The 72,089-nt window shown below is 42.9% G+C and overlaps 2 protein-coding genes across 3 annotated transcripts; both read right to left on the bottom strand.

Moving 5' to 3' along the window:
* Positions 1-25,992: 25,992 nt before the first annotated feature.
* On the bottom strand, positions 25,993-55,023 carry LOC106647323 (Sex combs reduced). Of its 2 annotated transcripts, XM_089591063.1 has the most exons (3): positions 54,601-55,023; positions 54,141-54,567; positions 25,993-26,712 (listed from the first exon to the last, which is right to left on the bottom strand). In XM_089591063.1, exons 1-3 carry the CDS (start codon positions 55,021-55,023, stop codon positions 26,408-26,410), a joined length of 1,155 nt encoding a protein of 384 aa, XP_089447189.1. In that variant the 3' UTR covers positions 25,993-26,407. The 2 variants fall into 2 exon arrangements, with proteins under 2 accessions (XP_089447189.1, XP_014219138.1); XM_014363652.2 differs by having other exon boundaries at positions 54,141-55,023.
* A 7,988-nt stretch (positions 55,024-63,011) lies between these two features.
* Positions 63,012-67,369, bottom strand: LOC106647276 (uncharacterized). The gene is made up of 2 exons (XM_089590770.1): positions 66,634-67,369; positions 63,012-65,616 (listed from the first exon to the last, which is right to left on the bottom strand). Exons 1-2 carry the CDS (start codon positions 67,367-67,369, stop codon positions 65,009-65,011), a joined length of 1,344 nt encoding a protein of 447 aa, XP_089446896.1. The 3' UTR covers positions 63,012-65,008.
* Between the last annotated feature and the right edge of the window lie 4,720 nt (positions 67,370-72,089).

Raw genomic sequence — 72,089 nt, 5'->3', positions numbered from 1 at the left:
CAAGAGACCCAATGAGCTTTTACTTGGTCAATGTGACGTGCAATTTTTCCACCTGGAAATTATTCTTCTATTAGTCGAGTGTATGAAGCGCGTGCAATGTACTTACAATGACGCTTTGATTTTATGTACTTTCTAACGCTGCACTGTATAGTGTGTTGTAATGACGCGCGCGTGTGAAATAGGTGCATGAAGAGTATTAATTATGTGGCATTGAGTCTTACAACTTTTATTAAGTGAACTGTACTTTGACGACAAGAAAAAAAAAGCTCTCGAGGGCATAATACAAAATCATACATAGTGTGAAAAATCTTTGCTTCGTTTCGAAGTTCTATTAATTTTCGATGAATTGGTAAAAACTGTATTGTTTATTTTGAAATATCAAGGTGATTCCTACATAAATAGATAACGAATCCTCCAGAAGTACAAATTTTAATTGTTGTATTCGTATCAATTCAACTGGTGGTTCTATCATGACATGTATTTTTGCACGTATTGTTTAAATGAAGTTGGTACTTGATTTGAGGTGAACTTTATTCTGAGCGTCTACCATGTCGATTAAGATTTTAAATTTAATTGGTAAATAGATATATGCTATTTCTTTGTTACAATGATTGAAAAAATCACTGAACTCTCACTTGTTTTAAACAAAGTAAAATTTTTTAAATATATAACTTGCATTAAATATTAGTTCTAACGCATTGCATAGATATACTATTACATCTTATTTTAGGCTAATTGAAAGTATGAGTCATTTCATTTTTCAATTTCAAAAATATTACATTTCATAAGTAAATTGAAAGAATATATATAATAATGTTAAGATTAAAAATTCTAGAAGCGTTATTGCTTTGATACATCTTTGTTAATTCTTCATTAGATGTTGTGTATGGTCTTAAAATTCATTAACGAGATATTTTGGCTTTTCACTTAGCTAGTGATTTGTTATATGTACATGGTACATTAGTACTTGTTAGTATAAGTGAGGTCAATTGCTTTTTCAATTACAATATCAAACTACTTAATCCTAACTATAATTATTATCTAGAAATTTGTAGAAGGTTTTCGTATTTATCTGCTGAGTGAATTTTTTAACAATTTTGCATACTAATAGCTTGTGTTTACTCTTGATTGACATTCAAGTTACTTTATATTTTCATCCCCTACTGTCCAATGTCTAAAATTCACCCGAAAAACATCCCCCACACAGCTGGTGCTAAAAGATCTTGTAAAAATTGAAACTAATTGATGCAGTATTACAACAAAACAGATTTAAATACTATACAAGAACAAATTAATTATCATTTGAAAAAAAAGTTAACAAGCTGCCCACTTGTCGTGTTTTCATTTCGATCGATTAGTCCAAAGATGACACGATTAGCTCAAGTGCCAACGCATATCGCAATAATCCGAAAATACAGAGGCAAACCTCCCACCGCCAAAGTCGCAGTGTGAAGCAAAATACACAGCCGGTGTCGAAACGTCAAAGCGATTATCCTGAGGATTACAGGACGCTTACCTATCGACGCGTCCTTTCGAGGCTCAAGCGAGCGAGAGCACGTCTTAATCCTATCATCAGGTCCCGCATGTGTATCCAAATATTGACTTTACCAACTGAGCATGCGTCTCTGTCCCTCCTCACGGATGAAACACGAGAGACTATACACGAGGCCACTCCGTCTCCTTCTTCCGCATCACCTACGAGGGACAGAAAGAGAGAGAAAGTTAGATTATCCCCTCACCTCGGGGAGGATCATCCCCTTGCTTCGACGCCCAGTCGACAAATTAGCCAGCCAGACGGGGCACACCCTTCCCTCCCAACTTTTTTTTTCCCCAAGCTCGGGACAAATTTTCATCCGGCAAATGACTTTTAAGTCTTGACCGACACGGGGGAAAAGGGCGGATAATCCCGTGTCCAGAACTCCCCCCGGACGCGTATAATACACAGGAGATGAAAGAGGAGTGCCGGCGTGGCTCGTGCTCTTTAACATACCGTCTCCGCGGAAATTTCGGCCCGTGCATGGCGACGTGTAATTTTCATTCCCGAGGGAGCGAGAGAAAGTACAAGCCGTCGCGGTGCGAAACGCAGCGGGGCGAGGATGGAAGGTGGTGTAGTCGTAGAAACGTCGGTATATATATATATATAGGAGTCACGTAGAAGAGCAGAGCACGAGCGAGACGGAGGATCATGTATAGCGACTGGCTGGCTGTTCTATCGACCCGCTGTCGTCTCGTACGCCCACCACGACGCCATATATACATCGAGCTGCTCCCTCGGTGGGTGGGTGTGTGTGTGCTGCATCCCCCTCGTGTCTGCGTGCTCCGGAGTTTCCACTCTCTGCTGCTCGCTGAATATGTATATGGTGTCTGCCATGGTTTTCGTCGGGCGGGATTTCCATTTAGTGTTCGTGTGCATACGTATCTGTAGGTGCCCGCCCGATGTGCATTTTCCCGATGACTCGCGCTTCTCTTCCTTCCCTCGTCGCCTCTGCTCGTTGTTCCTGAAAATCAGAGTTTCATTAGTTACTTGCAGCTTTGGTTTTTTTTTCTTTTTTTTTTAATCCTCGCGGGATTTGGCTAAGTTTCGTTTAATCATTTTTGTAACTGAGATGTTGCGGGATGCTTTGCGGGCGATGATTGGAAGATTGATCTGTTATTTTCCGGGATAGGTACATGTTGGACGTTGATTGAACAAAAATTCTTTTTTAAATGTCCCCCTATTTCTCTAGAGGTTTTGAATATGGTTTTGGGTGTTTATTTTTACGTATTATTTGAGGTAGTTGATTGTTAAAAGTTGATCAAAATATTGTTAGTATAAGAATCGATTTTTGAAATCAATTTTGGGTACCCAACTAAAATTCTACTTTAAAAAATTGAAACTTTGTAAATGAGCCTTCTTTTAGGCAGCCAATTTTTCCAATAAATGATTAAATAATAATTGCTCACTTTGATTAATTTTATATGGTTAGAAATCTGTTCTTAAAGAAAATAAGGGTGATTTGGAGGGTTGCGGGTAAAAGAGAGATACTCCGGATTTTCAATTTTTAGCATGTATCCCTAAAATTTAAAAAATTGGTATTTATTTCGCTGATAATCACAACTCTGCTTTCTATACGAAATTTAAAAAAACGAACCCTCCGCAAATCATCACTTTCTTATCTTAAGACTAAACCATATCTAAAAAAAAATGAAGTAGCTATTTTCACCCTCAACTGTTGAGTTGTAAATCAAGTGTGATGATTTTTGTTTTTACCGAGTCTATGATACTACAAATCATAAAAATTTTTTAATGTAATATCAGGACATGGCTATACCTCAATCGCATAACGAAAAGCACCCTTACATTCGTTCGCATTCCGATCTATTTATCAAAACATTTCGTTAAAAAACGGTATGAAAAAACTTTATAAATCCGAACAATGAGCAACAACAAAAAAGTTGAAAATCCAAACTTGTTAATGACTTCCTTTGTCATAAAAAAGTGCTTCTAGAGCTCGAGAGTATCAACACGGGCTGTATAGACCCTAAAAAAATTTAGCATTTTTATTACCTCTCTCTCTCTCTCTTCTTTACCTCAGTCTCTTAGCTACTGCCAGTTCGTCCGAAAGGAAAAAACAAAAAAGGTGGCGAGAGAGTGAGAGAGAGAGAGAGCTGAGCAGCTCATCGCTGTACAGTTGTACAACCAGCCGACGAGTCCAGGGGTGGGAAAGGGGGGTTCGGCACTCCCGTACGCATAGTGTATCTCTCTCGTTTTACAAAGGGGGAATTCTGCTCGTTGCCGCCGCTCAGCGACGTGGGTCGAGCCGCCGAATAAACCAATAAACGAAGCAACCATCTGCTCGCCAGCCGGCATAATCTTTTTTTTTATTCTTTTCCATCTTTCTCTCTCTTTCTCTTTCGTCGAGACTCTCCCTTTTCGACGGTCCTCGTCTCCGCGCCTCCTTCTTTCTGCGTATGGTATATTAGCTCAGTCGAGGGGCCTACAGAGTTGGCTCTCTCTCTTTTCTTTTTTTTTCTCCTATTGAACCCATATAGTACAACTATGGCAGAGCCTCTGAAATGAAAGCCACGAGGAAAAGAAACCAACAGTCGGTGAACATCTCTCTTTGCGTACATTCGCCGTTATACCGAACTCTCCTCCATCGAGACCTTTTATATTTCTCTTTATCGTCTTTTTGTTTTAGGTTTGTGTTTATGACCGAAATATCAAAAGAACTTGACTTTTTCAACGATTGCACGTGACAAATATTTTTGATCCATCTTGGAGGGAGAAGAATTTTATGGGGGAGCAGCTCGAGTAGTGCTGACAGGCTATTTTTCCCCGGTATAATTCTAGTGTTTTTTTTTATTGCGAATTTCCTCTAGTTTTCATGCACTTTATCTGGGTGGAAATAATTATTTCTGGGATGAGCTGTTGTTTTTTGGGCTTTTGGCATTTTTTCGTCATAGAATAGTATTATTTACTTGGAATTGTAGTTTAAAAAAAGATTTTTTAATTAATTTTTCGGCAATATTATTCAAAGTTGTTTTTTTATGATGTAATTTGCCACTAAAAAAAAAGTTTTCAAAAAGAAATTACAGAATAAAGACGATAAATTCCATTGAAAGTCGTTATTAAGTTAGAAAAATATTTAATACTTATGAACTTTAGTTGCTTTAAAAGCGAAAAAATATTTTATAAAATTACACTTATAATATTAATTTCCACAGTAGATTGAATTACATTAAAAAACAATGTCTTTGTCAAAATTTTAAAATTTTAAATTCTTTAAATTAAAAAAAAAAATCACTAATGTTAATTCAGGGAGTAGAATTAATTACTCATCACTAAGGTAATTTCTAATAAAATAGTATCCCCAGTTAAATAAAACACTAATTAGTTGAAATTAATAAATAATTCAAGACACACCAACTGCTTAAAAAAAAAAAAAAATAAAACTAATAATTTTGAAACATCTCAAAAAAAAAAAAAAAAAATTTTCGAAGTCCCTCAAGGTCAGACACGCTCAGCAAGGGAGCAGTAATGGAGAGTTAACGGCGACCGAGAATATCGCCGCAGTTGTCTGGCTAAAAGCCAACTCGGCTATTCCTTTAGCGTAGTGAAATAGAGAGGCGAAATCTTTGCCAAACCATTTGAAAAGTACACCCATCATGTCACCTATCTGCAGCAGCTTCTTTTCGAGATCGAATAAAAAAAAAGTCAAGTGCAAATCGATTTCGTCTTGAATGGCCGGCTCTTATCTGAATGCCCGTCGTACGTCTCTTCGTGGTTTTTAATGTTATTGCCACTCTGCCCGAAAATAACATTCATGCCCCGTTTCAAGGGAGAAAAAATACATTGAACCCATTACCACGAATATATATTCTTACTGCATATATCTACGTACGATTCAAATGGATTCTACAAAACGGAAGGAGGGGCGGTGGCTAATTTTCCGCACAATTGATTAAAAATAACAGTACATTTTACAGCTGTAAAGTGACCATTTACCGATTATCGTTCGCGTGTACAAGAGACATTGGCCGAGCAAACAGAGACGACAGATAATGGCGAGGTCTTTGTGTCACGTCCGCGAACAATCGCTGCAACTGTATTGTTTTTATCTCTGATTGTGAGATCGGCCAAGCGCGCCTTTGACGTGCACAGCACACGCCCAACTCGGGATTGAGCCTCGAGTCTCATCGACTTTTTTTTTCTTGGTATACTCTACGTATCTTTTTTATGCCTGAACGAATTGTGGAGCCACTTGTTGCGGAAATGCTCCGATTTATCTGACTTTGTGAGTTACAATGGTAATGCACGTTGGTAATTTATTTTTATATTTGTCGTGTATACGTACCCTCGTGAAATAACAAAATGCACTAATTCCGATTGAAACGGTGAAATTTGGCAGCGTATGATTTGCAAAAACCTACTTTATACTAGGTATTAACTTAAAATCAGTGATTTTTTAATTTATCAGATTAAAATAGTATATTAATTAAGGCACGCGTGTACATAGTTGCACTAAATCACAGACGCGATCGATCGTACGTGAGGTTACGTCGAAGTGTTTACTGTATACCATACCTCGGTAGAGCCAAATAACTTTCTGAACGATTTTTTTGGTGTCTATGTAAGACTCGAGCTCTCTATAATTGTGCTACGAGTAGATAATGTTTTGACTTGACATCGCAAAAAATTTAATCGTGTCAGCAATAGCTTTTGGTATAAAAATTTTAGTTTGAAAGGATAAGTTATTGGAATCAACTATATGAATACAATGAATTTTTATGAATCGATTAATTTCTCATCAAAGTGTCAAAGAACTTTCTTCAATCAGTAACGACATGTAATAAATTACAATAATAATCATTAGTATAAATTAATGGCGTGTGAATAAACTCAACTTTTCGTTACGAAGATCGAAAGATAGCATCGGAATGTTAATTAGTATATAAAACAGAACATCGTCAAAGATTTTATGATCTCATGTTTCCCGTTCAATCATCGATTTGACATCAATTAGCCGCTTCCTTGGCACAATACGCTGCCGTTGTATACACGATCAAATTTATCACCGCAGATAAGACTCAATCGCTCTCTGTTATTCGACCGAATTTCCGTAACCCTCGATGTTTGGGATATTTAAATTTACATTATCGATTATTATGCATTCCTATTTCTGATTGTATCATGTTGAATATCTAAACAAAACTGATAATTATTAAAAAATGTTTTACCCAAATAAAATATATCTTGATAGATGATTACAATTAACCGGAGAAGATGTTATTTTCAGTTGAAATTTAATCGTTAAAGTATTTTCGTTCCAAGGACGACCCATTAAATACACACCATCACGTCATAGGATAAAAATAATGGAATCTACCAAATTAAAATTACGTGACTTAGCCTTGAAATTTATAAATCCATTGTTGGTCGCATACGTATACTCAAGTTAACCCTCAACCACAAAATCAATAGCCATCTTTCCTAAAAATCAAAGCCAAGGCGACCGGCCATAGATCAAAGCGACCCAACGTAGAACTGGGCCCTCCGCTATGCCCCACCGACTATACCGAGCCGGCAGGTTTTTTTAAGGATCGTCGAAAGGCTCGTAGCGGAATGCGGGCGGAGTGGGTTCCCTGATTGGGATTCTCCCTCTGGTTCTCGCGTCCGGTTTTCGAGTCGCGCTTGTTGCAGAGGAGAGCTGCGCACGTAGGGGGACTATGCGAGCGATGGGATAATCGAAATTATGCAAGCCCTCGCTGGCGCAATCTCGTGATTTATGCGCCAGCGTTGCTTCGATGAAATTGAAAGACAATAGAATTGTCAAACCAACCGTTGCGATGCGTTTAATCAATTTTGGGACGAAAGTCGATGAGCTTTAAAATGAAGTGAATCAAGTTGTTTCTGTTTTTTTTTTTTTTAATTGTACGAATCAGTGTTTTTAGAGGTAAGTATTTTCAATAAAAAGTCAACCCCATCGCGGTGAGACGAGCCGTGGGAGCGTCTAGATTTGGGTGAGTGCGCATGCCCATAAACGCCCCAGATAATCGTGACCCCCTCGAGTATGGGTGTATATGGTATTGGAGCCACCCCTGAATTCCATCCCGCGGTGCGCACGACGAATCGCGCAGCCATTGCCGATTCCGTGGGATCTCCCTTTATTTGAAAAAGTTTTTTAATTTATGGCCCTCCCGAGGATTTTCCAATTTCACGTGTTTTTTCGCGATTGCACGTAGTGAGCTCTTTTTTTTCATCAGCCAACTTTTGTAACGTTTGCTCGATTGAAACGGGAATCCTGAAAAAGGTACCAGAGACCAGTGAAATTTTTACGTGAAATAAAATTAAAAATATGTTGGCTCCAAGTTACTAGTGCAGCAAATTGAGTCTGAAGCAATTTGAAAAAACACACTCCGAAAAATACAAAACAATTGACAGTCACCAAAGTAAGCAAAAGATCTCTTCCCAAAAAAAAAAAATTGCGTGCCAGTTAAGATGATGATAAATCTATAGAAGGAAACGAAAAAGAAAAAAGGTACAGTGAAAGACGAATGCGAGCCATAAAAACAAGAGTTACGAGTCGGCCGTCGCGCCATCTTTACCCATACGAGCCGACGACAAAGTCACGGGCTGTATACACCGACAATGACCCATCCAACATGTGTCAGCGGCGAATTTCACATTTCAAAAACGCTCGCCCCGTACCACTCGAACTCCGTCGAAAAGAGATGAAAAAGAAGAGACGTAGGAAAAAAAAAAAAAAAAAAAACGAAGAGACACTCACCTGAAGTAGGTGGACGTAAAAACAGCGAGAGCCGGTCGAGGAGCGTCCGGGTGCGACGTCCGCAGGAAGGTGTCAGGGCCCGTGTAGCACTGCACCGCCAACATCGGAGAGTCATCGGCGAGCGAGCAGATAGGTGTGCGCTCGGTACCTACTCCGTGCGTGGTAAAGGAAAGGGTGAGTGGCGGTGGGTGGGGTTGCCGGGGGGTGGGCAGCCGTAGTCTGGCACCAGGGGGGTGTGGGCGGACGACATTCAACGGGTGTCTCCTGGCGCGAGCGCCCACCGACGTCGATCCCGAAAATCCGGGACACACGTACGGGTATAGGACGGCACACCGAGGCGTCCGGGTCTTTCTCTCTTTTGCTCTCCTTACCCGGTGGTACAGGGTGCGCGCGCGTGTCCGTCTCTGGAGTTGATACTGGGCGTCGTCGCCATTGCACCCGCGCACCCCATCGTGATCGCACGTACTGGTGGTGGTGCTCGGGGGATGAGACGGGCACTTTCTCTCTTTCCCTTTTTTTTTCTTTTTCTTCTTCACTTTTTCTGCCGAGGGCACAAGTCGTGAAAAATTGTCGCGTATACAATTCTCCGGTAGTAAAAAAAAAACAAAAAGAAAAAGAATAACAACTGCTGTCCGGGCCGGCGATCAGCAGACTACTACGCCGGTCGTTTCAGCTGCAACCCTGGCGAGCTGCTAAGCGCACCGGTGTAAGCTGCCATTAACATAAATTATCATCGGTGACAGTTTACTACCACCATAGCGACCGTAACTGTACCGTCTTGTATAGTTGCCGGTACCTCCGCTTCTGTGCTCGTTTGCTCTTTTTCTTCTTCCTTCGCCTTCGTTCTGACGCCGTTTTCGTTCTTCTCTCGAGCTCCGGAATAGGAAGGACCATTCCTCGTCTGATTTTTCTCTTTTCTTCTGTTACGCTTGTGTTTATATACGTTGCCGTCTCGCTTATTTGCAACTCCACGTTAATTGGAATCCATAGAGTCTATACCTGATGAAATTTTGTAATTTTAATGTTTCTAATTGTTTGTGCACATCAAATTTAGGTAAATGACAACAATTGTCATCGTTCTCTTGGTTTTACACGAAACGTCAACGTGGTTTTAACTTTTTCAAAATTTATTTGTTCAGCAACGCCGTACAATTGTGATTCAATGCCATGCCTCGGAGAGTACGAGTCAAACGCGAATTTTAATTGACTTTAGCGATCGATCGGTCAGAGTGATTAGGTGGGGCAAAAAAAAATGCTTCGAAAAGGTCTTCTCTTACGTACCGAATTAATTACAAGCACGCGTTTTATTTCACATCTACTTCACCCCAAATGTGGACAAGGGAAAAAAACGATGCTTTGATGACTAAACGTAACGCACCACTGTTACCGCCGGCATCGTGTAAGGCCTGAGGTTTTTTTACCTCCTCGCACCAGCGAGCTCCCTCCTTCGGTGGCGCCGTTTGACTTTTTATAGCCACGCAACCTTGAACTTGCACGACTTGGAAGATGTACGCCTAGCTGGGTCGAAGATACCACCCCACGAGACGACCGGTCAGTGGGATGAACACGTGAACCAAAGGACCCGCGACACGCCACTGTCATCGATGCAGTCTACGATATTTGTACACACCACCACACCGGCTTTTTTTTTAATTCTTCAGTATAAGCTGTGCCGCTATTTTTTTGCACCTTGAGGCACCCGCGCGAACATCCCGTGCACTCCCGTCTGCCGCATAGTACGCTTGGGCCATACACGAGGGGCATGGTGAGCGCTCAGCGGTGGCTGCAGCTCGGAGGGCAAACTTTCACGTACGTCGATGGTACACAGTATGGTCATGGGTGCGGAGAGTAAGGTGGTTCCCGATCGTCGATCGGGTAGTTTGTTGATCCTGTTAGCTCACGTTGGGCAAGGAGGGTACGGTGGATGATACGGTGGAATCTGTTTGTACTTATGATGCGTATCGTTGGTAGGACGTGAATGACCTGGTCTATCCGATATGGATGGATTTATTTGCTGTAGATCTCGCACCGGTACTCGCGTCAAAATTTATATTGTTAATAGTGCAATGATCGCTATACGTGGATTTTTGCCTCTAGGAAAGACTCATTGGTGAGCTGATATTTTCACGTGACTGTGCTAAAGGTGTCCGTTGTAAAATGCATGTGGACCCATTGTTCGTTTGCTTGTAAGAATGAGAGTAAAGTAAGTCCTTATTTAGTTGAAACAAAATAAATGTCGGTTCGACAATTGCAAATGCACATAGCTGCTACAGATAAGCTTACTGTTGGTTGATAAGACAAATTGGGATGTAGAAGGTGCCAATCGATAGATGGAGTCAGCTCTGTTTGCCATGAACAATAAAAAAAACATCCCTCCTTCCATTGGAATGAAGCCCCTCCCCTTGATTCCAACCTCCTCATCCACCTTTCACCGGGTGGATCTATGATGGTCGCTGACCTTATACGGCTGCTCCATCTGCTGAATGCTACTCCAAACTCTTGGTGCCGCTTTTTCAGTCGGTAATACCACGTGCTGGCTTTCGACGGTCTATTTTAATGATAAACAATTTTCTTACGCGTAAAAGCTCACTGGGGCCGAAAGCTTGGTGGTTTTTCCGTAGATGGCAGGATTTATAATTGTCATGTTTTGATAGTTTCAGTTGCACTTGTACATGGACTAATAAAGGATAATGTAATTTTTTTCCAAACTTACATTTTTTACATTTTTTTTTACAGAACCAACCATTTTTACCCAAGATTATGCTATCATAACATTAAAAAATTTGCACTTTATCATTCAAAATGACTGTAGATGAGTAATAACGATTTTTTCTTACAACAAAGACAGCTAATCATCCTTGAACTGCTGGTTAGGACTAATCGAATTTGATTCGTCAAATAATATTTACATTAACATACTTTTAAAATTCATACGGGGGAGTAAAATTTTATTGTGAATTGTATGAAATTTATGGCCATAAATTATAGGTTGAAAAAGTTTCATAGCCAATATTTTGGTAGAGTATTTATCAGTACAACAGTAACAACTTGTCAACGTAATCTTGGATTATTGGGTTTTACTTTTCTATCACCAGTCCAGGCATCTGAAGTCACTCTTCCCCACGAGATGTTACAAAAATATTACTTCAGTTATTACTAAAATTTAAATTCGATTAAGCGTATTACTAACTACGTAATTATTTTATTTAAACCAACATTTGGTACAACTTCACATGATATTATAAAACGTAACAAAATTTTACTTCCATGCAACCTTAAAAAAGCGTGCTATGAGATTCGTTAAAAAAATAAAAACTACCCAAGCGTTTGCAAAATCCATCATACTCACCCTGAGCAGATATCATTTTAGCTACAAACGCCTCTCGACAAAAGCGACATTTGATAGCATATTAGCAAATACCCTTCCTCCCCACCACTTCACCCGTGGCTCGACGTAAAGTATTCACATCTGCCTAAAAAAAAAAAAAAAAAAAAAAAAAAAAGGTCTCGCTACTGTTCTCGTACTGCACGTCACATCGCGTGAACGCCCCAACGCTCGATAAGCGACTTTTCCGTCAGTTGTGGCTTTTCTCTCTTCGAGGCTGAGCTTCTTTTCGTGGCTATTTTCAGGCCGGCAATTGACAAGCCTACTTCATTGAATATGACGTCCTGGTATCGCTGTCCATCCGAATTCGCCCTTCGCGAGGTATAAGAAAGGCTTTTTCTGTCCCTCTCGAGCGTCGAGATGCGGGATGACGTATTGGTATATTTGAGAGCCGGAGGCGAGACCGTACGTTATGTTTATGGCTTATTCAACACAATTTTGCCGAGGTAACTCGCAAAGAAAAGGAAGGTATAGGAAGTGGGTAAATAGGTGACATGGTCTGGCAATGGGAATGATCTCGAATCACAGGTTGCATTTATCCCATTTAATGAATGGAAAATCATTTAATTTTGACCGTAAATTACATATATTAACTTAAATCATCCAATAATACTTTTTAAGATAGGTCTGGTATATTGTGGTCTGGTTGTCCAAAACAATTTTTATAAGTAAATGTTTTGTTGAATACGAGCTTTCATCTGCGCCTTTGACGCTAATGTGCTTTATCAGCTCGCTATAAAGTCCAGAAGTCGAGACCATCATTAATACACATTAATTACACTTACCCCGGTTACATGGACATCCAACATCTATGTGGCTTACGGTCATTAATATAAATTCGATAAGGAAAAAAATTTCGCGAATACTCCGGTCTTAGACACATACAAGCCCTAAGTGATCGGCCATTGGCACAACATCCTCTGCTTGGACCGCCACCCTTACATGCGCGTTTTTCCACTTGAGCTGGATCGCTGCTGTTGCCGAATCGTATATATTACGTAAGCCTGTCACTTAGGACCATGTGATTGATAAAGTGCGTGCCCCTTTTTTTCCCCCCATTTGTGTATGTATGTATGTACTATGTCTTCTTTGTCTTGATACAGACGAAGGACAGAAGGAAAGACGTGTGGGGTTTTTTGGGAGACCTCGGGAAAACAATTGAATGGTCGGAAGGACGCAGGTGGACTGTAAACGATTTTTCCTCCGTACCGTGGGATTATTTTTTTTTTTATCTTTTTTTTTAATTTAGATGTTTCAAATTGTACTTTTTCTACTAGTATCGAGTTGTAAAAATGACAATAAAATAACGTATGGGTGTTTCTCTTTTTTTTTTAATTGTTGGTAGTATGTAGTTGCAATAGTAAAACAATAACGTATAGGAATTGTTATGGCCAATGTTGTTCTTCGAAAGCACGAACGGCCCGAAATTTCAATGAATCCTTGTGGAGTTTAAATGAAAAAGCTCCTGTGTAGGGCCCGCGCTGGTGGCCAAAAACCTCTCGCGTTTCACCCACTCTTTCAATTACTCGCGCCTTCCCTCCCGTACGTACGCTATACGTACAGCCACTCTCTTCTTCCCCTGTGAAGCACCATCGCGCGCACAGAGGGGCATCGAAGTGAAAGAACGAGGAGGGCAAGGAGCCGACGAGCTGCAAAAGAGAAAATAAGCCTCGTGCCGCTCCGCGTTAACCTTTCGGCCGCGAAACTATTACAATTCCTCGCGTCTACCCGCACGCAAGCCTCCCACCCTCCCCCGCACACCCATATACTTGTATATGTATGTATACATACACGTGCCAGCTTGTGTAAAAGAGAGTGTATAGTATACGGTGTACGTAAGAAGAAGGTACTGCCACGTATATAGGTAATAGTCGCCGGCACCCCTTCGACGCTGTCTTTCTCTCTGGCATCGCGCCCGTCAGGGGAGATTTATGGCAACTCGAATTCCTCGACTACTAGTTGGGCAAGAGCACACCGCCGCGAGTACGCTCGAGGAGAACAGCCCAACTCCCGTCTTTCGACCTGCTTACAGGTATATATACATGTATGTACATACGGGCGCGAGGAGCTCAAGTGCTGGGTGGTACACGTATAGAGAGGAGGTTGAGGACTCGCTGATGCCCCGGAAAGCTGTACAAGAGGGCCGGTGAAATATTAAAATATGCGCATTAGCATAGGTTTTACGCTCAGATGGATTACGAAACCTCGGCCCCCTTTTTCTTTGGACACCCTCTCCGTACATCGTTGCGATAACGTTAAGAAATTGGGATGTCTAGTGCCAATAATAAAAATGGAAAAAAAAATATTCTTGACGAAGCGTGGGTGGCACAGAGAGAGAGGGAGGGAGGAGGAGGAGCAAAAAAAAGAGAGAGAGAGGGCAGTAGCGCGTTCTCGTCACTCTTTCGTCTTCGCCCTCCCTCCCCCTCTCTCGTGCTCGACACTCGCCACCTTATTATACGCCCCAGATGCTGACAGCTTCAGCGTTGACGTGCCTACTTCTCGTCTCGCGAACCCGCGCACGTATAAGCATGTACACCCATACTTGGGAGAGACCGGAGGGAAAAAAAAAAAAAAAAAATAGAGAACCGAGCGAGAGCTGGTGGAGGTGTAGGAGAAAGAAAGAAAGAAAAAACCAACAAACGCCAGACACCGGGAAAACGCGGGGGAAATGGAACGTGAAGCTCTCTCGGTGGACCGAGCCGGGCGTTTATTGTTTCGGTGTCGATCAGCCTGCGAACTCGCCTCCCCCCCCCCCGTTTCTAAATTTGAATTTTTCGCTCCCTCACTTGGAGCTACGTAGTTTTTTATTTCCCCATTTTTTACGTACCCATACATTTCATTATAGTGTGGTTGCAAGAATTTTTAGATTTTCAGTCTCCGTTAATTTGACGCATTCCTGCGAAATGATTTTATTATGCGGGCAGAGGCTGCCTCGGGGGCTGCACGCACGCGATAAGCATAATCACTCAATTTTATACTCGCTAGGCTTTTAATGTTGTTATTATTATTATTATAAAACCCACACGCGTAAATCAACGGAAGTGGAAATTGCTCCGGCTGCTGTTTTCACGTAAGCTGAATCTTGATCGGGTGGAGGGGAAAAATGCAGGTGACAATTAGGTAAGTAGCTGCTGCAGAGGAGGGAAAAAAAGGGGCAAAGCGAGCGTGGAGGGAGTTGAAAAAAGAGCGATCTCGTTAAAACTCGATGCGTCAGGCAGAGAGAGAGAGCACGTGGGAAGAGATCATTGGCGAGCCACTGCGAAATAAAGTCGTCGGGGACTCGGGAAATAAAAGTCTCCTGCATAATGGAAACGAATGTCGTCTTGGTCGTGGAGTTTTGCGCGAAAGTGGAGTGTATGTGGCGTAGAGAGGACGGAAGACACGCGTGCGCGAATCAAACCAGAATGGAATTTACGAGATAGCGCTATTTTGCTTTTTTTCACCCCATGGCGAGTCCCAACAGGTGGTCGCTGTGCTTGATTCTATTCGTACTCGTGATGTATGGTTTGATCGACTTGGATTATTGTGAAAGAAAGGATCAAATTTTTGGGGGCATTTTAGGACATTTTTTTTAATGCTTACGTTCTGCTACGGTGAGAATGATGTGTATGGATAAAAGAAAGATCGATTGATAGAGCAATGTCCTATAGGCAAAGAAAGAAAAACGCGTCTTTGAGTCTTGAGCTATTATCCTAATACCTCTGCATCTTACACGCGAGTATGTACATTCGTAGTATAGCTCAATGATAGTGAAATTTGGTAAATCTTGAATTAAAATAATTAACATTAATTATACGAGTAATATATTATTTTCATTTCAAGTGAAACAAATTTTATAAAAAAAAAAAATCACCTATAGCTGCGTTACTTTGGGTGAAAGAATCGTGTGATTCATAAAAATATTCTATTTAGTCAATACGATAGTTATGATCTCGATTATTGAGAGTCGTAGGTCAAAATTTAATACTTTCATGAGGTATACACTGGTCTAACAACAAAAGCATAAAATGGGTAGTAGTAGTTTACTTATTTACGAGCAGCAAAGAAGTAATTATAGCTATATATTGTTAAAAACTGTCATCTGCATATCGCTCGAGTGCTTGAAAATAAAGTCAGCTTGTAATATACAACTTCCAGGACAGGGCAGGTAAATGAAATCCGATAGTTGCCGTGAAGCGTAAAAAGGAGTGAAAATGTTCGACTCACCGGAACCGACTTTGTGAAAAGGAAAGCCTTGAGTCGAGAACGAGTTGCGGCAACTGAAAGGGTCAAGCATACGAAAGAGCCAGAGCTGCATGCAAATGGTGCGTTATGGGTTTTCCGGCGACCTTGCGAGTTTCGCTTGTAAATAACCGTATCCATTGGAAATGCTTTCAAAGAAGCATCAAGAGCGTTTGAAAGGCTTGCACCTTCGAGACGCAACTCTTGCACTTCCGAGAGCTGTTGCCCACAATTTTAGAAACGTCGTGTCTCATTGGCTTTTCGAGACGTCCCGGCTTAATTCATAAACGATGTAGGTATTTCGCAGCGAGTTTAGATACGGGTATACGCATCTTTTGAATTTAAAATCGAGGACAGAAGCCGTTGCTGAACGAGTACGTGTGTCATACCCGTAGATGCTGCGCGGATAGCATATACGTATGGCCTGTGCGGAGAGCGAGAGGTCGAGTGACGCCGGAGGAGCTGTCACGAGTGATTAATTTTTCGGCCGAAGCAGGCGCTAAGTACTGACGCCGCTTTAACAAGTGTTGGCTTTTAAACATCCGAATGTTTTTTTTTTTTTTTTTTTTTTTTTTCGCACCGCTACTTGAACACTTTACTCTCTTTGATACTTCTCTGCGCTGTGAAACGCTCTGCTCGCATCATCGGTTCATTTATCCTCGACGAATAATCGTCACGGTGTACTTATCTATATCTACGTATCGGCAGCTGGAAAAATTCATAATTTCAACTACTTTCCCCTCAAGTTTAAAAGGAACAATCATCAACTTGAAATATTTACACTGAATCAGGGATGTATAGGTAATCGTGAGGCAATCAACTGTCGACCTATCACGGGTAGGCTCATGTATCCAGTGTAGCAATAAGCGAAGAAACGCATAAAATGCTCTTGTAAAAAAACAAAAGTATAGGTATACGCAAGCAAGTGCATGGCTCCGATTTATTTTCCTCTCTTTGAGTGTACATACCAACAGCACTGTCAGCGCTCGCCCGCCACCCGAGCTAACAGTACATATGCACTATTTAACCTTCCCCCCTTCCGTCCGATACCTACTCTATACAACATAAATACACCTACACACGCATTGCAATACGTGCTCGCGTTAAGGCAAAGTATTTGCATAGAGGCAGCAGCCGTGTAGCAATGGTCGTGTATATATAGCAGTCCCCCTGTATTATACTCAGAGTTGCCTCCCACGTTAGCGGCCGGGCTGTCAGTCAGCCGGCACACGAGCTCTCTCTCTATCTCTTGGCCTGCGCTGCCTCTTTCGTCATCGTCGTTCGTTCTATTATGCACCTCGGCGTTCTCTCTTTCAGTTGTTTCCCTTTCTTTTCGAGGCTGCGGATCCTCCCTGTCGCGGGGAGGCATTGTGCCCCCGTGCGACGACGGGAGACGAGACGAGACGTCCAACTCCCCGTGTCCATCCGTCCGTTGTCTCTCCCGCGCGGCATTCCTGCATACGATTACGCGAGACAGAGCTGCACTTACGCGCGTTTTCCTCCCGCCCTTCCCCCACGCGTGCACCGTCCCTTTTTTCTTTTTTTTTTTTTTTTTCTCCCTTCGGCTCTTTGGAGCCGGCGTCTCTCTCTTTTTTATACCGCGCATCTTTTCTGCACTGAGCTACCGTCGTGCCTCCCTTCGGTATTCCCCGAGTACTATAGTATGAAATTGCCGCCACTGCCAACTGTAACTGTGAGCTGTGCGCCGCACTTGTGAAACACTTGTGGATTTTCTCTTTATGGCGTGTGAAAGATGGTAAGGAAAGTGGGGTAGCTTCGTACGTGGTGTTTCGTTGTCGAGTGCTTGTAGTTGTACACCTCCACTTTGAGGGGATTGATTTGGGTTTAGTCAGGAAAGGCAATAACTTCTTACGCATTCATTGATACGCCAACATTATAATTGATAACTTTGAACCTCCAGCTTCGGTTGAACACAGGACATGCTATACCCGCCTCTAAATTAAGAAAAAATCTCCACCAGCTCTGCATTTAGATGTAACACTTAGCCTATACACCTACGCGCATATTTAAGATTCTAAGGGTTGCTCTTAGACCGAAGGCCTTACAGAAAATCTACGCGAACTGGAGCAAAGAGATGCTGCGATATCAATGGGGGCAACTAATGTGTGGGTATACGACATGCATCAGGAGTAACATAGGCAGGTATATATGTATAGCCGGCAAAGCGACGGGGGAAAATAGAGGAGACCGCATTAATAAAACATTAGCCGGGGTGGAAGGGGGGTCGCGGAGGATGTATCGCCGTAGTGTTTATATTATCTTCTTTGATGTCGACATGTGAATTGGACAGATTTGTTATTCAGGCCCCGTATGTACATAAAAGTGCGTCCCTGATATAGTCTTGCTTCCCCTTGTGTGTGTGTTGTGCTACGGGCCCAAAGTTGGCTGCTTTTTTTTTTCTTTTTCTTGCGCATCGACAGGAGAGAGAGAGAGCATATCCCGCGTGTCGGGCCAAGACGACAAGATTGACGGACACGAGGCCGACGTTCGACGGACGTCGAAAGAGGAACGCCGGCGCAAAGGGAGAAGTAACCGTTCGCCTCCTCTTTTTTCCTCCTCATATGCTCCTTCGTTTTTTCGTGTCCGGTGTTGTTGTTGTTGCTGGCTTTGCTTTCCTGGGGCTCTTTTTACGGGACCCTTGCAGGCTTGAATGCCCGCACACCCCCTCAAGTCGGTGGTACCCATCCGGCCTCTAGACGACGCCCACGTAAATAAAGTATTCGACTGAACCAGGTCTAGTTCTCGAAAAAAAAAAAAAAAAATGTTGAAGCATAGGTGTAAGAAGAGCAAATGAAATTCCAGCGCACGCGACTGTCGTGGAAAGGAAAAAAAGACAGGAGCAACGAAGTGATATTTCCCTAATTCCCGGCTAACAATTTTTTACGGGGCAAAGAAGCCAAGGAGGTGGGCCCGGGGTAATTGATGTTTGCCAAGGGAGAAGGAGAACATCAGCGCGTTGTTTAATCGTCGAACGAGAGCGTCGCCTTTGACGTCGCGCGGAATAGCTCTCTGGTATCGACATTCCTCGCCTGGGGAGGACCCCCCCCCCTCCTGCCTCCTTTTGCGTCTATTGGCAAATCGGGAGCTGTTCAGCCGCGATGGTTGCACGCACACGCGCTTACCTACACTGTGTATATATACACACGAGTTGCCAGTGATCCCGAACCTTGACTCTTCATTAATCACCGCGCTCCGGTATCAATGACTGACTGAGTGACTGACGGCTGGCGAGAGGTATTATATATGCCCGTACTACAAACGCTACTCCGATACTCTCTCTCTCTCTTTTCTGCTCTGTGTTTCCTTCCCTTTCGTCCTATTCAGCCGTTCTCTCTCTTTTTTTTATCGTGGCCTCCCTCGCTTGCTTATTTTTTGTGTTCCCCTTGGATTTTTCTTTTTTTTTTTTTTTTTTCATTTAATGTAGTTTCCTCAGGGGGGTGCCTTTTGCAGTTGAATGAAATCGTGAATCTCGCGATGATTATTCTCCATCTCCGTCTCGTTGTATTTTACAATACGTGGGTACGTATATATACATACTGATGGATGATCTGTTTGTATAGTGCGTAAACTAATTTAATTGAGCATCGAGGTTAATGATCCCTCGTCACTGATAGCGTCAAAATCCCGACGTTTCGATAGCGATGATCTGCCTCTTGTAAGAATCATCACGGGCGCGTTAATAATAACAATTAGGTCACCGACACACAAATAGCTGCACAATTGGAAAAATAATGACTACTTTCGAATCTGCTCGACGGTGCAGGGCACGGGGCAAAGATAATTTATTGGGTCGATTCAAAGGATTTTCCAATGAAGAATCTTTACCGCATCTTCCTTTTGACTTTGAATCCAAAAGAGTTGTAAGTACAAAGTGTGCTATGGAGATAAATCCTTTTGGATTGCTCGCAACAGTCGAGTCATCATCGGTAGCTCGAATGGCTCTTGTGGGCATGACTTGCACCGGGCTGCCATCCAAGTGTCGAACTCGTTTCTCTTTTTTTTTTTTTTTTTTTCCAGGTCCTCCTCTTTGCCGATATCGTACGTATGTCCTTTCGCAACTTTTCTTTTGTCCCTCCGACAGTGGACAATCATGCCGCCAAGTCGAAATGTTGGTCATGCGTTGACGACTACGTGTCAGGCCCCCTCATAGTTGTCGCATGATTTTATCGCACGTTGTGTTAGTGCAATCGTTTGTTTTATATTTTTTTATCGTGAAACGATTGTAGTAAACCCACGTATAAATAGACTGAGGTAAAAGTTGTATTCGACATTTCAAAAACATAAAAATTAATAACCAGTGTAAAAAATATAGATTTTACCAAATTTTTTCGGAGAAAACATAAATAAAACTATTTTTTTAATATTAAAAAATTAAATTACAAATCGAATGTGCAGAATTAAAATTGTCTCAAATAAATCGTACAGCACATTTATAATAAAAAATATTAATTGAAAAAATCGTCAAATACGTTTAAATTTGATACATTACCGTAACAACTTCATTTGTACTTTATTTAGAATACTTAAAATACTTAAAATTAAGTACAATATATTTCAAACTATTGATTTAATATTAATTATGTAAATATTTCATAACTTTTTGGCTTTTAAATTAAATCATCAAAAATAAAAAATAAAATAATAAAAAATAAATATAAAAATAAGATGATTTCTTATAACTTTTATTTGAAAATAATAATCATTTAAATATTGAATTCCAATAGTTAGTTTGACTAGAGTTTAGTGATAAGTTACTAAATAATTTAAGTATCTAAGGATGTTTAAAATTTGACAAACAGTCTTCCGTCTGCTTATAAAAATTAGAAATAGTAAAAACCAGCATTGAGGCTATTTAAATAAATAAACAAAAAAATAATAAGTCAAAGTTTACAACTCTGTACAAAAAGTGCAGTATGTTATTTTAAATGAATAGACAGCCTCGAAATTTCGAAATAATTTCACCCCTGTCAAAATATTGAGCATGAGCCAACTTGATAAATAATTCGAGCAACGAGGAACATGTTCCGCAGAGCTCAAAGTTGAATTAAATGTCCGCTCTCGGTACGCTGCAGGCAGATACAAGACGACGCGCACACAAAGACAGCCGGACGGATAACCCCAAGCAATCACAGCTCACGCGGCGGTGGTATCAATTTTGTAATGTAACACTCTGTGTATAAATCATGCAATTAAGCCCCTCCAAGCTAAGAAGACACGCCGTTCCGACGTTGACAATTACGAAGTCGACAATGTTTCGGTACGGGTGGTATCTCCTCGAGGGAGAGCCTCGCGCGAGTTCAATGATAAGTGCGGCCCTGCACTGAACACTGCGATGCGAAAGTGGAATGAATCTCGGCGAGAGTCAATATCACCGGCTCTCAAATAGAATGATCGATTGTCTTCCTAGAAAAGTTGAGTCTTTTCCTCTACTGCTTCATTTTTATCATCGAGTACCAAACTAATAAAATTAAATATTCTCGAAATTTCATTAACAAAAGCTTATATTTAGGCTGAGGAGAACAAACAATTTCAATTTTTTACGTCATACCATTTAATAATTACAATTTAAATTATTTATATATATATATATTTATATATAATTATATGTCTTACAAATACGGTGCTCTAAGTTTACGAAGATGTAGTATGTAGTTATTTTTATTTATCTTTTTTTTTTTTTTTTAGTTAGACTATTACGTATATTACATGGAATGAAGTATAACATCTCAAAACGCTACGCGAACGTAATACTCTTGAGTTTAAACTCAACGCGTAGATGCATCTGTCTGCATATCGTGTATATGTCTATTGTGTTGTTTACATGTGAAAGATGACAAGACACGTACATTTTTGTTGTATTTTTTTTATTTTATTTTATTTTTTTTTTTTACTTTGTCTTAATTCTGCTGCCCATTTATCTATCTATGAGTGTGTACACGTGTGAGAGCTTTTCACAACTGTTTTTTTCGCTCGAAGAAGACAGTCAGTGTTTTATGCACAACAGCAACTATCACCCACGATTGAAGAAAAAAAGAACGTATTTACGCGACGATACGTCCTCGTTTTCTTTTATATATTCATGTATAATTATTGTAAAATCGAAGTTGAGAATTGTACACTTGTTATTGCAACAGTCGCGTATATTGTGTAATCTTTTCTTCACCGAGAAATGTCACTTATACTCTTCTTTTTTCTTTCTTTTTTTTTTTCATCTTTCGTTTTCATTTTCATACATATTTTCTATACACACAAAGTGTTGAGTTAGGTACGAAACAGAGATAAAGAACAACGTGTTGACGACACACGCCTACGTGAACAACAAAAAAAATAATCATAACAAAACAAACAAAATACAAATATTAACACTGGATCAAGTCGTTTATAATATATGTAAATAGCATAACAGACTCACTCTCCATATAATCAAGAATAATGATAATAATAAATCATCATCGTCGTCATCATCGTCACCGTAATGATTTTCCTTTTTTTTTTTCTTTTTTCTTTTTTGCTTCTTCAAGTCGATGCAATATATAATATATTTATAAATATGTAATAATAATAATAATAATTATACTCTTTACCGTCGTCATGCATTCAGCCCTCGCTTAAATTTAATCTACACTTGCGGTGCCGAGCGTTAGAAGAAGTCCATTGTCACAACTATATATGTATACACTCATGTATTTATATCATGTGTGGGCCCTTCTCGGTCCCCATGCAAATGTGCGGGGAGTTTTATACGCGCTTATCTCCCTTATCCCCGATGAGTCGTTCCTCCGACGCTCGGCCACGATAATAATACAATAACATCGTCGATATCGCGTGTTTCATAATTATTTACAAAATCAGAGTGTGTGTGTATATGTGTCTTTCAACTCTTTCTTCATTTTAATTTTCCTCGCGTTTTATCGTGAACTTTTTCCGTTCATCTAAAATCGTTTGAAAGAGCTTCATGGATCCCTGTATTCTTCCGAATTCGCTTTCATCGCACACGATCGATTTCTCCACTCTTTATCATACCTCGTGCATCATTTTTCGCTTCAGTAATCCTAAACAACATTTCCACGATTAATCAAACTCATACGTATCGCTCTATGTATATACTATATATATATATATTTTTTTTTTTTCTAATAATCACTCAAGAGCGACAAGGTATATCACATATATGCGTCTCCTTACAACGTAATGTTCAGAAAGAGTGAGAGACAAGAAAGAAGGGAAAAAACAATACCATTACTGTTATCGTGGTCGTTACGTGCTTTTAACGCACCTGCCATTCTACCTATACACAAATACACACGCAACAGGCAGGCACTCAACCCTCGAGCGCAAGCTACAGCCAGTACGTCTTTTCGCATGTAGACATATCTACGATCCCTCCAGAGTTATGAATGTGTTTTAGTTTTTTTTTTTTTTTTTTTTTTTTTTTTTTACTTTACCCCAGTACACGAGAATTGCCACGAGTGTGCAATTATTCGCGGACGCGCACCAAGATTCTTATATGCAGACGTGCCCGTCGACCGAGACACACGGGCGTCCCGCTACTGCCTCTTTTGGTCTTGTAATTAACTTGTTTAATTGCCACGCCGATTCGTTATTTTCGACCGCGTTGTGTAATTGATTTTAATTGAATGGGGACGCGATGCTTTCATCCATATTTCTTTTTCTCTCTCCCCCGTTTGCGTTTTGTTAATCGTATTAATTATCATTCGTGGAACGGAACTACCTCCTGCTGGAAAAAAAAGGCAATCGTAGTACAAAAAAGTGCTTTTTATTTTTTAATTTCTTTTGATTTTTAGAGGTAGTCACGATCTTTTTATGTAGGCTCAATATCACGCGAGTTGGTGATTTTTCTTGTAAGAGACGCTACCTGTCTACCTGGCCATCGTTGCCCAGAAAAAAGCAGATGTGCACTTTCGAGGGTCCTGGAGAAAACAAAACGCAAACGAGACAAAATGATAGTTCAAACGAAGGGTGACGAATCGCCCGAGTTGGACAGCAAAAGGCTAAAAAAATATATGTAGTGGAGAATTTAAAAAAAAAAAAGTGAAGCGATGGGAAGAGTAAAAGTCTTTCTCTCTTCCAGTCGTTAGCCAACATCGTTTAAATATCGCATGTCTCTCGAGCGAATTATCGTTATAATTATTATTCACATATGCACATAGTATATTCACGCGAAAATTAGCTCTGCGGTCGAGGGCTCACATCTGATTGCCTGTAGAGCAGACAACCATTTAATTAATAATTTCGGAAAAGAAAGGTTTGGGTGACTTTTGCTTCTTTGTTCGACGCACGTTATACTTATTGGTTCATTCGTTCATTCATTCGTATGATACACATGATTGCTGATTACTCGTCGAGTTTTTACAGTAATAGTGGGTTGCCACTAAAAAGTTTACACATAAAAAAAAACAAACGACGACAAAATTCGCGACATAAGTACTCTAAGCGTAGACAACATCGATACGAGCACAATTTTAATTTTTTTTGTCTAAGTTTGCTGGCCGAGAAAGGAGGATGAAAGCAAACGAACGAGACCGGGTTATTCGTGCACAGATCGGCGAGGACGCTAACTTGCATTACGAGCCAGTTTTTTGTTCGAAAGAGAGAGAAACAAAAAACCGAGTATACGCGTCGATCGCCAAGGGAACACTTTGAGCATTAGCAGGCACCTTACGTCCTATATTCATGAATACGCAAAAAAAAATGTGGAGTCTACGTTTTTATTCATACGTTCGTCATGTACACAGCATAAATCGAGATATTCGATTTTGTTCGCTTTCATTTCAATTAATCTACTATATACACTGATACATATTTAGTTTTATCCTCGGTATTTTTATCTATACGCGATAACACATCGACGATTCTCGATTTTTCAGACTTGAGGGAATATATGAGGAATCAAGGAGTCTGGGGGGTGATGAAAATGACCTTTCGAGGATGAGAGATGGGAACAATGGACAGAGCGATAGTGGAGGATAATGAAAGACTGGTAAGTACTCGAAAAATAATACGCAATTTACGCGCATGAAATAGATAACGATTGAGAATGAAATAATTTTCTCTGAATCTTTTGTTTGTCACAACTAGTATACATTATTGAACTTTGCAAAGCATAAAAAAAAAAAAAAACTTGGAGAAAAGAATCCAAAGTATCTATGTACACACAGACTCTGTACAGCACGTCTCGCACGCGTAAGAAAACAATAATTCCTCACCAAGCAAATACACAGGATCGAGTCGCATCAAAGCGACGCGAAAAAATTCACAAACTCTTTATCTAACTTTTTAATGTACAATACACATTCGTCATTGATTTAACACAATATATAATATGTATATCCCTCGCAACTTTTCGCCTAATACGCTTAATCACTAGAGTTTCGGTTTCTATGTATAATAGTTATTATTTTTATAAGTAATCGTAATAATTATAATCGTAATCATGATGATGATAATAATAATAATAATAATATTAATATCCTCGCCCGCTGAGGCGGACTCTCAGCTCGCGTTTGCGCGCCCTTGACTGCAGCGTTTTTATTTGTATTGTTTTGCCCTTAGCACATGCATGTATATATACCTCGTCGTTTCCCACCGTGAGATGATGGCAAACGCTGCCCAGCATACGCACTCAATATTATGCGCTGCAAGGGAGAAGGCATGTATGGCATCGCGTAATTTACGAGAGGGCGCACAAGAGAGTCTCTCCCTCGGAGGAGCGCGTCCAGTCTGTTATAAGTGTATCCCGGTGCTCATGGTTTTCAGCAAAATTTTCGTTTTACTTTATTTCCCACTCGCGGCGGTGCAGGCAGGCGTGCAGAAACTTTGGCTTCTATCCTTCTCCCCCCTCTCACCCGCTATCCTTCGCTTCCTCTATACATACCCATACTCTCTTGCTCCCTCTTTTTCTCCAGCGCCGATGCCTCCGAGCTGCAGTTTTCGAGGCTTTTTTTTTCGATTCTCCCGAACGAGAGGCGTTGCACCACCTCTCCCCCCCCTTTTTTTTCGAGATTGGCTCGCGAGTTAGCGCTTCTTCGTAATGGGCACGTTCGCCCCGCGCAGATCACACTCGATACGAGCTCAACGAGAGCGTACGCGCGTGTAATTTGCACGTGAATCTAAACAACGAATCCAGTCTGGACGATTTTTCGCGAAAAAAGTGAAACAAAAGGAAAAAGCGTCTCGTGGAACCTCGAAATATAAAGGAGGAGGGATTCCTTTCGGGGGGTGTGTATAATCATTACCGGGCCGACTCGCGAAATCGCGGCGAGTCGATCGCTAGTGTATAGCCAAAAGCCACCGACGCGTGGAGAAAAAGAGCAAGTGGAGCGCACGACGTTAGAATAGTAGTAGAGAGGTGGGGGGGGGAGGACAGAGAGTAGGGGTGTCGGTGAGAGTGGGCCCAAAAGTGGAGGGGCCCCCCTTAGAAGTTCTGCTCGCCGTACATGCCGGGAAACCGGACGGCGTGAGCTCCGAGCTCGGCGGACGAGAACTCCTCCTATGTGGCCAGATGGGCGAACTGGCTCGGGTGCGGGGCGAACTGGTAGGGATGACCGTAGGGCGACATGTGGTACGGCACGATGTTCATGCTGGCCATCTTGTGCTCCTTCTTCCACTTCATCCGCCGATTCTGGAACCAGATTTTGATCTGTCGCTCGCTGAGGCAGAGCGCGTGCGCTATCTCGATCCTGCGCCGCCTGGTCAGGTAGCGGTTGAAGTGGAACTCCTTCTCGAGCTCGAGGGTCTGGTACCTGGTGTACGAGGTCCGCTGGCGCTTCGTTTCCCCGTTCGCGTTCACCGTACCTGCAACATTCGAATCGTATAAACAACCAATCGGTACACGCATCCCTTTTGGGATACAGAAATCAATTTATTTTCTTTCTTTTTCAATTGAAATCCAATGGACCATCCTCTACTTTAATTACCCACCGTGTAGAGCCTCTACTTGTATACGTGTTTTTATTTTCTCTTACAAATAAACGTACCGCGTTGCAGTCGGACGAATCGTTCGATCGATCATTCGGGCCGCATTCGATACCTCCGCGCTGTCCATTTTAATCGCACCTCGGCCTATAACGTGCGCTCGTCTCTTGAGCCGTGCAATAGAGAGCAACGGCACGCGCTTCTCGCCCACTTTACCGGGGATACGAGATTAATGATTTTTCGAGTTACAAACTTCCAACCGAATGCAATCAAGATGCTAATATAACGCGATACGTAGCATTACCGTTCCACACAGTAATATTATTTTTAACAGTTAAGATTATCGTTACAACAGTAAACCTTAAAAAAGATCGGTTGATAAATTGTATTTTCCAGCATAGGAATTTTTCACTGTTCTAACCATAATTTTTACTGTTAAAACAATAACAACAATCTTTACAAATAAATTGAAAATAATAATTTTTTTTTTCGCCGGGATAGTAATTTTTGATGGAGTTTCTCCAAAATTTTTATTATTTTTTTTTCTTTCGGTGTAGAAACTTGTAAATGGTAACTGCAGATATAGGTTTGGTAATCAAAGGCTGCGTCGATCCTGCACCGAATGGCGCAGTCGGGCACAGTGAAACCTTGTGGGAGTTGTAGTTTCCTAAGCCTACATTGTCGGTCTGCCAAGTGCGATATGTTTGTTTTTTCATCACGCGTTGGTGGACGGCAAAGGTCCGAAGAGGAAGAACGAGCTCATTTATTATTTCAACGAGTCGTGTCTAATGTCACGCGGGCGGTCGTCATCCCGGAGAGGTGGAAGGGGGGTATCGAGTTGTTCGCCCAATGGGTACATACCTATGATATTATTACCAATGGTACTCGACACACCGACATCGGAGCATAAGTGCCATTAAGGGCCATTCGCGTGTCGGTGTGTCGCGCTAAGGTTGGGGGCCGTAAATAATTTCGCGCGACGCTATTATTACGACGACTTTGGTGCGCTTAGTAGAGATCCGGGGAGCATCAGAGGACGGCACTCGCGGTTTTATTTACGAGGGAGGATGGCACAAAGTGGCCACGTTCTCGCAACGGGTACCGACGCGTGACGCTTCTCTCGGTAGGCGCGTGCAGGTGTACGCGCGCTGATCTCTAATTAATTCCGAGGCGCGATTCCCCCATTGAGCTGTACTCTTTTGGGACGATAAATTTTGGAGGAAGGTGCAAGTATAGGACGGATTTTTCGACGGAAACGCGTCGTTTCAGCGCCGATTTATCGGCCCCCGACTCGCGTATTATTGGATGACGGGGACGATTCTATCGAGCCTTTCTTCGAAAGCTGGTTACTACCTAGCGCTATGTGTGTGTGTGCGTGTCTGCGTCGGTGCGAGTCGGGCCTGCACGCACTGTTTCGCGTTTATTATGCGCATCTCAATTCCAACGCAAATTGCCGGTTTAACCTCGTTGACTCGTTCAAAAGTGTTATTTTGCGCGCGCGAGCGGACCACGACGTCGCCCGGCTGAGACGTAATGCGTCAGTTTGCCTTTGAGACGGGACTACGGGATGAAGAAGAGCTGTCATATTCTTTTTTTTTTTTTTTTTTTTTTTTTTTACCTACGGCCAATATTATTTTCATTTGCTTATTTATTCGTAAAATGTCGCGGTTGTAATACGTAACGATGTCGGATGACACATTTTTTTGTCATGCATATATTTGTACGAAAATCTTTATTAAAAAATAATAAAATAATAATTAATAATTTAAAAAAAAATTAATCGTCCCCAAATTACGTGGCACTGCGTGAGTTTTCGAAAAACGTGCTCTGACGTACAAAGTGGTCGAGGATTAATAACTTCCTTTTGCCTGGTTTGCACGCAACTATTACGATGGAAAAACGTCAGATGTACGGTAATTATTCAGCGATGCAAATACCTATACATGTACTAGCTACATGTAACGTGAAAGTCCATCGATGGTGCAAAAATTTGTAGAAAAAATCCCCATGTAATTTTTTCAATAAAAATCGCTTTACCAGTTATTATAATGGTCGATCGGTCGTGCTATTAGGTAAAATAATCATACACTAGACGAAAAATAGATAAATTCTCCCAGGCGAGTCGAACATGCTCTACCACTTGAAATTAATAAACTGGTGTTGCGTCTACGACCGCATAATTGAACTTCTCAATGATTGGCCAAGGTAAGCTTGCATCTCACAGTCAACCATATTAAAGCTCTCCGCTCGGAATGGCATAAAATAAAAAAAGTAACCATTTCCATCCCACAACACCATATATGTATACGACTCGTCGCGAAACAATGGCACTAGGGTGCGAGAAAAAAAATGTAGAACCGAAGCAGCCGATAAAAAACAAATAATAATGACAAATGCGAACGTATACACGCATATTCAGATAAAGTTCGGCCTCCCGCATTGAGTCCGAGGGCCGTGCGTACATACACACACACACACACGTGTGGGTGCGCTCGAGGTAAAGAAGAAGAGGAGCGGGTGTGCGCGCGGATATTAAAGAGGCGGCTCATTTACGGCAATAATGAATGCACTATTAATAGCCGGAGCGCAAAGCGAGGCTTGGACTCGTGTGTATAATATATAACATACTCTCTCGCGCACGCGCTCGTGTATATATTATAGTTGAGAGCGAGGAAGGGAAGAGCACCGAGATGTAATAATGTATAAACTGTATAGCCCGTACGTGTATGTATATGCATCAAGAAAGGCTGGAAGGATGGTACAGGGGAAGCGGCTCGAAGGAGAGATAAAGGGGGAGGAGATCGCGAGAGCTGAAAAAATGAAGAGCACGAGTGGAGAAGGAGGTGGAGGAGAGGCTGTACCAGCTCGCGGTGCAGAAAACAGGATGCTGGCGAATTTTGACGCTGTCTTTTTTTTCTTATCGGTACTGAATTGCTGTTGCTATTGGCTTGGGGTGAATGGTGTGTTTGTTGGGGATTTTTTTTTTTTATTCTTCATTTTACAAATGGTGGAAAATTGCAATACAGGATCGAGGAAGTCGCCGATCAAACCGTGCTTTTTCGATGATTGGGGGAAATTAAATGCCGAGGAAGCTATCGCAATCCCTCGTTCGAGATTGTGCTGATCATTTGGCTCAATGATCAGCTTCGATATATACCTGATTTTTCTAAGAAAACAAAAAACTGGAGCATCAAAGGATACGTTAAAAGTTGACTTGAGAGAGACGAAAAGTACATATAGGAAGAGGAGGAACGAGCACATCCCACAACGGCGTAACAAAAGACAGCAGAAGCATACCATACGAGGTGGCACGTGTGCGTTTTGCCGAGAATCGCGGCTTAATGACCGGAGAGAAGTGCTTCCCCCCGCGTTATCGCTTTCCTCCCGACATGGCACGCCGCAAGGGAGTTCTTTTTAATAAATAGCTCCCGCCTGTCCGAACCGCGGAAGATTTGCCGAATGCGCGGGAATTCTTTGCCAGGGTATCCATTCTCTGATGCAGTGGTGTATGACCATTTTTCCCGCGAGTCAGCTTTTAATTTTGCTCTTTAAAAAGCTCACCCTGACACGTCTATCGTGTGTTTCTATGCCAACGTGGGTGCAGCTTGAATTTTTGAAAAATAAAGGAAGCGGTGGAGGGCTGTACCCGAGAAAATTACGCGGGATGTACACATCCAATTATTCGGGGGTAAGGGGGTCTTTCCGGAGAGTCGTCGGCCCCCCCCCCTTCGGACGATTCACGATCCTAAAGTGATTAATTGCCTGCAAAGTCCCGCGTATGGCAGGAGGCATCGGAGAATGCATCCTGGCATGAAAAAGGCCCGGGTTCTCGCCGTACAATCGATTATTTTCCTTTTCTCCTGTTATCCTCGCCTTATCGACCACTTATCACGCGCGTCATTAATAACGTTTCGCCGGTTGTTTCTCTTTTGTTTCTTTTTTCGGCTCGAAATGCCTTTTGGTAGTCTCTTCTTTGAGTCTATGGGATTTTTGTGATTTCACATACAAATGTAAATTATAGTTTCGAGTGTCAAAATTACCATTACCTTTTGGCAAAAAATCATCGTACTCGATTTGACATTAGAACAAAATTTCTCATTAATGAACCTTTTTGATATCCCCTAATACTCAACTCGAGATGCGAATGTATTATAATAAAAAAATGTGAAAAGCTTAGGTTGGACGAGCCAAATTTTTCCAAAAATTATAAATAGACAGTGCCACATCCGCGCACATTCCCAAGCAATTCAATACAAGTCAGTGTCACACCGCAGGCATCAACAGAATCCATAGAAATAACAAAATCGCTCGAAATGCGCGAGCATAGCCGGCATGACTCGCCAGCGAGCTTTTTCGAATGTATACGAATAGAGGCACTTGGCTCGCGACGCTCGGCGAGAGGGCAAAGAGATAAAACAGACAGACACGGGCAGACAGACGGCGAGCGAGAGAACCGCGGTGCTCGACACTTCATTTTTAATGCGCAAAACAAGGATGATCCAGCCGCGAATTTGGCGCGACGATCGGATTCCCGTCTAAGAATTTTCAGCGCGTCCGACGAAAGCCGAGCTCTCCTCTTTGGGATGATAAATGAAGTGCGCGACGCGCGTCGTCGGCCGCCACTTTGCGAGCTCCTGCTCTTTTTCCCTCTCTCTCTCTCTCTCTCTCTCTCTTGATCGTGACGAATGCTCAGCGTTATCCTGCCTCGTACGCGCTTTTGTGTGTACGTGAATGGGCACGGATCTCAGTGCTGGTTATTAAAATCGTGTGCCCGATACGAGTGGCGGAAGCCGTCTCAAAATTAAAACAACACCCACTCCTCCAACGAATCCCTTTGTTTTGTTTTTGCAATTTTTTTCGTCCTTCCGGAATTTTTTTCAATGTCCAACGGAACTCGGTTCGCTCCCAACTGGACCATCTTACTATAGCTAACGACACAAATGAGCTACGAGCTGCTCAACGCAAATAACCACTTTAGTTTTTCATCACATCACTCTCGTTACATTCTCCTATCTTTTCTTCAACTACTCAATAAAAAAAAAATGATGGGTCAGGGAAGAACAAGCCTCTCCCATAAGCATCCAGCATCAGCTCAGTCATGCCGGTCAGGCGTCAGTCAAAGCTCCCACGGTCGAGGCAGTGACAAGTTTGGTACACGCGAGAAAGAGAACTGTTTAATTTGGTTCTAAAAAAAAATGACTGACTGATTCAGCGGTGCTTGTGCTACGACAACGGAGAGTGTGTTGGTCGAATTGGATGAATCTGCGATCTTTGTCGGTCCAGCGTGTAAGTCCGATGCAGGCAAACATGGGTATGAAATATGGTGTTGATTCGCGAGGTAATTGTTAACTGCTATCGATATCGATACGTGGGCAAGTTTCAAGCTTTTTTATTTTTGGAATGTACTTGAACTTTTTCCTCCATTGCTATCCAAATTGGTGTACTTATAGTTGGACTTGTCACTAGCCTATAGTTGGTCGAACAACTGTGGTCAAGTCGATTTTACGGCAGGTTCAAAACACTTGAAGAACAGTCACAGATACATGGCTCAAAGTCCATAATGCCATTTACTTGGAATCGTAGCCAACATTATTTTTTCTACTAAATTCTCTTCAAGTAGTACGCCAACATAACAGATACGTGCATGTATCAACAACGTCACGCGTACCGACGACAGTGCACGAAAAGTATTTTTTTAATTTTCTCTTGCCCACAGATCCACCGCCACTCCAAAAGTATCTCTAGTTCGTACCGAGTATTTGTCCCGATTTTTGTCCCCCTCGCTCTCTCATCATCTCGTTTTCCCCGACACCGTTGCAACAGTTGTCCCCGGCTCATCATCCACTCGTCGAATCTCCATACCGGAGATTTTTTTTTACCCTGCCAAGCGTATACACGTACAGGCCACTCGTCTATTTTTAAAGCGCTACACACGCACCCATCGACCGTCTCCTCTTTGATTGTCACTGACATTGGACTCGGAAACGCTGATACATAATACACCCAATACTGCACGTTATCTTTGTTTTAGTGTACACATTGTTCCACTTTCCCGCGTTGACTTTGACGCCTCGAGCATCGGAGGTATATATATGTACCAGAGGGCACTCGGCTCTGAAGACTAAATTTACGAGACGTGTTGCAATATATACGGAAAACCAGCTTCGATACGCCGCGTTGAGTCTTTTGGCTCCTCGACGCGTGTATACGGAAGCGTCACGGAACGCTTGACTAAATGAATATCCGTCCTTTTATACGTCACACCGCTGTTTGAGGTAATTTCAGCTTTGAGAAAATACACAGCCCACGTGAATTACGCATCTGAGATATGACCACGCGTATATATAATTACAAAAAGCAGTTCGATGCTGCAAAAACTTTTGCGAGGCGAACGCCCTTCCAGCGCGTGTGCGTGCGGGGCTCCCCCTCCACTCCAACCTCCGGCGCGCATGTATAATAATAGAGTAAGTACATCCGAGCGGGGTTATCTGATACGCAGCCCGAGAGCGAAAGGGGGAGCCAGGGACCTCTGTATCGGCTCTTTCCATCTCCACGCGTCCAATCGGCTCATTTCGCGCACTTACGTGTACGTACAAAAGGAGGAAGGGCAACAACAGACTTTCCAATGTCTGCTCATTTATACGTGGTTTGCTCCGTGTCCCAGTGTTCCTTCTTTTTTTATCGGCATGTTTTTTTTTGTGAGTGTGTGTGTGGATTTCGTGTAATTCTCATCCTTGAACCCATAAAAATCCATGATAATGTATTCAATTGTACCAACAGCCGAACTGGGTTGAGACGCCGATTTATTTCATTCTGGAGTATCGTAAAAACACAAGAAATTGCATTAACACGTGCTCGATCATAAATATCTGCACAACGAACAGGCATCAATTATACGTGCGTTTTTTTTCCGACTATCTCGAGGGAGGGGGAAATAAATATTAGTTAGGTCGACGTAACGCGCGATGAAAGGAAATTGCAATAATCTTCGACTCGCTCGAGCCGATTCGTCCCGATTTAATTTGATTTGCCTCTCGATAATATTATAAGCCGCGTCGAAAGTTCCCAGACGTGCAGGGCAGGGTTTTCAATTGATCGCCGGCAATTATTGGCCCCTCGTTGTTGCCGTTGGCTCGATGTTCTCGCAGAGCCATTTTCTTCGGTATACTGCGTTTATTATAGATCGTTGCGTTGAAAATGTAAAGGAACACGAGCGAGTAATCGCGCGAAAATCTGCAGGTATGATTTCATAATTTTACCACCAGAGTAAACAAACTGTGCACACAATCCAAATTGCAGCTGGTGGATTCAAAAGAGATTTCAAGATACGTGAGGCGAGCTGATGTCATATATAGTTACCGGATCCCTTGGACCAATGTAAACTCGGCATCGGTCGATTTCGCGGAATGAAAACTCAGGAGCGGATTAAAACGTCGTAGAACCCGGTGAAAAACAAAGATGAGGACGCGCCTATGCGGTCGACAGAGAGCGGGGATTGTTATTCAGGGAGCATAATCCAAGTGAGATTTCGGTCAAGAGATTAACGTAGGCGCGTCGAGTCGCGAGGGGAGGATTTCCCGAGATTCCGTTCCTTTTCTCGGCCTCCTTCTTGCAGCTGACGAGGACCGCGCGCCCGTGGACCACATTCTCACGCGACTTGTTGCTGGATGCGAGCCAAGACTTGCGTCTGTCTGTCTTTTTACCCGATCCAGGTGATGGGACAAAGGATTCTATCTTACGACGAATCGAAAAAAGGTGTCGAAAAAGTTTATCCGTAACGCTATATCTTGACTTGTGTGATACCAACGACAAGATGTATACCAGGGTTACTTTGTCGATAAAAAAAAAAATCCCCCACTCGAATCGAAATATTTAAGTAGTAAAAGGCGATATTGATCAGACGCGGACACGTGTTTTCCTACGATGAACGTAAAGACTAGTCCAAAGAAAAAACAATGAAATAACTGGACACCGGATAAAAGAGATGTAGAGCAGCCACATCAGTCGGGCGCAGTCCACGGGCAATTTAAATTTACCTAGGCGTGTTTTGCGTCATTCAGCTCTCGCTTAGCTGATTTGTGATCTTTCGGCTCTCGCGCAGCTGTTGGTTCGTCCGACGTGGGCCAAAGATCCGTGCACCCTCACGCACGCGCGATAACAACGACTCGCCGACACATTCCACCTCGACAGTCTTATGTGTACTCACTCGCATAAGCCCCGACCGCGGTTTTTCGGATCCTTGGCGATTTTGTAAACAGGAGATGTTGGCTATCAATTACCACGAGACACCTGTCACTTCTTGTTAAAAAAAAAAAAAAAAAAAAAAAAAGAAGAAGAAGAAGGAAAAGTCCAAAATCCCCAAGAGGTATCAATCTCCTTTCACTCACGTGGCGAGAACAAGTTGTAAAATCAATTTTAGATCGTCTATTTCGAGAGGCCGGCTATTCTAATTAAACTCCGCAGCCGGACATTTTACTCGGGGGAAAATTTGGATCGGGCCGAAATTATCCCGAGAGTGACGCAATGATTGCATTCGCCCTGAGAGCGACCTATCGAAAGCTACCTTGTCGCGGGGCTTTGATTTTGATTTACCGCTGGGTTTATTTCCACTTCGAAGCCACTCGATGCACGGGACAAAACACACACGGCCGGCGCGTGGATGCGGTAGTTCTCTCGAGCTATTCGGGGAAACGAAAGAAATAGACCGGCCGACGATCAGAGAAAAGCTTCCCCCTGGATAACCATCGCAACGTACGAGTGACCGAGATACAAAAAATCGGCCCCACTTGTAGAGTCCCGCGCGGGTGTTAATTCAACCCGACAACACGAAATCCTTTCTGTCCCCGAAAACAAGCTTACACGATGGGGGGAGGGGGGTGAAATCCCTCTCGCTTCAAAAACCTGGGGCAAGCGGGTGGATAACAAATGATCCGGAGTAGCGCCTGGCGCACGCGAAGCTTCCTCTTCCCGCCGCCGAGAGATATCATCCTCCTCGAGGCCCCCCTCGAGTTCCAGCGCGTTTCCTTTCGCCACTTGCGGTGGTACACATTCAAATTGAAAAGCTATAATTTTTGAATCTATTTATAACTGTCCGAGACCGTGTCTTTGTGAACCAAGGTGGGGGTGTGGGGGGAAACACCGAGAGACGGACAAAAGGGACGTGTATATATACGCGCACGAGCCGAGGAGAGACTCCTAATGGATTTTTCTCTCTTCGGCGGCCGAGAGACACGCGCTTCGCCGCGGTGCTATACGTGGGAGTCTGAGCTTTTTTTTTTTTTTTTTTTTTTTTTTTCATTTGCAATTCACGAGTGTGTACAGCGGATGATGATTGATTTTACCGCGCGTCGATTTAATGGTGCTCCGCAAATGTATCCAAAAGAAGCGCGCCGAAGCGATGTTGGCTAAAGGTCGGAGCGAAAAATCCGTGGCTTTGTTTTACAAGCGGCGTTTCTCATGCGCGAAAAATGCTACCGCACAAGTGGGTATATGCCTCGAAGAAAAGGGGATTAAAGAGGGAGAGAGAGATAAACAGGAGCAAGGAAGGTAAAAATATTGAGGGAGAAAAGGAAGGCGAGAGCAGGAGGAGCAAGGGAAGGACGACAATGGGGCCCGTGGTAAGTATATGTGTGTAGGTTCTCTCCGCGTATCTGCCTCGATATATATATATATATATATATATATATATATATATATATATATATATATATATATATATACAAGGGCACGCGATATCGAAGGGAGGAACAGATGCCCCGTGTCTCCATCCATCACTTTGGGCCGCGCTCGCCGATCGGCCCGACACACGCATGTATGCGCACTCGCACTCTCAGGGATCTTAGAATGCATTACCTTATGCATGTATATACACCACTCGTACACTACCGCGGGTATTTATTGTTATACGTGAGTACAGGGCATTCGTGTATGGGTGTATCGCCGGAGCATCGGGTCCACGGCCGTGTAACGCTTTGTCCATTTTCACTGGCGTGCGTTGTTGCGCGTGGAGGCCCTGCGGAGAAAGAAAGAGAGAGAATTCGCGAGCCGGAGGATTATTAATTGTTGCCCGGGGGACCCTCGGCTTATCGGGCCTGCGTTTAGCTATTAAAAGCCTTTCTGATTATGAGCGATTAGGACACGGGGAGGATGTGACCGAGGCGATCGTGTACTGTAGTTTTTTTTTTCTTTTTTTTTTCCTTACAATGTTAAGGGTTTTCGTTTTTTATTTTTTTTATTTTGGAGCTTTGAAAAACGTTTGGTCACCGTACGTATAAAAACTCAATTTCGCAAGATTACAGTTAAACCTGAAAAATCGGTGCTTAAACGGGGGAAATCATATTTTGGTAAATCAAAAGTGTTATCAGATGTGAAGGTACAGTCTTTCAGTCAGACAGTAATTGGTTTTCATGGTACGGAAAAAAAAAGTTTTAGATCCCAAAAAATCTATGAATTCTTTAGAGGTCTCCGCTCAATATCAATACTTTTTTTATTTTTATGTCATTTTACAAGCTCAATATAAAAGCTTTTTTCACTTCATGTACACGTATACAATACGTCGTGGTAGGCTTTGATCGTACTAGAAGATCAGGGACTTGTAAAGCCTGTCCCTCTACCAACCGACCTATAGTATACTTAACACTCGTATTTGTATATAAGAAAATTATATTTATCATTGAGAGGTGGTTTGCGGAAAATTCTACATTTAAATAAACGTGTATCTTTAACTTATAAACGTTTTATTGTTAAAAGACCAATCGAGCCTTATTTTTCTGTCATCATATGAGGATCAACAACAGTGGATACCTTCCTTAAGTTGACACCCCTCGATTGCAAGTACTAACGCCTACCTGTTGTATTTTTCGAAAAAAGTGCAATGGTAACAACTCATCTTTTGTGACACTGTTTATTCACGGTATGGCTAAAAAACCAAGCTTACTCTACGCATCCGTCTTACCAGCATCTAGAGCAAAACAACCTCTCCACGTACTGCAGCGTAACGATGACGCACTCCTCGCGTGGCAAAGACACAAGAACCAGCTGTTGCTCCGCTACTCCATACCGCTACCGCCGCCGATCGCTTGATTTCCCATTGTTTTTTTTTTTTTTTTTTTTTTTTCTCCATGCAGAACCGATAAGCAGTCGAGTCGACAAAATCCAAGCCGTCCCGACAGCCATCTAACTCCGTGAGTGCATACAGGCGCGTATTTTGCCTGTGTAGGTACACGAACGCCCCGAGCACCGGGAAATTAATGACTCCGTACGGCCGACCGGCCCATATACCGGGAACAATGCGCTGTACCTACGCGACATGGGGTACTTTTACGTTTATACGCGAGCGCGTACAAGTGTGTATACATATACATACATCTGCGTTTCTCTTTCTCTCGAGCTCTACACGTGCGTTTATTAAAAAAAAAAAAAAAAAAAAAAAAAAAAAACCACGAGTGTCTTGCACAAAGTGCGCTGTACATTTACAGTGTCGATGTAAACGGCTGTTGAGCCACACTTTTTACACGTATACTTATTGTACACCTGCATAAGCTTCGAGGGTAACATTTAGCCGATCTCTCTCGTGTAAGCGCATGTTCGATTTATCAGTTGTACCTATACCTGTGCGTGGCTCGTGGAAAACCTTGTAATTACGCGATCGTTGTAAAAATACTCATTATCGCGGAACACGAAACAATTTTACCGTCGTCGTTGGCTCGATCGTGCGAGTAATAAGTGGAAAATAACCGCAACCCCCTGGCAAAAACTCCCCCGTCCGTTGTCCCGCGCAGAAATCGATATTCGAGGAATAAACATACATTTATAACTCACTAATCCAGCCGAGATTAGCATCCGTTGTCGACAATAAAATTGATTCAATCCCCTGCCCCTTTTCTTTGCTTTTATTCTCGAAAATCCGAGATCTAGGTCAAGTGGGAACTCGCACGGAACTCACAATAGTCCGCGTGCTAATGCTGTTACTGTCGGCGGGATGCACACACCTATGTATATACACACACATACACAGAAACGTTCATAAATCACTCGGGAGGGGCGGGGGGATCCTCTACCTTAACCCCCTCGCGAGAGTTCATCATGTACATGTATGTTCATATATATACACGTGGTGCAATGATTTACACGTGTTTGCGAGCGTGCATATTGTACTCTGGGCGCCAATCAGGTAAGAAAAAGTGAAAGACGCGAGGTAAGGAAGAAGAGCGCGGTATACACACGTGCGTGAGCCTCTATTTGTTCCTCGTGTATCCATATGTAGTTATTCGCCGATAGGCACGCGTGTGCTTTTTGTCGAGCTTTTTATATGGATTAAAGTTACAGATCGATTCTCAGTTGTGTACCACGTGTAGGGGTGGCACGCGATCTCGGAGCCGAGCTCTGATAGGAGAAGCAAAGAGGAGCGGATTATCTGATTACGTGCATCGAGAGCGAAACAATTTACTCTCGATCGTATAAGGAGCGCTAAACTTTGATTGGTCTACTGCTTTTTACTTTCACTCACACTTTTTTCGATGGTTTTTGCAAGGAGTTCAGGCAAATTGGTATGGTAATTGTAATTTTTTCGGTAAAAGTGCTAAAATTGTTATACGGCCACCAGAGTTGTATTCTAATAGTTCCAAGGTGAAAAAGAGCGCTATTTTAGCTACGGTTAGTCCTAAAATTGACTTTACAACGAGCAATTGAGAAATCCCGACAGGCGGTACTTTCGAAATCCCTTTCAGCCATTGGTTGTATTTTTCGATTGTTTGCATGATAATAACACCGCAGATTTTGACAAATACGTTCACTAGCGCGCTAAGGGAGCCCACAAAACAGGCCCACAGGAGAAAACAACTTTGAATTTACATAATTTTCAAAAACCCCGACCTCCCCCTTTATAATATATACGCACGCCTACCCCCCACGTTATTTTTCCTACAAATTTTTGTCCAGTCTCTCTTTCTTCGTTCCTCCCGTCACTCCCGCCTCCTTGGCAGCGCGCGCGTCAACGTATGTGCGGTGCGACGCAACTTTCGCTAAAAAATCCATTGTTTGCATACAATATGCATAGAGGCGTGTGCAGCGGTGTATCGGGAGCGAGTTAGATCCCCCACTGTCGTGTACCCGCATGCAAAGCATACCCTGCAGTCAGATAGCGCGTGGAGTGAAAAGGCAACTGTTGCTCCTCGGAGAAAGAAGGAAAGAGGGGCATTGCATTTGTTTTGTTCGTGCGTCGTCAGCGTGTGGTCCAGTCCGCTTTTCCTTCCCCACTCTTGCTCCCCTTCGAGTGGCGTATTCATCACGCAGCTGCGAGAATGAAGGAAGCCCTGTACCGATGGCCCGGCGCAGTTCTTCCTGGTTAAGGGACTCTGGGTGTATATACGGACAGGCTGATGTTCTTCGCAAAAGTACTCGCAATACCCATGGGTGAATGCAGATTTATTTACCGATCTCGAGGTCGCAGGGCTGATCCAGGGTGTAGATCGGTATTATTCTCGCCTTGCTCCGATACCGTACCCGCGTTATATATGTACCACAGAAGGAATACATCCATATGATACTGTATGTACACGTATACTCCCTTACTATCCCCTCGTGCACTAGTTGTCCTTGGTTTTCTCACACTATCGCTCCGAGCGAGTAATAAACGCACGGTGTATCGGTATGGTATATACCTATGATACGAGGTAGCGCGAGAACGAGCATATAACGCATGGGCTCGTGATATTTATGACGCACTTATCTTAATGTATCTGTTAACCTTTTCTTTTATATATGTATACATGCGTAAGCTCGTCTAAGGGAGTCTAGGGGCTGGTACGAGCATAAATTTCAATAGCCACAGCCGCACAGGTTGAATCGCGTTGTGATATGCTAACGATTTGATGAAGTGGGCTTTAAAGTGTCTCTAATGGTACTAGCTGTACGGCGCTGATTTATCGGCGAACGCGTTGAATTTTTTGACATGACGAAATTTGTACAATCACTCGAGTGTGTGTATGTGTGCGTAGTTACACGAGTGGCTGGTTTTCCGCTCGTGCCTTTAAGACTTTTGTTTATTATTTTTACGTCGGCTCTGAATTACGGGTTCGCCGATGGAGTTTAGCGGGCTTTTTTTTTTTAGTATGGATCATTAATTTCGTGTATCCCTGTTAACCGTGGCTTAAAATAGCTTTGAGAAAACGTTTACAGATGAAGATAAAAAAATATCATCTCTCTTTGGACTTGGATGCCAAGTGATCGGTAAGAATGTTATACCATCGTGAAATCGACAAACGTTTAATTAAACGGTGCAGAGATGAAGCTACATTATTGATTTGAAAAACAAAAAAAATAGTGGCAGACCATCTCATCACTTTCCTCTTTTTGTAAAAATGAATATTACTTCAGTCTTCGTGTACCAGATCTGTAGATCGGTAAGCGATTTTCTCGATTTTCAGCGATGAAAGGTATATGATACAAACATCATTGGTATATTATTTATAACCGATTGTAAATTTAAATGAAATTTTCATCAGACCTACCGATTTTATTGTCCAGTATTTTATCAAAAAACTAAAAATCCTCAAAAATCCCGTGACTTTTTGTCATTCCCTGATCTCCTCGGACAATATTGCGTATGAATAAAATCGTGTACCACTTGGGCAGGACAACCTAGAGGGTGAGGAGGCTCGCAACGTTTTAATCTACCGAGTCGGGAGATCGGCAAAAATATAATCCTCGAATCGGTAAGAACTGCGCCTATGGCATGCACGACGAGAGGAGAAATCGCGACGCGTCGAAAAAACCGAAATCCCGCGGCAGCCGGAGAATCGTGACACGCACGTGAAATATCGCCGCTCAGCGAGATGACAAGAAATGAAGCAGCGACGCGCGTACAAGTACAAAAAAAGAGGGAATCGTGGACGGCGCATATACGCGTACGCGGTGTATACGTATTATGAAGTAAAAAAGCCGATGTGCAGCGCGATTGTTCTGGCAGCATCCGGTGATTGTTACTCTTTTCCTCGCCTCCTCCCGGCGCCGCGGCGTGACCCAAGGATGCGTCTTCTTCTCCTCATGCTCCTCCTCTTCCTCATCTTTCTACTGCTGCCGACTTCCTCGTCTCGTCACACACGCGCATTTTAGACACGTACAGGCACCTACACACACCAGCCCGTGCATCTCGGTTCGGTTCGGCTTGCGACGACGCCACCGCCGACGAATAAATCACGCGGGATCAACGATTCTCCGCGCACTCGCTCTCTCTTACGTCACGCGCTCGAGAGAGTGTTCCGATTTAATCGTGCCTCGGCGAGAGAACCAATGCGAGCCTCGCGAGGACGGGCATACACGTATATATATGTATATATGTATATTAGTGCGCCAGCGCGAGGAGGATTACCGGCGATTTTTACGTGCTCGTCGTCGTCGGCGTGCCTTTGCTGCTGCGTGTGTGTACACTCGCTCCGGGAGTGCTTAATTTTCTTATGTAAATTTAGCCGAGCCGCGCGGCGAATCGAATTTTCACGGCGCGGACGCTCAATTTGACTCCGTCGCCCTTTAATTATTGCGTTCCTCGTGCTGTTTGACGTTTCTGTTTGGACCCTGGGTTTTTTCTCCCTTCTTTTTATGAGATGCTTGATTTTTTTTTTTTTTTTTTTTTTTAATTTCAATAAATTTTATTTGCCTGGAGTATCTATTCCCAGTTTTGGAATGCTTTACCTCGTCGAGTGGAGAGGAGCGAAATTGCACGTGATTACGTGAAACGAACTTCTAAGAATTTTCTTATCTCAGTCTCAGTCGTTAACTCAAAATTGAATGATTGAACTGCTGTTTATTTCTGTTAGTAGTTGTCCTTAATTTTGTCGATTCAATTGTTTAAAAGTTTCTCAAGTGAGACATGGGCATGATTATTTTGCGTAGTTAATAAAAATTATTTTTCTCCCGAATAAAGTGCATCTTTTTTATTGAAACAATTTATTACTTATCACTATTCACAATACAATATTGAAAAGAAAATTTTTTTTGGTCAAATAAGTGCAATGCATTTTAAATACTAACGTTTGTTAAGAAATGTTAGAAATCAAATATGTTTGAATGCATTTGCAAATACTTTTTTGGTTCTAAATAGTTTCCTCTTAAAAATTGTAAATTGCATTGTTTTTATTAGACAGAATTTTTTATAAATACTGTGTTATAAGTAGTGATAAAAAATGATCAAACGCATTACATTTTGAGCAAAGAATCATGTTGCAGTAAAAAAAAAAAAGAAAATTGTAAAAGTATCGATGCCCAATGTTCATAACCGCTACGACCAGCCACAGCATCGAAGTGGACCTCCCACCCGAGTCCCTATACCAAAAAATTTGATTTACCGTCCGCAACGTAGTGTCACCCGTATCCATAGAGTCTTGATGTTACGGAAAAGTCAACCGATCCTCCCTCCCTCTGCGTCCCCTTGAAAAGAACAATAAATAAGCCCCGCAGAAAACAAAATCTCCGTAAGCAGCAGCAAAGGCGACTTCGGCGAATCTTGCGTCCAGTATAGACCCGTGCCGAAGATTTCTATTTCCCCGAGTCCAGGCCGCCTTAACCCGTCGAGGACAACGCCGACAATGAGGATTATTGTTTCAACCGATCTATATTCGCAGTTGCGGCGGGCTCATAAATTTCCGCAGGCAGCCGGTGCGCGTCTAGCGCCGCCTCGAGGGCGCATGGTAGGGGAGAGAAGATACCGGGGGCCGCGCCAAAAGGGGGCGGCCGCGCTAGGATCACGTGGAGTCGGGGATCCCTATGGAGAGCAACAGGCGGCTCCAACGATGCGCTTTTCCTGTCGTGCACACACATACACTCCTTCCTTCGTCGCTCGCGATTTAGGTTTACCTCTGGGTTTTCCCTTTCCATCTGCTCTGAATGCGCGCAATCGGGATTTATGGGACACCTGCAGCGGTCCTCCGCAGGTTTGGTCCTTTTTTTTCCGCGCTCTGCTGTACGGGCTCTGGTGTGCGGTCTTGCCTCGTTATTGGTGGTTTCTTTGGGGAGACAAATACCCTTGCCCAACTTTCCAATCGGCAAATGGTAATTTTTCCAAATTTCCACGCAAAAGACCGAACCAATAACAACATTAAATGTATAACAGTAAAGTACATACGTACCTACACCGTAATGGGATTCAAAGTATTTCAACTGCATAAATTATCTCAAGGGGATAATTTAAATGGTTTAGTGGTCGGCCCGATGAGGAATGTGGAGTTTTTTTGGTTCTATCTGATCTCAAAGATAAATCTGGTCTAAAATTAACCCACGGCATACATCGTTCCCCTCGTGCCTGTGTATTCGTAGTCTCGAATTTTACGAGAATTTTTAAATTTGACTGCGATGACCACTTTTTTTTTCCTCCAAAAAACTGAGCAACGTGTTCTCCCGTCATTCTACTTAGATTAAATGTTTTGGTTTTAAATTTATGCCTCCTGGAGTTCTTCTTTCTCAAAAGAGTGTTGTACAAGGTGCAGTTGAAACGAATAAGAAAAAGTAGCCCACTATAGCTGTACAACTAATATCGAATACACACGAAATATAAGATTACCTCTTATTGCCAGATCGAAATAGCAGAGTTGGCTAGACCTACGATAGACGTGTATCGGTACTATAGTTCGGGGCTTTTTTAGTACCCAATAGTCACCCAAGCCTAATTTAATGAAGGTAAATAAGTATGTGAACAGAATGATCTCTAATAAAGTGATGAAAGTTTAAACCCCCTAAAAAATGATCCGTGGAGATGGATGGAAATGCACCTTTTTTTGTTCCATTAACACACCGAAGGAAGTATTTTGTTAAAAAAATTATTTTGCAAATATTTGTGGTTAATTTTCCTTTATTTGGTCTAAAAAATAACGGCTAAACTCGATTGACATTTTTTCATAGTTTATTTTATTGTAACCGAGAATCAAAGCTATAGCAGTCGCATCCCTCTCCCGACTGACCTCGTACTGCGCGAGCTTCTACAACATTATACCCGTAAAATGGCACGTGACAGTGAAAAAAAGAAAAAAAAAATCCGTTTATTTGCATTTCTCGCATCACTTTGTAACTAATAGCAAGAAACATCAGCGCCCAAAAGACCGTGAAAGTAACTGGTCCCCACATAAATCTCCGGTCCCCTGCCGCAGCCATGGAACACCGGTACCTCGTACACACACGTGGAGGAAAAAGGCATTTCATCAGTACAATAATTACACAAAAAATACCTGAAAAACCACGCCATCAGCCAACATACCCAATTTACACGGCCACCGAGCCCGTACGTATAAATATACACGCGGATATCGCGTATCCTATCAAGATGAACACTTTTGGCTCGAACAATTAGCGACTGCGACCCACAGGTGAGCAGCAGGTATACATGGAAGCACCAACGGTGGGCGATACAAATCGGCTCTGCCGTACGTAACGGAAGGCAGCCGCGAGGCGGAATCACGAGTGTAGGTACAGCCGCCGCGGCTCCTCATTCCGGGGAAACCAGTTTTACGGCTCGAGAAAACACGTAGCACGTACCTATACAACGACCTCGTACCTCTTTTTCCCCCATTTGAGCGCGTTTACCACCGCCGATCTAACGTCACATATATAGAGGCGTTTATTAGCGCGAAACAAAAAATATCATACACCCAAGGCGCATTATAAGGATAAATAATGCACACAATGAGAATTCTCGGTTGGAGCTGTGCGCGACAGCTGCATGAGCCGTCCCGAGGCGCGCGTGTGCTCATAGTTGGGAAGAAAAGTGGGTGAGGCGGATTTGTCCGTGTAGTCATCGAGCGAGCGTCATTGTTGCGCGCGTAAAAATTGTGCATTAGCGCAAAGAGGATAAATCATCGGAGATGGAGAATCACGAAACAGACGGGCATTATTCACCATCCGCGGGGATTATGTTTTTCTCGTTTTTTTCATTAAGAAATTTTTCTCGTTTTGCACATTACACGGTGTATATATAGGCGTGCGCCATTGCTCAACGCCGATTGGCCAGCGACGCGGAGTTGATGGTTTTTTTGCGTGGTTGGGTTAAAAAAAGGACGAATCGAAAAAAAAAAAAAAAAAAAGAAATATTGGATCTACAACCGTGCATTACGATTTTTTGCGAAAACAAAAACTCAGAGGCTCATTTTCGATGCAAACTACCACCGTCGCACCACTTAAGTCGCGAATCTGGAAACTCAAGTATACACAGCGAGTTTCGCAATTTTTCTTTCTTTTCTTGTTTTTACATGCGCCTGTGGGTTGACCGCAGCTAACGGTCCGTATAATCGATTTACGCGAGAATGAAAACTAAAAAAAAATGAATTCGAAAAAATACCCGTTTAGGAGCGAAATATTTCAAACTCCCGTTGATTATAGACTGGCGCACAGGAATCCGCGTTGCGTAAAATTACGACTCCACTTTGTAAAGCCTATGGCGTTTCCATACGCGCGCGAACTATCAGGCTTTTCACGCCATTTATCTGGCAAACGCGATCGCCCACACATAGATTGATTAGCTTTTGAGTAAAATGCGGGAGATAAAACGCATGCCACGTGTTTGAGGGCTTTTGTTTTTTTTTTGTTTTTGTTTTTGTAATAAACATAATTCAACTCGTTCTTTCTTTGCAACACGTCGACGCGAAAAAAAAATTTGGTGTCAATACCGAGGCTCAAGGGTCCACAGAAGGCGCAGGTTTTCACGCTCCATTTGCTTCTTCCCCGCGTCACATGTGCCCTTTCTTTCCCTATTGTACTTTATTTCGTAACACGAGGAGGCACATTACCCACGGCCTCTCGAAAAAAAAGGGCAGAAACGGCGTGTACTACATGCACCTCGACGGTACATCCGCCTTGGGAATAAATGCGAATACACACAAGTGCGAGAGTCGAGGGGAATCGCCCTTGGGGTCTTATATGGCAGGGCAGCGTACCCCTCCTTTTCTTCTCCTTTCTTCCCTCCATCGCACACGTGAAACCCCCGTACGCGCATCCCTACTCCGCGGCTCTGTACGTAAACACATGTGTATATAACCCGTGCAGTGTGGAGTCACTCCCTTTCGTGACTCGCTGGCGCGCGCTGGCTTTTATTTATGGCGAAACGATCGGCCTGTAATTATGCTTCCTCGGCGAAAACCACCTTCCGCAACACTCGCTCGCGCTCCGCGTGCACTCCGTAGCCCGGCCCCCCGTTCTCCGCTGGTGTGTATGTGTGTCCATACGCGTATATACAGGCAGGGCACGAAGCGAGCAGTGGAGGCCACTTTAGACGGACCCCTCGAAAATCGACCTCCTCCCTATTTATTTGCCCTCCACTTGTGTGTGTATCTATGTATAACAACACTGCGGCCTTCCGAGGTAATTACGCAATTATGTATCTTTATTTCTTTCTTTCTTCCTTGCTTGCTTACTTACTTACCGACTTGGCCGCAAAGTTTGCCTTCTCGAGCTGCGAAATTATATCTCGTCCGCGTGTCCCTATACGCGCGATGCTGCCATGTGGACGATGGGACTGGCCAATGACGAAACAGTCTCCCGAAAATTATTTAAAGCACCAGCTGTGTTCAAGTGCAGCCGGGCTAATGATGGTTTCTTTAAACAAATATTAATTGATGGCTGGGCTCAAGTATGCGCGCACTTTGCAATTATTCGTTATTATACATAACAATGGTGGAGGGGGGGGGGTTTAATGTAGGCTGCAATTTTGTAGCAACAAGGAGAAGTGAAACTTGAGGGTTTTTTTTTTTTTCTTTCATGTGGGATGGTTAAGTCTTATGGTACGTGATTGCGAGTTACTGAGGCAAATAGGGGGAAGGTGGAGGGGAACTGTACTTTTAGATTTAATAAAATGGAATTCATTTAACTTCAAAGTGTATACTTTGGTTCAATTATCTTGTTGTCCTTATCGAGGATTTTTACAAATTCCTTAAAAGGGAAACCTATACCATTATTACGTGTAAGATTGTGGGCCATAAAATGTCAGAAAAAATTGTTTAAAATCAACTTTTAAGTACTTAATGAAATTACTTGGTACAACAAAATTAAAATGGTCTTACATCGTGCAAGAAAATTTTTTTAATGAATCAAGCGTTAAATTAAAAAAATCACTATGAAAGAAAGTAAAAGTATAAACCTTCTAACTGCTTGTAAAAAAAAGTACTTGTAATCTCGTAAAATTTTAATGAGCATTATAAAAGACATGAAAAGGCTGCGTCTTGACTATTGTATGATAATATTAATTATATTACATTAATTGAATTAACTAACTTATTAAATATATTACTTGAAAATATTTTCTTAAGAACTTTTTAGTTTGACTTTCATTTTAATGTTAATTTATGTTTAATTGTAATATTTTTTTTATTTTTCAGTTTAGAGAAAACACCTGAAAATCATCTTAGAAGGAACAATTTCGCAAAAAAAAAGGTGAGTACATTGATCAACTGTTTTAAATAATTATAGGGCAATGTTTTATATAACAATACCGGTAGTTTTACCTGTGAAAAGACCGCTGTACGTAGGAATTACTAATTAAAAAATTTAAATTCATGTTCTTGGTTGGAAATTTTTAACAGGACTTTCCAGTTACAAAATTGTATTAGTCTCACCCGACTTAACATTTTTATAGCGATTCTCAGTTAGATAATTATAATACGGGCGTTTGAATGGGACTGTCATCCAAAGATCATCAAAAAAAATATTATAGGTGTTAAAAAGTATCATTTTCAAAATACTGATTTTATGGGGACGAGTTCCATTTTTGACGTAATCGTGGCATCTAATTGACCTTTCATCATAAAAAAAAAAAAAAATTTCTGTTGGCATAAATTTAATGGCCAAATTTAAAACCATTTCTCAACGGTGTCGGCTTGACCAAAGCATACACTCCCAGGGTCAATCACATAAAAGTGGCACGTGAAATAATCCCTTTAGCCCCTTGTTGTATTTTTTGATTTTTGGTACAGAAAACTTTCCAATGAATGAAAAATCGAATTTTGTGATAACGTGATATAATCACGTAGAGTTGAGTATTTCTTTGATTTTATGGCTTATTATATTTTTATTTTTTAATTATAATTTCTGCTACAAAAAAAAATTGTTTATTTTAATATATTTTTTTGATTAACAAAAAAAATTTGTGTACCATTACATTTATCGAAATACACTAAAGTAGCTTTGTTGATAAATTATTCTATAGCAATAACTTACAGCCGTAACACTGATTCATCAGAATCCACGTACAACAAACACCCCCCTCCCTCAGCCAACCCCCCGATAATCCAATATCCCACCATCAGCACCGCTTTTCAATAGCCTTGCGAAACACGAATCAATAATAATCAGAAATCGCTATAAACAACGAACATTTGCGTGCCGTTTTCTCCGGCGCGTGTATAAGCAAACCATCAGTCGCGCAAATATTCCATTAGACAACGAGCGAGAAAAAGCACGCGCCCTCGTTTCTGCGCGTAAAAGTAAGCGCGATCTATAAATCGTAAATTACCTATTTTCCAAAAAAACCCCGAGAGTCTATATACCATTGTACCTCGAAAGTCTTTCGATCGGGCCTCTATACTTCTTTTTCTCGAAATAAAACGCGCGCTAGCTTGTACCATGCCGATTTATAAATTCCCATACTCGCCTCCACCGTGTCCCTTAAATAGACCATCAGTGTATCATAGCCGTGACTGTGAGAAAAAAAAGAATACAGCGAGGAAACCTCTTCCCTCCCGAGCTCGACTATTCTCGTAAAGCATAACACCCCAAATGATCGGCCGGTCGCGTGCGCACCGCTTTTTCTTGCTTCCCTTCTCGCGATCGCCCCGTTTGTTTGCTCTTCAACGCACGTTTGCATTTTCCTCTTCGATGGCGCCTCGGTCGAAAGACCCGATAAATCAATCGAACCTGCCTCCGTACACCATCGAATTCATACCGATCGAGCGTTTGTTTTTCATCAGCCGATCTCTGTATGTATGGAATTTTTGCCTCTCCGCAACTGGCCCGCGCGTGTGTGCTCTTCTCGTGTACCTAAGGCAGGATTTTGTTTTTTTTTTACTTTAACGCGAGCCAACCCCTTTTTTATACAGGTACTCGTTCGTGGTTCTTTTGTTGTTGCTATGATTACGGGCGTAATTACATGATTACACGAATAATGGCTCGATGTAATTGAGCCGTTGAGTACTGCAGGCCTGCAGAGCACGGGTTAACTGTGAGCTCTGTGTGACCGGAGTCGATTGTGTTGCCCTTTCTTTGCTGTTATACTCGAGATTCTTAATTTAATGGCTTTATGAAAACGCGTACACGCCAAGAACTTGTAGTCTGCTTTTGTGAAGTGTAACGATGTAGGTATACTCTTTTTTTTTTTTTTTGCACATTGTAGGTACTTTTGTTACATCGTCCGTGGAATTTTTTTTTTTTTTAAAACGATTAAATCGAATTGTCAATAGTCAAGAATTATCAATTTGAAAAGAGGAAAAATTATTTATTTTTGGTGGTTAAACGTGGCACGATATTACGTAATACAACAACGACGGTTGCAAATGTGAATTTTTTGTTTGTCTCCTGCATCGCTTTCAATTAAAAACATCCTTACAAATAAAACGAGCTATCGAGTCAAGCAGCTCGCAAAACCTCTTGGCAAAACTTTTATTCGCAGCAGTTGATTAGATGATTCCCCTCGTGCAGGTATATATTTGATAAAGGAATGCGCTTATACGTAAAGAGCAAAAGCGTGTAATGGCAGATACGTAACAAGGAGTCCTTGAAGAATTACTACGTCTGCCGTGACGATTGTGTCTTTGCACTGCTTGAGAAAATTCTCATCGAATCGAGTCTCACCGGAGCTAAAAACTTTCTCACACGCGATCGTTCCCCTCTCGCAAACTTTTCGCTTTGAAAAAAAAAAAAAAAAAAAAAAAAAAAAAAAACCACAAATCGGCTCAAAATGGTCGCGTTTTCGGACCCAAGAGCTCGACGAGGAGACCAGGCCCTCTAGGACCCACCCGTGCAGAAGGTGCACATCCGCCAAGACGACGCAGACTTTGGAGGGCCTTCCTGGCTCACAATACGCGCGCGGCCTGATTTATGGCCCGGCACACGCACACGCATTCGCGCTCACTGAGAGAGAGAGAGAGAGAGAGTCACACACGATATCATAATACCATTAATTCTTCGTCAAATTCCCCGCTGACTGAATCATACTGGCCGCGCAGTAAATCACGCGCCGACTAATGTGAGCGCACACGCCGCGACAGACCAACTTTCTTTCTCTCTTTTGGTCTTCTTCCTCCGCGTCCTCCTCGGCTGTATACAACTTATGCGTGCACACGCAGCTGGTGCTGTTGTACGTTTTATCTGCGCGGGGGCTGCAGGTGGATTCCCTTTTCCGTATAATCTCGGCACAGTTAGCTTTCGGTTTCGCCTTTTCAAGCCGAGACTCGACTTTATCGTGTACTCCGGGATTTACCGGATTATTTCATGCACGCGCTAGAGGTTGCCGATCGAAAGAATTTCGGGAATGGCCCACAGCACGGGGATGATGGATTTTTCGGCCGCTCTGCGAGATCCGCCGGATCTTTATTTTATTTCATTTTTGTTTCCAGAGCCAAGCGTAGAGGGAGGGGGTGACTGGCTGTCCGTCCGTGCAGCTCGTGCTTTTGCGAATAACATAATGAGCCCTGAAAAATCGTTCTCGAATCGTAATGTGACGGGTTGCGTAATGGACGTTGTGTGTACGGCCGACGAGGATTAATTGATTTATTTTCCAGAGAGAAAGAGAACTCGTCGTCGGCATTCCTCGACGGTACATTATATTGTGTGTATATCTGTAAGATAAATATCAATAGTCTAATGCGCAGCGTTTATGTGTATCAACACCTCGCATCGTTTGTCATCTCTTGTGTGTGTGTGTGTTGTGTTGGTGATGCTCGTGCCTTCGGCAAGTGGATCCTTGAATCCTTTGCGCCGAATCGCGTATGAGGAAACAAAATCGAGGAACCGTGTCCTTATACATACGTAGCTCAATAGTTTCTTGTATTTATTACGAACACGTGGCAATTTAGCACAACTCCATGGCCTTTTTCGCTGTTTTATCTCTTGGAGCTATTGTTGTGTATTTTTTTCGATAATATACGTACGACTGAAGCGCACATGCAATTACCAAGCCTATGTAATAATTCATTGCAACAACAGGTAACTCCAATGCCGAGTATTTTCTCGCCAGGGATTCATGCAAAATCGGTTTGCATAAAACATTTTCACAGTGAATTCCTATGATATATTTCGTCATGTAGCTTAGATGTGACGAGAGTGATGTAAAACAGCCTCGTGAGATAATCATACGAATCCTGAATCGGGTTGTAATTACTTCACACCTAAACGAATCTGCAAACAACCGATTTACCGATTAAAAATACCTTGTGAATCTTTGGGGAGTGAGGGAGTACGATTCCCAACGGAGGCCATTGGCGATTTTTGTTATGCCGTTTCAAAACACCGGGTGACTCTTTTCTTCCGCATACAATGTTGTATATATCTTTTGGTTTTAACGAAAACATCGTGGCAAAGTTTACGTCCCGCTAGTATCCAGTGCGCAGAATAAAAGCCGGGTGGAACAACCGAGAGATCCGGTGATATTCGAAAACATCCATTAATCAGCGATATTTGTAGTGCCGATACGATCTGTCCGATCGAAGGCCCCGTAGGCGCTAATTTTTCCCTCGCGGCGGCAAAATTTCCCGAGCGTCGCGCGACGGATCGAGTTTTGAGCTGTTCAAAAGTATAAACACCCAACGCGGGCGGCACTACATGAAACGGCGGCTCGGGAAGGAAAAGAAAAAAAAAAAAAAAAGTGTACGCAAAGCTCGCAGGGCCCGAAAAAACACGTGCGACTTCCTCCTCCCCGACTCTGTCTGTCCGCCGACCACACACGGATCGTTTTTTCGGCTTTCCGAGATGCTCCGGGCCAGCCCTTGGGGGCGCGAGTATAGAGATCTGGTGCACGCAGTGCACCCACACGGGCATTAATGGGCCGTTTGTTGCGTTTGGGGCTTTTTTTTCTTGCCCCGCCTTCGAGGAGGACGCCTCGGCTCCTGTGTTCTCGAGCAAATTGCGCGCGAGTGGCTCTTTTGTCGCTTTCTTATTGCGACGATTGATGCCCGGGGATGAATTTATGATGCCAAGGGGGACACCCTTCCCTTTCATTCCCCAACAGGGGCCTTGTGTACCGTGGAGTGTTTGCGTTCACCAAGCGGGTCGTCGTTTCATTTTTTATGTTAGATTTACGTTTTTTAATCAACATTACGTCGCGAAATTTTGCACTCAGAAGTACGGTTGGACAATTAATTTTTTAACATGATTATCAATTGTTTGGTATGCTATTTGGCCGTGTGGGTCGAATAGTAGAGAGACAGGCTCGCATTACCTGCATGTTAATTCTATAAAAAGTGTTGGGTTCAACTTTTTGACGTCCACGTGAGTTGTTGTATTATGATGTTGCAAGCGAGCATGATTATAATAATAAATTTGAAAGTTGCAAATAATGCGATATGATGTTTATTTTATTTATAGTTATAATTGATTACGTCGTATCATCATGGAATAACCAAACGCGCAAAACATAAATTATGAAAATTTCATCATTTTACTGTGTGGCAATAAATGATGAAAAAATTATGCGTGAAAATTTGTGTGTTTATTCTTTAATATATAAATACTTGTGTTACTTGAGACAGATAAAAAAAAAAAAATTACTTAATTATAATAAAGCAGGTAAGGGTATCTTAATGACAGAAAACTACACGGCTCTTTGCGGTAAGTATACAGCTGCTGGTGTTTGGACTCGTATACAGCGCTACTGAATTTATTGGCACGTACCTATAGTTTCTTTATTTTGAGATACATTTTTTTATTAAGCATCTAATAGATGTATGCTATAGCTGCGGGCTATTCGGGAACATGGAGGACACGTTTTTTGAGTTGAAATTATAATTTTCGCCTGGGATTTCCGACCATAATTCATTTCCAGTTTACAAGCGTGGAACAAGTGTATCTTGCTTTCTCATGGGTAACATTTTTATTTTAAACGACCGCGTCGTGGGACCTTGACACGTTTCGTTATCTCGGTCTTTTGAAAAAAAAAAAATCGCACTGCCGCCGAAAGCACGTGCAAAATACCAAAGTAACCAAATCAGTCCGATTCCCTATACTTTTTCCCCCTTTGCATCGCACAAATTGTTCGTATCGCTACAATCTAGTTGATCCATTGATTCTCAACGTAAATAGATAAAAAAAAAAAATGAAACCAGAAATAAAGACAAGCAACTCACTCTGTCCGATGTGCACCCTCTTCATCCAGGGGTAGATCTGGGGCGGATTCTGCCCTGATCCGCTGCCCTTGGTCGACGAGTTGTTCCCGGTGCTGCTCGTGCTCGACGTCGACGAGGCTGGCGAGGAAGCCGAGGAGGCCGTCGTCAGAGCTGCACCGCCCTCCCCGGTGGTCCGACCACCAACGCTGGGCGGCGACGACACCGAGGCGGCAGCCACCGAGGACCTAGAGGAGCCACCGGGCGTCGAGGCCATCTGCCCACTGGTACCCGGTTTGCTGGTCCCTGCAGGCCCGAGCCCCGGGGCGGGACTGTTCCTCGCGTTCGTCGACGTGGTGAGGTCCTGAGGACTCGAGACGTTCGCCGAGGCCGTCGAGTCCGCGTACTTGCAGCTCGAGGCAGCCGCTGCCGCCGCGGCCACCGCCGCCGACTGGCCCACAGCCGCGGCAGCCGCAGCCGCCACCGCGGCCGCCTGGAGCAGCGGGCTCGTGGGGTCCGGGTGGAGCTGTTGTTGTTGCTGCTGTTGGAGGTGCTGCTGGTGGTGCTGCTGGGCAGCGTGTAGGCTGTGCTGTTGGGCGGTCGCGGCGGCGCTGAGCCGGGACTGGGGCTGTAGCTGGGTGTAGTCTATCATGCCCGGGGGTGCCGAGTGCTGCATCCCCGAGGCAGGGGTGGCGTACGGGTGTTGGGGGTAATGTTGCTGGGGCGAGTAGCAGGGCGTGGGGTAGCCCGCGCTCGCCGCGTTGGGGTTGTAGTAGTCGGCCCCGGCCGGGGAGGCCGCTTGTAGGGACTCGCTCGGCGAGTTTGCAGCGCCTCTGGGGCCCTGCTGTTGGGCCTGGGCATTGGCGTAGCAGGACGCGAGGGGGTTGACAAACTGGTAGGAACTCATGACTGCGCTGGTCGTGGTGCTACCTCCGGGGTGTAGGGTTCGGGTGGCTCGAGTTGCACCGGACGAGCGGTGGTGACACTTGGAAGGAAGAGTGCGTGTCTCGTACTCTCTCACTGATGCAACTGCTACTCAACTGACGGGCGTCGAGTCATTGTCACTCGGATATGCCACTTTGGTCCCTTTTCACTCGTGCGTACAAACTGTCCGTCTCACGAGATCGGGCACCGATACGAGATCGGCATCGCGTACACACTGTCGAACGATCCGCGTGTCAAGTCTTACGGTTCACCAATTCTCGCGTTATTCACCAAAATCTTGCGCACTTTTTTACTCACCCCCTTTTATTTCTATTGACTCTTCGAGAGCCAAAGATACGAGGCCCCTCGAATAGCCGAGCACCAATCGGAGCCTCGCAAGGATTCGTCGATGATGATGATGATGATGATGATTATGGTGGTAATAGAGAGAGGCGAGTCGTTCTCTTCCTCCTCTCTCTCTCTCTCTGTTTCTCTGCTGTTTTACGAGTCTGCCACGTGCTCGGAGGGCTATAAAACTGTCCGGAGCTTCTTTACGACCTTACCGAGCTCTAAGAGTGGTGGTCGCGCGATTACAGGCGACGAAGGCGTGTTCGCCGTTGTACCAAAGAGAGGGAGTGATCGGCCTCCACAATGGGGCACGGTGGGCCCTATCGGGTCTCCCCCATTCGCTCGTTAATTATTGCACTTGTTTCTGTTTGTCCGTATAATCGCGCACTGGTACAGCCGAGTCTCTTTCGATGATTGTCTTTTTTTATTATTCCCTTGCTTTAGCAAAGAAACGAGTAAAATCGAACAAAAACACCGGATCTCGCGAAAATCGTCGAAACGGAATATTGGCGCTGAAAATCGGATGAAATCGGTATATCCGTATAAAGCGATAGCGAGTAAAAAAACGCGCGTACCGAACGAAGAGCCGAGCAAGAGTGCGACGATTGGTCGAGTGGGTGATGTATCTCTCACTCCTTGTTTCCGTCGCGATGCGTGCGCGGAAGGCGGCTGGTATCGTACTGACTGCGGGAGAGGCCTCGCGGATCCTCGGCGGGCAGGCCGGCGAGTGCTTGCGCTGCCCCGCGCGGTAGCTGTCACGTGCCGCGCGCTGCCGTTCGGCTCTCGGCGTGTCAAGAGGCTGGGGGCCGTGGTGGCTTGCGCTCGGCTATCTGCGCGCACCGACACCGACGACGACCAATCCCCGTCGTTCGTCAAACCTTGATTGGTCTCTCTCGTCGGCCCGCTGGATTCTTCAACCCCGTTCAACTCGCTCTCCTTCCTTCTTCTACTTCTTCCTTTTCTTTTGCTTCTCCTCTTTCTTTCGTTTTTTTTTTTTTTTTCCTTCTCTCGCTCGCTCACACTCGCGCCGTGCCAGTGTCGTAATGTTGCAGTCGTTCCAATGTTGCTCTGGTCACTCGCTCTCTCTATCTCTCTCTCTTGCACCACGAATGTGTACACGAGTGACAAGCCACCCAAGCCAAAGAAGTGGAAGAGGGGTGCACAAGTATGTGTGTGAGGGGGGGTACCTACATACGATTACGTACCCGAAGAGCGAGAAAGGAGGGAGTTAGCGAGGGGAGGGGGCTAATGGAGAGATATATATATATATATATATTCGAGAAGCAAAGCTTCCCAGGGTGGGGGAGAAGGGAGTGGGACAAAGATGACCGTGTGTGTTGCTCTTATTCTTACGTGTTTTGCGGAAAGCTTCGATCATCCACAATGCTCCAGTGCTTGAATCCTCGATGAACAGTGCAGGACAACGGTGGTGGAGGGACACTTTTTAACTCTACCTTGGAACTGAAGGTGGAATCATTTTCCGAGACAAACTATGGGAATTCAATATTTCGAGTGATCGAAAGTTATTTTACCATTAGGAAATCATATAGAATCAATTTTTTCTTCTTTTTTTCGATCGATTAAATTGATATTATGTTCGCCCATAGGGGCTGAGCAACGATTTCATGGGTTTCAAGTTATCCATGTAAAATCGTTGAGGATCGGTTTATCGGTTCAAGACGTAAAAATCTTCCAAAATTATTGAACAACTTCCTAAGGACCAGAATGGCGTCAACGAAAATTCAACTTGACTCATAGTCAGTAGAAAACCCTTCAAATACCTCCAAATGACTCTGCAATCGTTAGAGAGACCTGTAAGTCCTGAGATCCATGATTTTCGATACAGCACCAGTTAGTTGAACCAATTCTTGCGAAACGGGTTCAACGAAGACCGAAAGAATCAAAGAGCAATCACGATCGTCATCGTTGCACGTGGTCCACGTCCAGCAGAGACACAACGAGTCGTTTGTGCAAACCGTCGGGCTGTAAAAGACCACTGTACGTACGGTGTATCCGCCGATTCCCGCAAAGCCGAGAGGCAAAGAGAAAGAGAGATATATAAGTACCATAGATGGAAGGGGAGCCCCGAGAGCGAGGCGCATAAGTCAGAGCCGGCGGTCGCGGGCTGACAGTTTTATGAGAGTTTGATAGCCCCGCTCGCGCGCACGCCTCCCTTTCTTTCTTTCTTCCTCGCTATCCACCGCTGCTGCTGCTGCTGCTGTACACAAACCCTTAAACACCTCGGATGATCACTCTCCTTGGGAGTATCTCGTCGGCCGTGTCCTGTAGGGACGACTACCGCAAGGAGATGAAGACGAGAGAGACCGGACGACAAAGGAAGTAATCCGCGCACTGCTCCATTGTCCCATAAATTCAAACCTGTTGCGAGGCCTCCGAACACGTGTGAGATGGATTCGCAGACACGGGTCGTGCCGACTGGTTATAGGGTATGTATAGGTGGTGAGATTAAAAATAAGAGGGAGCAAAGAGAGAGAGAGATAGAGGTGGAGGGTGGGCGAGGGAGTTATTTATTGTCCCGAATCGTTGGTACAAGTACTAAGCGCCCATTAGACCCTCGTGTAAGTATATACTCCTCGTATTGCCACTGCCGCTGAACTGCTTGCACTCGGGCCGTCGGAGCGCATCGTCCTCGTAAGCTGGCATGGCCCATACGTGTACATAATGTAGCCTCCGAACCGGAGTGAAAAAAAAAAAAAAAAAAAAGAGAGGGGTTCCTTCGAGAGGTACGAGAGGGAGAGAGATAGCCGAGGATCAAGTATCCGTGCGGAGGGGAGAGGAGGTCGTCGCAGGAGGCGGAGCCCTCTGCTTCCTCCTTGGCCGCGCTCCTTCTTTCTCTCGTGTTTTCTCCGCTGCTTTGGTGAAGTTCTGTAATCTGTGTGTGCTATCCCCTCGCCCCTGTGTCTCGTTGTCCCGATAATTGGCACCGCGTGATTACGACCTTTTTAAAAGTATCCCTGTACCTCGTGCTCGTTTTAAGTGTCCAGTTTTGATTAGATCGCTGTGCCAACTTGAATGAGGAAGTTGTTTTTACCCGGCATAGTAGTTTTTCTTTTTTTTTTGTTTTTTGTTTATTAAACACTCGGAAAGTGCTCTTTGGAGTGGATTTTTAGTTTTTATTTTACACTCAAAAATGGAAAATTTTGCAATAGACCATCCCATCACGGTGCAGGTACAACGATACGCATACAGTGGTACTACACATCCGCTTCGTCTAACCGCGGGAACGTAATTGTTTCCTGGTACGTAATTACAATCCTGGGACAGATTACAGGCATTTACGTAAGAATTAATAAATTTCCGTCGTTCAAGAGCCACAACGAGGAGAACCGTCCGATGGGCGAAGATTTAATTTTTATCAGCCGACCGAAAGCCGCGTTAATTATTTTTTTTTATTTTTGAAAACCAATTACAGTCTGTCTCTATAATTGCCAAGGTTTTTCGCGAAAATCCAATATCTCACCGCAGCTCCTATAAACGGCTGGAGCCACATCACGGAGCGAGTTGCGTCCTTTGGCCACCAGATGGTATCCTAGGTACTGCTCTGAATTGTAACTCGCGCCCGCCTCCTGGCAGTCTTACCCCCACCACCGCCCCCTCTCTCCGGCCGTAAGCTTTTCTCTCTTCGAGTCCACTTTGCGTATGCATACGTTGGGCTATATACAGCCACCTCCTCCACCTCCGCAAGCGATCGGCAACGTGCTCTACGGCACCTATTTGTCTGTATATAGTGATACAGAGGTACGGTGTCCCCCCCACCACCACCTCAAGCTATTGTCCCTATCTCTCTCTCTCTCTCTCTCCACCTTTGCGTGCATTTTGCCTATACCTTCTCTACTCTGCATACTTTTGCCGACAGTTGCTTGAGCCCCTTGTGCCCTTCGACGTCAGACCCTCTGATGCTGTGAGAGGATGTCTGGTCCTTGACTTTACCTAATTAGTTTTCTTTTTTTTTTTTTTTTTTTTTCTCAACAGCTGCACGATAAGCTTGTTTTATTTTTTATAAAGCGGTTATCATAATTAAATGTCGATTTTATTTCTAATTTTGTTGTTTCGTATTTTGTGGATCTTATAATAATTTTTTTCCATACCTTAACTTTTTTATCCACATTATTTACTGAAGTGTGAAATGACTTGTGTGAAAAAAAAAAAAAAATGTTTAAAGCAGCCAACGATAATTTTATGACATACTTCAATTTTTTTTTCAGTATTTTATTTCCAACGTAACATTATTTTTCTATTATTTAATCAAATTTGGTTTGAATTGTTTATGTTGCCCATTTAATAATAATGTGACTAAGTAATTTTTTTTTTATCGAATTTTCATAGTAATACTGTTGCGGCTATGTAGGACCTCAAATACATGGTGGATTACATAAAATTCATTTTTTAATTATTTTATTACAGTACATTCGTAAAGTCGCGACATTATGATTATTCTAAAAATTCTAAAGTTATATTTATAAGTCTATTTTTAAAACTAATTAATTTAAAAAACTAAGTGTCTGATTACATTTTTCAACAAAATGAACATTTTCTGATGTTTAAAGTTTCTTACAAGTTTTTCGATAAGCATTTAAACAAAGTACTTGGTTTGTAAATTTTAAATTATTTATGTTAAATGTTATGATACTCCACCTAATGAAAATATATAAACTATTTCGTGATTGAAATCAGGTACTTTGGTCATTTATACTGACCAAGTTTTAGCTTTTCAAGGAGTCCTACAGAGTTTGCGATGCATATATCTCGCACAACTGGTCTCGTCAACAAAGTTGTCTCTGCATTTCTGGTTCTCCAGTACAGAGAAAAACATAAGCATAAGAAGTGGCGCGATCAATTTCAGACCTTTCCAACCCGTACTTGGTCAGATCCAAATATGTTTGTCAGAGCTATCCTCACATTGGAATTTAAAATAAAGTTGTCGTAAAAGCAGAAAAAAGCGCATTCGGAAGGCCTCATGAATCACTATTTACACTGTCGGTATAAAGCGAGCCGCCGGTACGAGTGTACGCTTAATACTTTTAGAGGCGCTTGTGTAGCGCTACATTATGCATGATTTTTTTTTCTCCATCTTTGGTTTTTTCTTCGTAATACTGATTTCGTTATTTAAGGAGAGATGAAATTTTTATGTTTCACCGTAAATACAGCTGAAGTATAGTATTTGTATTTAATTATACGTAGTTAGTTACGTTTTTATTCAACAGGTTTTTTTTTTTTTTCATTAAAAAAAATTAAGTTAAATTAAATGAGAATAAGTATTAAAATGTATAGAACTTTTTTTTTATTTGAGACTTTTCAGATAAGGAATTTTTGAACTCGAATTGCAAATTTATAATTTAATAAATATATTACTTCATTTATAAACTAGTTTATGAGCCATTTTTTATTAAAATTTTTTAGTTTTCATAAAGGTTAGATTCGATAGATAATTAACAACTTCTGCCTATTCCTTCGTTAAACATTTAAGTTTATTTTAATAAGATAAAGTTATTTTTTATCCCCACATTTTTTGAATATAAATACTTTAAAAATTATGTAAGTGTGTTAATAAGATTATATGTATATTAGTGGCAGTTAAATTTTTTTTCTTGATTTGTTGACAGTTCCGTGCTCCATCTTTATAAAATGGAGTAATTGGCAGTAATGTACATCAAACTAAGGTAAGCACAGGGATAATTAATTAAATTAAATTATCTAATATTTTGGTGGATAAATCATTTGAATCAATCCATCGTTAAGCACATGCAGTGATATGGAAATGAATATAACTTTTTGTACTCAATTTGTATTAAATATTATATTAATACTACACCAACTTTCTTATGTATTGATAACACTTATATCCTTTATAACTAATAAAACTATAAAACCAGTTTTAATATGAAAAATAGAAAACTTTATTTTTATTGTTTGGTTGTTAATAAGTATACTTGAATTTCGAATAAAATTGCATCAAAAAAGGAGAAGATAATTTTTATACAAATATAAATAACAATATTATATGTAACTATTGGCGCAAAAAAAAGCAAAAACAAATTATTTAAGTTTTCCATCGTTTACAGTGGTCGAAAAAATTTTTGAGCATAACTAAATTTTTACACGCACACTATCATGCTTACCCATATGCATATTCATCCAGATGTCTTTTTTCATACCCTGTAATATTTATCTAAAATATTTGAAAGATATTTTTTTTATATTCGATAGAAAGCACCATTTTTCACAAAAAAAAATTGTTACATAGTTTTACAATGTACAAGGTAATAACTTTTTACTTAAAAATACATTTCTAAAAATATTTATAAGAAACAATTTAATGTTTATTTACTTTACTAAACATTTTTAGAAATGTTGGACAAAAACCGTAAATAAAAAAATAATTTTTGGCATTACAAATTATACAGACTTTTGGTGAAGTTTTTTTTTTTTTAAATTTGTATAATATTTACTTAAATATCAAAATTGTTTTATCAATCGAGTTTTTTGACAAAATTCTTTGTTCATGCAACACAAAAACATTAGGTAGGATTAAAAAATTTATTTCCATCAAATCTTTAAAAAAATGTTTAATGATCATTTGCGGTTATTAGAAATATACTTACCTATATTATCTTTTAGTTGTTACAATTTATTAAAATTATTTTACAATCAAAAATAATTTTTACAATTTTTTATACAATTAAAATATTCATTCTGTTGAATATACTTTTCATTAACCTAGTAAATGGTATGCTTAGTACAAAATTAACAGGTACGTAATTAGCATATTTCAATCTTTCACTCTGTAAAACATCTTATGTACATTATTTGTGCATTAAAAAACAACTATTTGAGAAACTGTTAAAAAACATTCTGATATGCTTTAAATTTACGAATAAAAAACAGATCGCTTAAGTGAATGAAATCGCAAGACCGAAAGTAAACCAATACGTATCCCCATGTCAGCCATGATGGACTACCAGGGCAACGGAAAACTATCTGTCAAGTAGAATATCGACCTTTGCCCCTCGTCTACACGTCCGCTGCCATTCCCTCTTTTGAAATTTTAATGGGGCTTAATTTATATTGAATTTTTGTGAATTTTAAATCCAAAGTATTCAAGAAAAATTATTTTTTCTAAACTAAGCCAAACCTGTTATTTGTTTATATGTCACTATTTAATTTTTAATATTTTTTACTATTTGAAGAAAATGTTTATATACTATTATTTAACAATTCCCTCAGTATTCATCAGAACTTTTAAACATTTTTTATGTAATCTTTTTTTTTTTTTGACGCAATAAACGAATATGTAACGTAAGTGGTTGCAAAAGAATTTATTTTTTTTATAAAGTATGCTTTATGATTACAATTAAAAACTAATAGACTAGCGAGGTCAATGGAAGGATTTAATTACATCTAGTGAAATCAATCATCTTACGTGTATTCCAAAAATCATTATTCTAAAATAGATCTAGTGTAAAATATAACAAATTTTCCAAATGTCTAAATACTATGTACAAATTATGATACTATAATTGTCATTAGAATGACATACATAATAAAATATAACTTTATTAATTATATTTACAGTATTGCTGTTTCTTCAAGAAAATCACTGTTTTGTACTGCTATGAACAAATCTGTGGTTAAAATTAAATAAAAGTTAGGTCTCGGAATAATATAAAACATTAAAAGTTATAAATATTATGTATGAAGGTGCTCACGTTTAAATTACAACATTACGATCTTATTTATTTACAATAACAAATTCGCTTGGGCAACAACGCACCGCTTAGATTAAAATTCAACATCACTTTTTGTCTTGAGGGGAAAAAAAAGGAAAAGAAAAAAAAAAATTATTCTCGCTCATAGAAATCTAATTTTTTTGCGCAACTGCATTAGCACTTTATTCAATAGCCTCTTTCGGCGAGCATCAAAAGCGACCTCTCGAGTACCTATACCCACATTACACGTGTACCTGTTGGAGCTGCAGTTCACACAAGCTCGAACGTATACTTTCACTTCCTTACCCTTTCCCGGCAACGCGTCGCGCCTTAAATCATCCGACAAATAATTTCCCGAAGACTCCAGTGTAGCCGCGCACGCTGACGTTAATATAATTCACGCAGAGGCGAAAATCACGGGGAAAGGAAAGCTCGCCGTAAACGTTTTTCAATCGGCGCTTTGTTGAAGTGTAGATTTTTTTTTTTTTTTCGAGTAGGCCCGTAATTGCGCTATTACTTACGTTTGCTTTCCCATTTATTTTCACATCCGTCTCTGCAGTGCCCGCCTCGGTCGTACGGTAATAAGAGCCTTGAATTCACACACGCATTCACGTGCGGTTAGTCGCCGCGTTATTTAACCACCAAGAACATAACGGTCACGTATGCGTCGCAACCCGATCATTGGCAAATTATCGGGGAAAATATATTCGAAAAACGAGGCACGTCGAGGTGCGCGTGCCCGATGCTCGCGGCCATCTTCTTTCCCAACGTTTTCGAGTACAGCTGCGCGCCAACTATAGTATAGTCCCGACTCGCCCCCTCCCCACTGCGCTCGCGTCTTCTATAGCCACCCCTCGCGCACAGGACTACTTCCAATCGCCCCATACGGTGTATATGTATACCGATTGTGTTGTGCATCGCGTACAATGAGAGCCGGTTGCGACAAAGTACACAACAGGGCCTTTTTCGATAAATATTTATCGAGCCTTGACTCTACCTTATGGCGTGAATTTAGAAACTGGAGGTTGACGCTTCGATCTCGATTCAGAGCCCTGGCGATTTTCCTTCGATTATTTTGGTAATAATCATTCGATTTTCATTTATTTTACTAAAAACTTTTAGAAATGTTACGGGCAAAAACCGTAAATAATTTCTTAGCGTTACAAATAATACAGACTATTGGTGAAGTTTCAATATTAACGTGATCAATGATATTAATTAATATTGCAATAAAAAAAAAAAAATCACTCATGGAAAGTCCTTCCATTGGTTTTTGATTGGTCTTTGTGATTATTAAAATGTTTTTTTTAAGAAGCTCAAAACCCAGAGTCAATTCACCGTGCGAAATCCAAAAGGCTCACAACTTTCGCGATCGACGACCCTCGCTCCTTCGGAAACCATTAGTCGCGCCTCTATATAGATACACACGTACATTGGGATCGGTAACTTTTTCGCACGGAGGAAAGGCAAGCATCACCGGTTTGACCGCCACCTGCACCCTTGCACGCGATTATTAATTACAATGCGTGTGCGTGTGTTTGGCCGCGTCAAAATATTTTCGGGATGACGCATGAAAAACGCAAAGAGGCCAAAGTAAGTATGGCATTGCTGTTGAGATGCTGCCCACACTTCATTGGAATGCAGCGCGAGCCCGAAAGGACCGTGAATTTTCACGAGAACCGAGCGAGAAGATACGGAGGGAGCAGAAGAGAAAAAGGGAGACGTCCTACGGGCCGGCGAGACGCCTCGACCGAGCGGGGAGCCGGCATATACTGCCTTTACCTGGCGTGGACCGCCGACCATAAATCACCAATGGCGGCGCCGAACACACGCGCTACCCAGTATGTATACAATATAGGCTCAGCTGCGCTTATATACGAAGCTCCCCCGTCTTCACGAAGAGTCCGCAAGGCCCACGAGTTTGCTCGTGTGCTGCATGTACCCCGATGCCCGATGATAGTCCCCCGCGTTCGGATAGCCTTGCTGGTGCTGCAGGCTCGGGTGCTGTTGAGGGTGGTGCTGCATGTAGTTCATGTAGGTAGCGGCGTGCATATGTTGCTGCTGTTGTTGCTGCTGTAGATGGCAGCTCTGTTGGTCCACCATGCCAGGGGCCATCTGGTGCGGTTGTTGTTGTTGGTGGGTCATGGGTGGGCGCTGGTTGGTCTGGAGCATCATGGTCGTGCTCTTGATCATGAGGGTCGTCTCGAGACTCGGTGGCTGGTGGGCCATGTCGACCGGTAGGTTCTCGAGCTCGTTCGCGTGCGGATGATCCGATGACAAGTTGTGATCCGGTTTTACGTCCTTTTTGGCCTTCATCCGCCGATTCTGGAACCATATTTTGATCTGGCGCTCGGACAGGTTGAGCGTGTGGGCGATCTCGATGCGTCGCTTGCGGGTGAGGTAGCGGTGGAAGTGGAATTCCTTTTCCAGCTCGAGGGTCTGGTAGCGCGTGTACGTCTGACGTGTGCGCTTTTGTCCCGAGTTGTTGACGTCTGCCGTACCTGAGAACAGAGATGGGAAGCTTGCTGATTTATTGGCGCCCTTCTTTGAACCCTGACGCAGGTACATGAGCCCTCGTTTCGAGATATCCCGGATTTGTAAGGCTCGCCATAAATAGCGCTGTTCTTCCCACTGCTGAGGATCCCCGTTTACACGCAAAGCATGGACATTTTTTTTTTTTTTTTCTTTTTTCACGTGAATTTCCCTGCAGATCATGGACATCGAACGGGATAAAAGTTCAAGGAGGGTGCAACTTATTCGGCTAATCCCTAGGCGTGAGTACACTCTAAAGACCTTAAGCTGGATGTTGAGGCGTGGAATAAGGTGGTTCTAAGTGCACCACCTTAACACCGATTATGCTGTCAGTGCACATCTTTGCAAGAAAATTTAATAGCCATAAGACAGCTTAGCCTCCTAAAGTTCAACATCCGCGCTACTTCGTCTTACTGTGTACACTATGCGGATACGTATTCGGAGTATGGATCCACCGATAGAAGGGGTTGTGGTTACGTCACTGACAAAACACCTCTCAAACTCTATTCCATACCCACATGTCCGCGTAGTGTACACGCATTAAGGGATGTTCTGGGAAAATTGCACTTATTACTATACTTTTATCCCAGTCAAAGTCTACGATCAAGGCAACATTTACCCATACGTAGGTACATATCAAATGTAGGGATTAGTTTAAGGAAAATTTCATGCTCCACGTGGGGACCCACAAGGATTCATCAGATGGGCCTTTTTACGAGTACCTATACCTATATGTATATCCTCGCACGTGGATGCAGCATATAGACAATTACAATGAACAACGCGTTAGATTCTCATTGTCAACAAAGTTCTACAATGTTTTTCACACATTTGATTAACATTTATTATTAACTGTAGACTTTAAAATTAAAAATTTTCATCAATTGAAAGCAGTAATCAAGCGTAGAGAGCTCTTGTAAGAAATGTTCGATTGGCACACGGTTTAGCGATAAAAAAAAAAAAAAAAAAAAAAGTAGATTACTTACCGCTGCCAGCGCCACCGCAGCCCGACTTCATCCACGGAAAGTCAACGTGGTTGTGGCTCTGATCCTCCTTGGGCTCGACACCCTCGTACAGGCAGCTCTTGACATTGCCATTGTCAACGTGGCCACCGTACCCAGCAGCAACGTCCTCGTACCTCGCTACGGCGTTGGCCAGATGCGTCGCCGGGATCTTCGAGTAGCCGGGCACGTTGTGCGACTGCGCCGCTGCGTAGCCCGGGTAACTCTGCTCGTAATTCAAACCGGCTCTCATGACGGGAGCCTTGCGGGGCACGGGATCGTCGTGGGTGCCACTGCTGCCGCTGCCCAGGGGCGAGCTCCTGTCCGGGGAGGCCGAGGACGCGTAAGCCGGGGACAGGCACTGGGCGTAGGGCGACACCTGGGGCTGGACCGCGGGCTCGGGTATCGCGGCCGACTGGCTCGGCTGGACGTAGCTCGTGTAACTCTCGGTAACCGCCTCCTTGCCGTGCCTGAGCAACGTCTCGAGGATCGTCTGTGGCTCCTGTTTGATCTGCATGCACGGGAAACTCGGGCTGCTCGACTGCTGCGGGAAGCCAGCCTGGTGGGACTGCTGCATCATCTGGGCCTGCTGGAGGTGGGAGTAAGGGTGCTGGTAGTAGCCTGGACTCTGGTGGTGGTGGTGGCTCATCGGCATCATCGAACCCTGGTAAGGCCAGCTGCCGGTCTCACCGGTGCTCGCGTAGTACGTCGAACTAGCCATTGCTCCAAGCACACCCTTATATACCCGCACTGTACAGGCACAAAAAAGCCGATGATAACACAACTTACGTTGACACACTTTTTTGTTTGTTTCTTCTTTCGCTGTTTCACTCGGGATGGTCCAAGTCACATCGCGCACTCGGAGACGACTGAAGCATGTGCTTGAGACAGACTGGAAACAGGGGGGTAGAAGAAAAAAAAAAAAAAAAGATCGAAGCTAAGAGCGTTGACGGGTCTATTTGGACGGCGTGTTGGCCAGGTTGGACGTCGACTTGATTCTAGCCCGAGTGGCCGGGGCTCGAGCGCAAAAGGCCAGCAGAGTCGCGCTTTGGAGTGCAATGAAAGCAACAGCAGCGGCCGAACAATGAGCCGAAATGATTTGTGTCCCCGTGACGACGTGTCCCGAGCCCCTGGGTCCGAGAGAGAGAGAGACGGAGCAGCGAGGGGTTTGCGCGTGCCAATGGGTCCCCGAAAAACTTTCACCGAGTTTATTGCACCAGCGTAGTAGGCGGCTAGAACAGACGGAGCTAGGCCAAGGGAGGGATGGGGGGAGACGCGTCTGGCGGCAGCAAGGGAGCTTATACGGTCGAACCCTGCGCGTGTAGGCCATAGGTGCCCTACAGTGGTGCTGGTCGTTGTTGTTGTTGTTGTTGTTGATGTCAGTGTTCTCCATCTCGCTTTAAAAGTGCCTCCCGCCAGCTCATGCGCGTATCCTTCTCTTTTTATTTTTCCATTCCGTAAGTATATAATATAAGGTATACCTACATGCATCGGCGTATACGCGTGTATACCTACCCCTGCAGGAGCAATGACATAAGGGACGTACGGGGCTGGTATACACTATATACTATATATATATAGAAGGTGCCTTCTCTCTTTCTCCCCGCTTGTATCAGCTGTCGAGCTGATGCCGATCGTCGCCACCCCCGACCCAACAGGCGGCATACATATATGTTGGAGAGCACATGCACGCACCCCTCCCACTATTAACGCTATTGACACAGAGAGCCCATATTGAATTCACGCTTGGCACGCGCGCGACCCGCTCCCTTGGACCCGCGCCATCGAGATATGCTGGATGGATGTAGAGTGTACACAATGGGTGGACGAACGGGGGTCAGACCATGTGTTCACGATACTACCCGCTGTAGCGTCAGTGGCCAGATTTCGTTTGCACGCGTGGGGGGTCGGGGCGCTTTGCATGAACCGGGACGCCTACCGTAGTCAGGGAGGTAGGGCTGTTTTTTTTTGCTTTTTGCAACCAAATGATGCTCTTGTTAACGCTCGTACTTTTTTTTGCAATTTGCGATTTGGGATCGGTAGCTCGTGTAAGGAGGGATGTAGCAGTCAATCGCGAGTCGGATATGATTAGCTCTATGAGGCTGCTGATGGGTAATTGGTGCTGGAAATTTATGATACCGATTGAACGTCTGAGATTTTACTATCTAGCAAGTACGAACGTTTGAGTAACTTAGTTAAAAGTTTGAGAAATTTTTTAAAATCATCGAAGATTCGAGTAATTTCGTTACCTCCTTATATTTAATATCATATGATGGATCACTCGATAGCTTCTTAATAACTGATACTTGGTAGAGCTTTTATCTGACGTACAGGAGATTGTAAATTTAACTCTTGGTAATTTTTTTTTTCCTAATTTTATTTTATACATATTTAGTTTAATGTTTTTTTGTATACATGCATAGCGGAACAAAGTAAACCGAAAAATTAATTTCCAACAATCTCGAGCATAAATAATATTGTCACGGTAAGATAAAAAATTTGCCGATCTCATTATTTACATTAGGTGCGACGACATGATTTGTAAATCGACGAGCCATCGTGGAATAATTTACCCCTAAACCAGGTCGACTGCACCTCCATTGAACTCCTCACCTTGGCGCAGCCACCTCTCTCCCGCAATAAAAATCCATCACCCATATAATTTGGACGCATCCACCCTTAAATAGATATAAGTCACGTTGAGTGTTGGGGTTTTAAATCCCTTGCTCTTGTATAAACCAACTAACTGTATATAAGAAAAGAGGTGCCATCCTGAAAGTATATATTATATATAGAGCAGAATAGTAGTGCAACTCAATTAGCAGAACAATGGCAATAAATAAAACGCGGTGGCAGCGCCCTGGCTCATCAGCGCAAACGTTTATCCGCTTAATACCATATAACCCAAAACGATTACCAAGCCACCGTTGAAATGAAGTCGCAGGACCACTGTATATGCTGTATAAGCAATAAATACATACAATGGGTATAACGTACGTATGCCAAGCCGCCACGCTTGTTCCCATACGTATACATACATGTATAATAATATCATAGTGCAATACAATCTTAATGCAGAGCTACTCCGCCCTGCGCCATCAGAGAGCTACACACCCTTCGTCTGCCCCCCTCCCCCCTTCTTCTCTCCTCGCCCGCTCCGAGCACACGAGTTACCGCTGCTTTTATCATCGCTTTTATTATTAATTATATCGAGACGACTTCCCTGGCCGCGTTTTTTTCTTTTTTTCTCTACTTCTCGTTCTCCGCTGGTACAATGTGCATGCGGCCACCGTGTGTATACATGCGTGTGCCCTACAGTGGCAGCAGCTCATCGAACAAACGAAGAGGAGGACGTGGACATCGATGAGCGGCTATCAATCAACATTTTTTTTTTTTTTTGCCTCCGTGTTCGCCGCTTGGCTATTTACACGCGCTATCCGCAAAACGATAGATGAATCGACAATGGTTTTACTTTTTTTTTCTTTTTTTTTTTTTTTTTTTTTCAGGTGAGTGAAATTTATTTTTAATTTTAACAATTTTTACAGATCAATCTTGCTTGTGCTACGTAACATTCGGAGGAGATTTTTGTTATTTCGAGTTGATTGCGGTTTTAGACCATAAAAAGTTATCATGAGAACAAACGAAGTTAATGAACCTTTTCGATACAATTATTAATTTATTTCGTATATGCAAGAACATAATATTTTACCCAATTCAATGAGTTAGTATGATACTCTTCGTAATGTCTAGTGGTGCGGTTCAGATGGCATGGTTAGATAGTCCGTGTCACCGTAAGGCAGAGTTCTAACGTTCGAATTTTCCATGTGGCAAATGTCCATACGATTTGTGTAATGATAAAAAATATCTTCCAGTACAACGAGATATATCTGAAGACCATCGGCATAATAGGTTGTGACATAGACATTTTTTTATTTTATTTATTTGATATTTTTTATTTCATTCCAACTTTGATGAGAATAAAACAACTAATACGATTACACTTCTACAACATTTTTCTTCAGAGTCCGTGGTCCCTTTCCCTCCTCAGTACAATACCTCGCAAATGCTAAACGATCGAGTCCCTCAATCTTTTTGTTCCGAGGGATCGTTATCCTGCTATTCCGGAGCCGTCGAAAAGTGCGATTAATGAAAACACACGCGCGGCCCCGCTGTCCGTCCGCAGAGAGACCGAGCCAGAGATGGCCAAAGAAAGAAATAGGCGAGTAAAAGGGCATCCGCAGAGTTATATAGGCACCACTGAGAAAGGGACAGATGCTCGTCTCTCTCCTCGCGCTAAATGCGCGCACACACACGTCCACGAAACGGGAGAGGAGGTTCGCAGGCCGCTTGATTAATCGTCATCGGTCAGGTCGTAGATGCACGATGTACGGAGTAGGGCCGCGCTCGGGGAAAGAGACGTCAGCGACAAGTCCGTGTCTCCTCAAACTCTGTTTGCTCGCTCGCCCCGAAATCGTTTTTTTTTTTTTTCCCCTCCCCGAGATTTTATAAACCACGTACCTACACTCCCATTATATCATCTCGAAGCGTTTATTCGACCTGCGCTTCAAATATTCATCGGGGAAAAATTCGCGTGACTCATCGGTAGATTTCCCATATTTCCCTTCCCTCCGTCCATCGCCGGGAAAACACAATTTTTCCCCGAATCAGCAACTCCGGGAGCACTTTTACAGCTTGACGGGACCCAGCTCTACTCGTTTGGTTTCGTAAAACAACTCTCCCCCCCCCTCCGCCCCTGACTCCCTTTTTGCTGGGAATATTTCTCGTACCTTCCCGCACCTTTGTTTTCAGCCCGTCGCAGCAGCCAGTGCCCGAAATACCGAGTTTTATGGCTCTATTTTGAAAATATCCGGGCCCAAGTCGAGCGGACACGCGCACCGCCACGCGCCCTCCGGTACCTCTTTATGTTTTACCTGGGGGTGCGCGCGCGTGCTACACTACCTGCACACGGCCCGAGAGGCGCGCCGCTGCATCTATAAACAGGGCATGATGCGACCGCGTTGTTCGCGCGATGTTGCGATTTGGGGTCCTGGGAACTCGAGCTCCCCGGGTGTGCCTCCTGTTATTTTTTTTTTTTTTTTTTTTTTCCAAAGCGTCCACGCTTGCACAATGCGTCGTAAAACTTTCTCCTTTTCGAGGGATCTCCTCCTCGGCTTCCTCTTCTTCTTCTTCCCTACCTAAGTACCCATGCGTCTTCCGGGCTGTGTGGAGATGAAAACCTCGTCATGTTTTTACGTCCCTCTTCGTCTCCGAGAAAAGGAGGAAAAAGGCCAATCGAGGGAAAAAAGGGAGGCCCATTCGTTTCGTGTGTTTTACAGCTTTGAGTGCTCTTCCGGGGCCTTTTGTTGGGCCTTTTTTTTAGCGTACATCACGGCGTGTGTGTCAATTACCAGAGATAGCTGATGAACCGCCATTGACATCTC

The sequence above is a fragment of the Copidosoma floridanum genome, unplaced genomic scaffold, assembly GCF_036245765.1.
Source record: "Copidosoma floridanum isolate Cflo_tuat_1 unplaced genomic scaffold, Cflo_Japanese_pri ptg000013l, whole genome shotgun sequence".
Taxonomy (NCBI): Eukaryota; Metazoa; Arthropoda; class Insecta; order Hymenoptera; family Encyrtidae; genus Copidosoma; species Copidosoma floridanum.
Note: the sequence above shows the minus strand (reverse complement) of the source record. Positions and strands in the feature narration are given on the sequence as shown.

What these genes read in the sequence shown, in the direction of transcription:
- LOC106647323 (XM_014363652.2), bottom strand. Translation starts at nt 55,023, where the DNA reads ATGAGTTCCTACCAGTTTGTCAACCCCCTCGCGTCCTGCTACGCCAAT. An exon ending in GAGGGTGCACATCGGACAGA is followed by an intron (nt 26,713 to 54,140) that starts GTGAGTTGCTTG and finishes CGAATGTTGCAG; the next exon opens with GTACGGTGAACGCGAACGGG.
- LOC106647276 (XM_089590770.1), bottom strand. Translation starts at nt 67,369, where the DNA reads ATGGCTAGTTCGACGTACTACGCGAGCACCGGTGAGACCGGCAGCTGG. An exon ending in CTGCGGTGGCGCTGGCAGCG is followed by an intron (nt 65,617 to 66,633) that starts GTAAGTAATCTA and finishes CTCTGTTCTCAG; the next exon opens with GTACGGCAGACGTCAACAAC.